Raw genomic sequence first — 72089 nt, 5'->3', positions numbered from 1 at the left:
TATTTGAAGAGTTAAACTGGAACCCCCAGTCTTTTCAAGTGGTACCACTTTTTTTTCTCACCTATTGTTCTCTAGAGTGTTATCTGAATATGAAAAGGTAGTTTCAGACCAAATGTTGAGGGCCTTCCACTAGAGTGTGGACTATATTGTCTAAGCAGTGGAGAACTTGATGCAGAAGAGGGAAATATGAGGTGACAATGTGGAGGATGGATCAGAGCGGGAGTCTGGGACTGGGGATGGGAGGCTGTTATTTGGTTACTGCAACAGTTTACACAATTCTGGTTCGGATTCCTTATGCACATACTTACCTATCTCTCTAGATTGTGCTCTCTTCAAGGGCAGGTGTTGTAAGGCTCGATTTTGATTCCTTCCACTCCCACCCCCTAGAGTCTCAAATATATTTATTTTCACATTTTTGACACTTAATAAATAGTGATTGAATTAGATTGTCTCCAGATGAGCTCTTAGAATAAAAACACTGAAAAACAGAGCACCTCCATCTTTACAAGCTTTTCACTATGCTACACTATTGGGGTGAAGCAGGATTCTTTACTTTGGCAGTAAAACTGATGACAGCTTTGGGTAAACCTGTCTTCCCTTCCCCCTTCCATTAACACCAGAATTCTCTACTCTGTTTTATAATATATATTCATGACGATAGAATATTAAAACCACATTCTCAAGTCGTAAATATTATAAACCACATTTTTACGTGGTATTGCATAGCCACTGTCTTTTTGCAACAATTTGGCATGGAATTACAAGTAGTGTGCATTAAATTTCATATGCTCTTTAATTTTTTTATCTCTTCATTTGCATGCATATATTTTATAATCATTCATTCTGGTAATAAACCCCACAGGATTTTAAATTGAATTGAAGTCCCAGATGCTTTAAAAGAATTTATGTTGCATAATTGTACTGGTTTGCCTGAAAACAAACAATAATGTATGACTTAAATATTCTGCCCAGGAGAGAAGTCAAACTCTTTCTTGAAATTTTCTGGCTTCTATTGACTTATTGTGAGAGAAAGAGCCCAAAAGCTAAAAGGAATATAAAAATGATGGCACAAAAGAAAGAGAGAGTCTTGGCTTTTGAAAAATTCACTGTCTAGAACCACATACATATTTCAAGTGAAAATATTTGTGAATTAGCTACAGAGCTTACTCCCTAGCCAGAGAGGGGGAGTTAGTGTATTGACCCAAATGTGTATGGAAGGCAAAGAAGAAGAATTGTTCCTCCCTCAGTGGGAACAACCTGAGTGGACCAAGGTGGGAGAATTGTTTAGTACTTTGAAGAAAGCCTCAGGGCTTGATTTTTGTTATCTACTGCTGCATAACAAGTTATACCCAAATGGAGCAACTTGAAACAACAATTTTCGTCCTGTGAGTCAAGAATCTGGGAGCAGTTTAGCTGGGTGGTTCTGATCCAAGGACTCTCATGAGGTTGCATGTGAGCTGTAAAACAGGGCTGCAGTCTCATCTGAACACTCACCTGGGGAGGATTCTTCTCTAAGCTCATGTAAGTGGTTGCCGACAGGCTTCAGTTCTTTGCTGCTATTGGCTGGACACTTTAGTTCTTCACCATGTGAGCTTCTCTGCAGGCTACCCAAGTATCCTAATAACATGGCAGCTGGCTTCCTGCAGAGTGAGTGATTCAAGATAGAGAGAGAGAAAGAAAGATCACTGAAGACAGAAGTTGCACTCCTTCAATAACCTACTTTCAGAAATAAGGTATCATTCTTCTGTTATATGCTGTTGGTTACCTAGACCAACCCAGATACAGTGAGGGAGAGGAAAACACACAAGTGGGAATATTAGTGGGTGGGGATCATTGGCAGCCACCTTGGTGGCTATCTACCCTAGGGCTGGACTAGGTAGGGGCAATGACTCAGGACCACAACCTGAAGATGGCTTTTGAATCATGTCCTTGTTTGATGAAGGCCAGTGAAGAAGATGGGCCAGCTCTCAGCTGCCCTCCTTTTTTATCATCCGCCCAATGCCACATCTCTGCACCTTTTCCTCTGAGCTATACCAGGATAACTATGGAATAATTAGTGGAGAGAGTACTTGTTTAGGATTCAGGAGTCATGTGATTTGGGTTTAAGTGTGGTTGGACCACTAAAACTTTGGAGGCAGAGGATGTATTATTAAATGAACACAGACTGGAATTTAATAAGTTTCATGCAAAGCCAAGCCTCAATTCTTACTTGTTATGTGATCATTGGCAAGCCTTGTGGGGCTCAGTTTCCTGTTCACAGGGAATGGGCATCACATTTTATCTTTTAGAGTAGGTGAAAAGACTAAATAAAATGTTATTCTTGCTCCTTCCTTGTGTGACATTAAATTGTCACTTTACTTCTCTGGATTGTGTCTCAATGAAAAAATGACAATAATGGGGAATTTCACCCAGTGGAGTCACTGATGTGCTCACCGTCCAGGTGCTGTGGTTCCTAGCTGTGCCTCACCTGGTTATGCAGTCCGAGCAGGGGGCCCGGCTGGGGCTGGGCACACGATCAAACCTAGATTATGGTGAAGATGGGAAGGGGTGAATGCAGAGTGAGGAGAAGGGCTGAGGGCTGGGCTTTTCCTTATGCATGGAAAATATTTTTGCACAGTGCTGAAAGGGAACAAAGAAGGAAGTATGCTTGATGGTTTGTATATTGCTGGCATTACAGAAATAAGGAAGAGAAAATTACTAGCAAAACAAAACAAAACAAAACAAAACAAAAGAAAGAATGGTAAGTCCCTCTTCTGAGAACGCATGAAATTAGTCCATGTTTGCAGTTCTAGAAATGTACTTTCAGTTATGGAACAGATACCCCCCAGCTCAAGTACAGACAGGGAGATGGCATAGGAAAGGGTTAAATAAGGAACTCGTGGTATGCGGTTGGGGTTGGGAATTGGAAATAACAAATGAAGCTGCCTTGATGGTTTCTGAGGAGTTTGGTTCTCTCTTTAAGTCCTCTCTGATGTTTTTCTTGACCACCTCCCCCTGCTCACTCCCCCTTCATGTGCCTCAGCATGACTGCATTAGCCCCAACTTTGCCTCATGGCCTCTCAGGCTCAGTATCCACCACAGACTGTCTTTATGTCCCGTTAGCTCAGATTTGGAGAGGAGGGATCTTGTTGGTAATTGGTTAGAAGAGGAATTGGCTGGCCTTGGTTAAATGCCTATCCCAGAACTGGTTGCAAGGCAGTTTTCTAGAAGAGACTATGAGAAACACAGTCAATGAAATTGCGTCCAGTACATCGTTTCTCCGTAGAAGAGATGGCGAGTGTACAGAAAGTGGTTAACAGGCTGCCTCTTTGCATTTAGGAGGATGATGGTGAGGGATGGAAGGATTTGAAAAGTTTCATGTAGACGAACAGCTGATAGATTCTCTGTTCTCCCAGGAGTGACAAATCTGGGGAAGGGGAAAGAGAAAGCTTCTTTTTTCTTGTAGCTGAAATAATGCATATTCTGGAAGCCAGTAGTTTTCAGACTTGGAGTTTACAGAGCAGTAAAATTAGAGAAAAGGGCACTGACATAGTTTGTGGACTTTGTATTATGCCAAGAAAAGATCCTCAAACCTCCCACAATGACTACTTAAAAAAAAAAAATCATTTCATGAAAGAAAAGACATTTCTGCCCCAAAGAGACACAAAGGACTTATTCTCAGACTGTTGGAGATTCCTTGAAATGGAATATGTTTAGCTTCATGAGAAACCAACTAGATTATCCTAACTTATTTCCCGTTACTACTGGCAAGCTCTTGAAAATGTTATTACAGGTTGGCATGAGCTGATGTGTCAGTGCTCATCGGCTGACTTGTTTGGGGAACTGTTGCTATAGTTTAAAAGAAGGTCATAGAAGGTGAGAGCAAGTCATCTAGTAACAGGATGAGAAAACATGATTTGATCATTTATTCATTTCACTCATTCACTGAACAAATATTTGGTGAGTACCACTATGTGGTTCATAGATATCAAACAACTCAAACAAGATTATTAATTAATTTTAGTTAATTGCTGGTTTTTAAAAAAGCAGGGTGCTTCCTACTTATACCCCTTTGCTTTTCAAATTGGACAGATTGTGGGGGATTAAATGCAATTTTTAAACATGTGGAGTCAAGACTTTAAATTGGGTTTTTCAAAGAAGGAGTCATGGCCAGATTAAACCTCTAGAGGAAAAAAAAAAACAAAAAACGGTTGAACTAGCCATCGCTATTCAAATTCAAAGAAATTGCCTTTGCCGGTGTGCTAAAATGTAAAAACCTGAATAATTTTGATTAGATTAACTCTTTAAAGAAAATTTCTTTTAAACTTTTTTTTCTTCTTGGTAGACATTACTTTCATAAAGGCATATAAGTGGAAACCCTTTTTATTTCAAGGAAGACTGCTTATATAGCTCAATTTTTGTTCAGAATGATTCCCCCCCCCCCCCCCCCCCGTTCTTCAAGGCATTATTGTATCATTCATGTGGGTGCCTGGAAAATTTCTAATTCTTAAGATTTCTGATCATGAACAAATTTCATTCAGGTGCTGCTCCTCTTCAAATAAAAAAGTTTGAATAAAACCTTTATCTTGGTTTGACAGAGAGAAAAAGTGAAGGGAGAGATGTCCCAATTCTCTCAGTTTCCATTAACTTTAAGCAGAAGCTTTGCCTGTGGAAAGGGAGATATTCTGATGGCAAAGAGACTGAGGAGATTAAGTGGCTTTCATACCACCATGTAGGATGTCATTCGCTGAATATCTAGATAACCCGATTTCCAGATCCACACAGAGGTATATGCTCAGCTCTGTGCAGTCAGCAACAGCACTGATTTACTCTGGGAACCTTCCCTACATTACAGTTAACTTACAGCACAAGTGATTTGCACTTTAATGGAGTTGCAAAGTCTGTGAACTTCATTTCTAGGCGTTTCGTTTCATTCCCATTGCCTATAGCTTGTATTTAATGTCTGTCAGCATAGACGTCGTTAATGTCTTTCTGGGTCATTTCCTCCCCCCCGCCTTTAAATGCATTTATAGGATTGAAGAATTTCCATGATATTATGTTTGGCTTTAAAGTATGAAGATTTTAGTAAATAGAGAAAAGAACGCAAATCCAAATAAAAATGACCAGAAATTCCATTTCCCAAAGAAAACCACTGTTAGCATTTTGGCATATGGCCTTCCCCCCACATCATGGCAAAATAGAAAGAAAAGAAAATGCTATTTAGAGTAGTGGTGACTACAGAAACGCCTGCATTTTGGAGGAGCAGTGTAAGTCATGTCAGGTGAGGTTGTTGGTTTGTTTTTGTTCTTTGTCGAGGCCAGCAATAGTTTGGGAATAATTCTGAATCAGGACAATAGAATCCAAATAAGCCCCACATTTGAAAAACCAAATTTAAGACTCGATACATACATCAAAAAGTAGGTGTTAATCCCCAAACTTGCAAGAAGTAAAGATGAGCACTCCATGCAAAGGGACAGAACAGGAGAAACAGTAATTCATTCAAATTACAGTGTTGTGTCTATTTAGATACAATGTGCTTCAACAGCTACCTCTGTTTATTGTTGGGCCCATTCAGGCTATAACAATGTTACTGCTTTTCGGCTTTGCATATTGCTATACAGTGTTTTTTCCCTGTGATCAAGAACTGAGGAGCGAAAAAGGAGAGAGATTTAGTGAGCTATGACACAATTAAGATTTTACATTGTAATGACTCTTTGGTTTGTTGTGTTTTGTCAAAGATGTATCTGGTATCTATTGTTTTTATTATTTCCAGCTGTCCTAATTATTTCTCTCATTTGATTTTCATTCAGCTTTCAAAGAGGAGCTGGCTTGCCAGGTGGTTATCATTTTTTCTAAACTCTTTCAGCTCTAATTAAAAAAGATGTCCAAAAAAGTCATCATTTCAGCATTTACTTGTAACATGTTTATGACCCCATTGGTGAGGGAGTCCCGTGTTCCTAATGCTGATGTCTATTGTCGCCACTGCTGCCCGGGGCTGTGAGAGAGAAGGGAAAGGCACAACCTTTCAGAATGTGTGTGTATTTCCTCTTAAAAGAAAAAAACAAAAAACAAACATACTGTGTTTTTAATTGGAAATGATAGGTTGAAGTAAGACAAATGTTAAATATGAATACACTTAAAAAAGAAGCAATCCTAACTAACATTCATGCCTTGCTAATACTTTAAGTTTTCATAAGCTAGGTTTTCTTTGGGTTGCATGTTAATAATCAACATATTAAAGTTAGTGAAAAAAAGGAAGAAAAGACTGGGTCTAGAGACAAAGGGAGGCCAAGTTCAGCTCTATGGGGTTTGATGGGTCAGTTATTCATTTATGTTTGGGAAATGAAACAAATAAATGGCTATTCTTCATTATTAAGTAACAGGATGATTAAAAGCCACCAGGCGGTTTTCCTTTGGAAAACTTGGCTCCACGAACCTTCTCCCCATACTTGCCTCACAGGCAGAAGGCAGTGGGGTGACCCCAGTTCCATCTGCCGCCGGCTTCCTCACCTTCCATGTGACCTTGATGCCCCTTCACACACCCCCCCTTCCCCCCCTGCCCTTCATCATCCTCTTCGGCCACCCTGTCTCAATCTAGGTCACTTCCAGAGATGTCCGAAGCTGGTTGCTTGGTGGAGGGTACGTATGCCAAGGAGACACACGTGTTACTACTTGGAATGTCAGACGGTGGCCTCCCTTTGTGTGCTCAGACATTTCACAAGGTAGTTGACAAGCCCAGGGAGGGCAGACTTTGTGGGTCCTTTCTGTACTGCTTCCGTTAACCTCCTGAGATGTGTCTAAAATCTATGCTGGGCTCGTGAAAGCTCTGATCACATTCCATAGTGCTGTCTGCTTGCCTCTCTTGACGCATACATATTAAATGACTCGGCAAGAAGGTGTCCTGTGAAGGCTCAGGGGCCTTGGTGTCCTTCTCTGGAAACGGGGGTTCTGATCGCTGGGGTAGATGTGAAGGTTTGGTGTATATGTGAGAGTGTCAGTTGTTAAGCAAGTGTCAGTGAAAAGGGGTGCCCTTGCCTTCCTTCCTCTGATGAGTATTCCAACCTTGAATTCTATCTCCGGGGCAGGCCAGGGGAAAGTAGGCGTAGAGTCTTTATGTGTGATGGTGTCATTCTTCAACGCCCTGCTCCATGAGGTCCCTGCTAGACTCATCGTTGGAAATGGAAGTCATGATTAAAATATAACTTGCAAAGGGAGCAGTTTTCTAGGAATGCTTGGCTGACGCTGGCCATTTTATCCTTTAGAAAAAGAACCCTAAGGCTAGAATTAGGGACATGTGCTTTTTCCTCTCCTTGAGAAAGAGGAGGCTGGTGTCTGGAAGAAGCAGCACAAAACATAAAAACTGTCCCAGACCCAGAATTGCAAAATGTATTTTAGCACCAGTCTAGATCTAGCTTTCAATACATGCCCCTGACACAGAAATGCGCGCCCCTTTGTCCCATCATATGCACAACTGCCTCGATGCGGCACGGTGTGTGCATCATGCGCACCGCGCTTCCTGCCAATCTTAGCCTGGGGGAGGCTGCTCCCCACATGAGCAGTGGCCAAAACCCAACCGCCGCATTTACTCCCTTTGCTCCACCGTGACCATGATGACCATCCTAATTTATAGAGCCTCTTCCTCACCCCAGGACCAAGAATCCTGCCTGCCCTCCCTCAGTGAGCACCCACCTAGTGGTTGGGAGAAAAGTCAGAGGAGGGTGGTTTCCCATTATTCTTCATTTACAGGAGAACTTGGATCCTCCCCATACCGCAGAGTCAAGCACCTTGAAAACCTTATCTCCCCAGCCCCCCTGCTCACATCATTTGGGAGCAAGGGGTTCATCACCAGAATCTCCAGGTTTCTAGCTCTGCCATCCAGGAATGATTCTCAGAGAATATTTCTTTAGCACAGCCCAGATAGAAATGGTTGTCTAATCCCGAATTTCTGGGAAAAGATAATTCTGTATTCCCTTGGGATTGCTAAAATAATTTTTAAAAAGTGCTTAAAGCTATTTTAGGCATCTGTGTGTGATAATGGTGCACAGGCCTTTGTGACTAAAAGTAAAGTGTAATTATTTGATAATCACCAGGAGCAACTTTCCCACCCAGACTTCTCACCTCTTGCTCATCTTCAGGCTTCAGTTCTAAAGACCCTTCCCCAGGGAGGCCTTCCCTGACTCCCTGGACCAGGTTACTTCTGTAGCAATTACTTTAATTAATATTAAAGACTTATTTGTGTCAAAGAAGCAGAAACAAGGCTTCAGAATCATATACCTCATGTTTGAATCTTGGCTCCTGTTCGTGAAGACTCCACCTTATGATCTAATCAAGGCCCCGCCTCCTCCTACCATCCATTGGGGGTTAGGATTTGAACGGGGGAATTTTGGCAGGAAACAAGCATTCCATCTATAGCAACAGGCAGCGTTTTCTCTCATCACTTCACTATGTAATGGCGATTCCCGATTACATGCCTTATAAGACCAAACTCCCCAGCCTGGCTCAAATCCCAGACAAAGAGATAAAAGGATGATATGAGTTTACATTAAAAAAAAAAAAAAAAGCATGCTTATCAGGAGGTATAGATTTTCTTTTTAAGAATTTGGTATTATGAGTATACAATAGCCTGAATCCTCACTGGACATTCTCTTTCTTTTTTCTACTGAGACTCATGAGTAACACTTTAATTTTTGCCATATTTTCCTCAAATTTCTTTGCTTTGTGTGCCAGTTTTACTTCCTACACCTTTGGAAATTAACTTGGCTATTAGCTGTTACTTTCTTTAGTTACGTTTCCAGGCCTTTTGAATAGAATTGTGTTGGCTTTTCTTTTGCCTTTTCTTGGCTCCTCTTCCTCTTCCTCTTCCTGGTAAGAACTCTTGAGCCCAATATACCATCTGCCTCCTCCTCCTATTTTAGCCATCGCAAGTCTTTTATAGACGCACAGCTTCAACACGTTAGAGTTGAATGGGACCTTCGGGAATCAAGGCCAGCCCCATCATTCTACAGGTGAGAAAACTGAGCCTCAGCAAGGGAAGCAACTTGGCCACCGTGGTGGAGCTAGTTTGGGGAGAGTCTGGACAAGACCTTTGGATCCTCAATCCAGCACAGCTGCGACAGGCCACAGCTCCATCACTTTGCATCAACACCACTCAACTTTTTCAATTTCTTTAGCACATTATGAACTGTCTTCTACTGGAGATTATTGATGTTTCCTTTAAGAAATCTAAGACTGGGGTGCCTGGGTGGCTCATTTGGTTAAAAGACTGACTCTTGGTTTCGACTCAGGTCATAATCTCAGGGTTGTGGGATTGAGCCCCATGTGGGGCTCCACACTCAGCGGGGAGTCTGCTTCTCCTCTCCTTTTGCCCCGTCCTTGCTCACAGGTACTCGTGCTTCTCTCTCTCTAAAATAAATAAATAAATCTTAAAAAAAAAAAAAATCTAAGACTAGCTAGGTTTTTCTGCTTTCTTTCTCTTCTTTTTCTTTACTTAGGGAATGTGGTTAGGGTGCTCTTTAGGTCTGAATTGGGTCTGTAGACCTGAATTGTTTGGTAAATTCAGGCTGATATTCAGCTAGAAAATAACCAAAGCGTGTTGTGCATTGCTCTGCTCAATTAGCAATGATGTTCCAAATTTTCAGACTAGAGAGAAATACTGCGATCCAACAGTTGGCCTTTCTGAAATGAGTTTCAGATAGTCTTTCCCTGAGCCATTCTGTCAAGGATTGCTTGACAGTTATGTGAAAAAAGAAAAGGGACAGTGTTATTGATTTTAAACAAAAGACAAATTATAAATATGAAGCATCATCATATTTTTCAGCAGGCTAATTCACACAAATGGAGTAAGTTTGTGAATAGAATTAACTGAAATGGATATGAAACGTTTATGACCTTTTTTGTTTTATTTTTTACTTTTAAAAAAATATTTATTTACAAGTGAGAGAGAGAGGGAGAGCGTGTGCTCACGAGCGCATTCGGGGCGGGGGAGGGTCAGAAGGAGAGGGAGAGAAAGAGAATTTTAAGCAGGCTCCATGCCCAATGTGGGACTCAATCCCATGAACCCGAGATCATGACCTGAGCTGAAATCAAGAGTTGGACACTAACTGACTGAACCACCCACGTGCCCCTGTTTATGACCTTTGTATCAGAGCAGGTTATGGTATAAAAAGGCAAGTCTCCCTTTCAGAGAAGTTATATATTTCAGCCTGGAGAAGGGTTATCCATCCTCCACCAGGACCACATAATGGCTGATTCAGAAGGTGCAGGTTAACCTTTGCTTACTATACAATGTACAAAGAAGACATTACATTTATTAATCAACTGAAAATGATCACTTATAACATACCATTAAAAACAAACAAACAATGAAACACCAGGGAAGAAGAAACTTTATGTTCAAAGCATAAGATATGGTACAAGTGTCATAGATTGCTAAATTTATGTAGTAGCCATTTTTTAAAAATCATCTAAATGTCACACCACAAACACTATGTCACAGCAGAAAATAACCTTTCCCTGTGCAAAGCGTGGTATCATCCCTAAAGTTTCCTGCTCTTAGAGGCACTTGCCAATATTGTGGGTGTGTTCTGAAAGGCTGATTAAAAAACTTTTGGCCCTTTGATTATCACACTACAGTTTTTTGTTTGTTTTTATTTGCTTTAGTTCTGATAAAGCAGAAGTTAAGTGACAGTTGTGCCAGCCCGGACAGATTCATCACGAGTGGCATGCTGAGTAGCTGTGGTTAGGAAGGTTCCTGTAATGGGGACTGTTGTCTTTCCAATTTCCACTCTACCCCTTTGTTCTCTTGTGGAGCAAACCTCTGATCATTTGTGACGCCATGCATCTCAAAGGAAGCGTGGCACTAGTCAAATATTAGAAATAATATCATTTGTGTACATTATAGAATGTGTGTAATTTCAAGATAAGTATCCTTAAAGTATAAAATAGCACTACAGTTCTGCTATGACAGAGTGAGGGGAAAACATAAGTTCGATGTACCATGCCAGATGCCAAGGTGCAAAATTCCAAGCTCTCTTATAATCCAGTTGACACATGCAATATTTATAACAGAGCAGTGGGAGTTCATTATTTCATCAATAGGCTGAGAGACTGGAATATTTTTTTTTTCAGTTGAACAACTGGTTTATAATAATGGAATTCTAGATCAGGTGTGGATCAACCCAGCGGACCCCTCCCTTTTCATAATTCCAGTTAGTGTGTTAAACAAGGTGCCAGAACAGGGTGATGAACAGCGTGGCAAGAGCATGCCCCTTTAATGGCTTCCAGTAGTGGTTCAGCTAGTTGAGACTGTCATGCAAACATTAAAAAGTCTACCGTTGTCACATTTCTTGTTCTCACATGGCCAGTATTTAGAGCAATGGGAAAAGAAAATTAGGACTGCTAAAAGGGGTAGTTCTATTGCTTTTTTTCAGAGTAATTCTAATATTTTTTTTCATATTGTTTGAATGATTTGCACTATTCAAGCTGCAATGTTGCCTCTTACAATTATAGTTCAGTGATGCTCTCTTACCTTCAGGATCTCCCAGCAAGCAGGTGTGATATTCAAAATATCTAACAACTAGTAGGATACAGGCTCTGACCCATTGGATTAGACCCTGGCTGGGAGCTTTAGCTGCAGGCTAAATATAAGCCCAGCTGGATGTCTTCTGTTGAGGTAACGGGATCTGTGTGGAACTCTCCATGGCTAATGGTTTAGAGTCCTCGCCTCTGGGTTCGCCAACTTTGTGGAGATGCTCGGATGATTCAGAATCTGTGGATTGCTCCAGAGTTGCATATTCACTCCTGCCTATGTTTGTGTTACGGGTTTAAAAAGCATAGACAGCATGGCATGTCGGCACAAACTCTGGATCAAATGACCAAAAAAATCTATACTCATGTCCCATCTCTGCTACTTACCAACTGCATGAACCTGGATAAGACCCACGATCTCATCCTTCACTATAGAATGGAGGTACTGGACTAAAATTCCTATCTGTTCCGTAGTTCATTTAGATTTCACACTCATGCCTGCTCATAAATCATGAATAAAAAACCTTCCAGCTTTCTGAACTATGGGAGCGCAGAGTCTCCTTTCCCAGTGGAAATGCGCGATCATTCTGCAGTGTCCCCCCCAGAGACGGACTTTTTCTTACCTTCACGAGATCCATATTTTTGGTAGTTGGGTACTATGAAGTAAAAAAAAGTTGTGAGGTCAGGTATTTAGTGTTCCATTTCATCTTATAGTCTTCAATATCAGGTCACATGAAATTGGCACAGTTTATTAAATGGAAAACATTGCATCTGTGGGCCTCAGTCTATCCCTTGGAAGGAGAGATACTCCCTCAGCAGGAAATTTGGAAGCCAGCGTAGTGGAGCGAGTTATCTGCGTCATGTGCTGCCAGTCTCACTCTGCAGATAGCAAAAGAGGAATCTGCAGAAGTAGACCAATTTTGTCACTTTTTATGCATCTCTTTAGTGCCAAAGAGCTGGCCTGGATTTATTCCTTACTACGAGGAGGGCTAAGCAGAGACTTCCATTAATGTCTCTGGCTCAGCTGCCACGTGGCCATCAATAATCCTCTACCCTGCCCCTCCCTGCCGCTGCATTTTATGGAGGGTTAAAAATCTATTTCCTAAAAACTGTGGCAAGAAAGCAGCAGTGTTCCTGCCTTCTTCACATGTGGGTAGGTAGACAGGGCTTGCTTGCCAAGTCCAAATCTTTGTGTGGGGTAAATTACTCCTTACACTGATCATAAAATAAGCATCTGACATTTCCTGCAAATGCTCTATTTCTTCATACAGAATTAATCTGCCAAAAACATTGTGTTTACAATCTAAATATTTGGATTATAAGCCAAAAGGGTGGGGGAGTCTGTCGTCCTCCATATTTTGCACCATCATGTGTCTAATAAATGTTAATTATGATAATAATAAATAATCAAAAAATCACATGTTGAGGGGGAAAGTGTGAGGAGTCAGGAATGGTAAATTGCATTCGTTATGAGAATTGTTTAAAAGAATAAATGAAAAGATGCTTCCTCACTGCCCAACATGCTGCAGACATTTTCCTAGTTTTAGAACCCAGAGACAGGTGGGGATGTTGTAAAAACTGACTCAGGGGCTCAGGCCGGAATGACAGAAGGTGTGAGGTTTCCTAAAGGCCTTGTGGGCATTATGTTTGGTCCAGGGGGAGGCTGAAATCCCAGAGCACCGTCCCTGGCCTCGGAAGATGAGTTCCCATCTGTGCTCTAACAGTTCTAAGTGACTTCTCCAAGCCCCTATCCTCAGCTGGACCACAGGGCTAATAAAGGCTCTGTTGGGGCTTTTCTGAGTGTTCAATGAGATCGTGCACAGAGACCACTAGTGAATACTGAACATAGTAAATACTCAAGATGTGTAGCTGTGATGGCGATGATCACTGGTATCTCCCTCATTTAATTGACAGCTGCACTGGGCCTGACCCGATGCTCAGGACATGGTGCCCTGGGCGTGCCTTCTGTCAATGCCTTCACTCCTGCAGAGGGAGGCCTGCCTGCTTCTTTCCTGGACCATATGTCTCTTTTCTGGAGCTAACATCAGTTTTAAATATTCTGACCTATTGTCTCCACAAATCAGTAAAAGAACTGAGAATCCCAGCAATTGATGAAAAGTAATGGAATGACTCCAAGCAGGAATACAATAAAAATATACGCATCACAGAAATTGAGTCACCGGCTGAACAGGGAGTAACGATGACACGTGTGTGCATGCTAGCCCACATTCAGTTCAATGATGTGTATGTGTGTGCTGTTGTTTTCGCTGTAAAGTTGGAGAATACTATATAATCCTGCTAGTTGGGGGCAACGCAGAGTGATGGAATGCAATGTGGGGAGGGGTTGGAGACCGTGAATTTCCCCAGTACTTTTGAACGTAGTTGGGTAATTTAAAATGAATTGGAAATTGTTTCAGAGGGTCAGAATTATTTTCTTTTACATTCCTGTTTTATTTTAACATCAAAATAAATGTGAAGGGATGACCGACATTTGATTGGATAAGATATTTTGAAAGAAATCATAAAATCAGGGGCGCCTGGGAGGCTTAGTCATTAAGGCGTCTGCCTTCGGCTCAGGTCATGGTCCTGGGGTCCTGGGATCAAGCCCCAAATCGGGCTCCCTGCTCCGCGGGAAGCCTGCTTCTCCCTCTCCCTCTCCCCCTGCTTGTGTTCCCTCTTCGCTGTGTCTCTCTCTGTCAAATAAATAAATAAAATCTTAAAAAAAAAAAAGAAATCATAAAATCAGACCAAATTTAATTTCAGAAACTGTGTCTAGAGTTTTGATTTGAAAATTATGGTTAACATATTAATAATCAAAATTCCTGAAGCAGAAGACTTTGTCCATACTGAAGACACACAAAGGAAGGTGCAATGTATTTATTCCTGAAATGATGACCACAAGGCATACATGACTCATGTTCAATAGAAGAATAATGGAGTTGCATTCATAAGCCTGTGACTAATTGCACCCAGCCTTGGAAAGCGACTCGAAAACCTTTGCTTTGTTTATAGTGGGGTTTTTTTTAAATTATTATTTAAAAATTATTCCAGTTGCAAAACTGTCCCAGGGTACATGCTCAAATTATTAATACATTATTTACATGGAAAATGAACTAGAATAGCAACTAAATAAGAATAAGAGCAAATAGTCACCTTAGTATCACCCCACTGCCCAAGGCTAACTAGAATAAAAAGAAAATGCTGAACGTGGGGGGATCTCCTTCTTGGCTTTGTGTTCATACGTGGTGATAAAGGTAAAGTAGTCTCAGAATTTTGAATTATGATGCCCCTCTGGGGGTCGAGATAGAAATTTCACTAATAATGATTGAGAGTAAACCATCTTCGGTAGTAATGGAAGGGGTGGCTGGTCTACACATATGTGGTTGTGATTTGGAAGCCTGTGAAGATAGCCAGAGTGCTTTGGGGGTGGTCACAGGGTAGGACTGGGACCTTCTGGTAGCTCAACCCCAGCTGACTGCATTTCAAGGGCTGGGCTGTCACGGGAGCATTTGGGTCTGTGGGCCACGTTAGGCCGTGACTGGATGCAGAACCAGCAGGTAGGGTACTCTGACTAGTTCCTCTAGCTGTGATGTCGTATTTGCCAAGCCCTCACCGATTATTAAAAAGGTGCCTATTTAGGTTTTCAAACAGGAGAATCTGTGCCGACCAGTGTTTGGGGAGTCTAATCATCTTGGCAATTATAGTTCTCAATGTAAACTCATTAACTGCCTAGGTGAGGAGGAGAATGAAGTGACTTATTCTGTGCCAAGGAGGAGCAGAGTGAAAAACAGGCTTTGGAGGGCTTTGGAAGCCCAGGCCCGCTCTGTTGCGGACATGTACCTGCTTCCATTGGCCTGTAGAAGCTTGACAGAGGCGTTGATACATCTTACATCTTCTGGCTTCTTGGTGTGCACTTATGTAAGTGTATGAGCTCCTGCATATGTGTGTGCTGGGAGAGAACGCCCCCCCACCCCAGCAGTTGTCCCCCTCTCTTCAGGTCTTCATAAGCATGCCCGGTCTCCATGGATGCGATACTGTGCACAAAAGTAGCCTATTGAGCTGAGGAGGAGTGGGTCATGGAGTCCAGAGCATGTTTCAGACATCAATCACTGTGTTCACTTTACACTGTGATCTATTTTCTGGGAGACCTCTCATCTTCCAGGGGGATTGATGGTAGATCCTGTATTCCTTTAACACAGTTATTTACTGTTGAGGACACAGTCTATTTTCTTATTGGGGAAAAAAAATAAAACAACCGTAGACCAGCCCAATAAAACCAAAGCCTCCATTAACTACTGGCATTTTTGGTCTCAGTGCTACAGATTTTGGAGAGTTACTGAATCAGGCTTCCTAGTTCAAAGGGACCTTTCTAGTCAAAAGGGACCCTTAAAAGGGGCCTTCTGTTTCAAATGAGAACAAAATAAATACACTTATATCACAACCCAGTTTACACACATGTATACACAGACACAGACATGTACACATATACATAACTGAAATAAAAGTTTAACATAATAATACTTTGCTTACTGTATGGCATGTATGCTGATAATTTCTATTCTATTTCATGGAAAATATTTCTGGTCACTAACCCTCTTAATTGATTTTACAATCGGTAATGGAGTATGTGTGCGTGTGCACATGTGTGTGCATGCGTGTGACTTGCTGAGTTCAACCCTTATCCTCTGCTTGAGTCCCATCTCTTAATTCCTTTCTTGTCCCAATTGTAGGAGCAGGGACCTGAGGGGTGTTATCCACCTTATCTGTCACCGAGCGGGAGGGTGTTCTGATGACTCATGCAGGAGGGACACAAAGTAAGGCAGGAAGGCTGGCATGGGAACAGAGAAATGGAGTAAGTGCCCAAGGGCAGAAACAAGCCTGGTAGGCAGGAATGCAGCCTCAGGCAGAGCTAGGAAGAATGAATGTTTTCAACAGCCTTAGAGTCTTCGAGGCTGTCAGTTTCCTGCATGTCTCTGAGGTCCAATTCTCTCACCCTGGGCACAGCAGGACCCTCTGAAACTGAATGTTCTGAAACTGAATGTTATGGCTGAAACCATGGTGTGTGTTCACCTCCAGGGTCACGTTATTTCTGATTTAATAATAATAGAAATAGCAATGATAATAGAAACAATAACAATAATCTCCAAGAATTCTTGGGTGATTAGTAGGTACCAGCACCGGATGTACATTATCTTTTTTAAGTTTCGCACCAATCCTATTAAGGAGACACTATTTTACAAATGAGGAAATGGAAGCTTGCTGAGATTTAAAGATTGGCCAGTGTCACACCACTAGTAAGTGGCAAAGCTAGGATTTGAACTTCCATCTGCGCGATCCAGTCCGTCTGCTTGACCACAATACATTTATGTTTCATGGCATTGGCCAGAAGACTCAGATCTGAGGGAGCACTTTCCCTGGGAAGTTTTATCTCCCCTCATTTCAGAATTCCTGTGTTTCCTGAAACCGATTTATATTATCTTATTATTCCAGAGACATGCAGAGAAGCCAAAGGAAAGATAGGAACCTTTCTTTTAAAAAATGTTTTTTGAAGATAAAAAGGAAAGTATAACACTCTGTAAATGGAAAGCACCAATATTTGTATTTGCATGCCACCTGGACACAAGCAAATGTTTATAGGGGCAAAAATCCATGCATTGTATGTGTGTTTGCCCTTCTATTTTCAGAAGATATTATTTAGGAAAACTCTTTAGCAAATCAAAGTGTAACCGAAATCTGGCTTTCATATTGAAAATGCAAAATAGGAAATAAAAACATAATTGTGAAAGGCAGACATTTATTTACTTAGTATGGCATTATAATCACTGTGATTTAGACCATGGGCTTTACTTAAATGAGAACAAAACCTCGGGAATATAAGTGTAAGTCCAACTCTTTAATTTGCTAATTACATTTCCTGGTGATAGAATGAGGCTTATCATCTGTGTGGGTGGTGTTTTATTATGTTATTTTATTAATATGTGAAGAAGAGGCTATAAAAATGGTGCAATATTCCTACTTAATACACAGATATTTTAAGCCTGAAGTTAGTAATTATGAATAAAATTAAAATCCAGTGCATATTAGTTATAGAAAATAATATACAAACTTTATTATATCTTCTAGGTAGCAGTTGTTAATTCTACTCCATACTATTCATCATTAGAGAAATGAAATATTTGACAAAGCAGTAAATTTGAAAAAGAAAGCTAGATAGTAGAATTACAGACCTTCAGAGCTGGGTGGGGCATCTTAAAGGTACCAAGGTTGTTGTTTTACGAGTAGGGAAATCCAGATGGGGAGAGTGTGGGTAATTCACATAGCCCACGAAGTGAGGCAGTGAGAAGGCCCTCTGGAGAAGCCAGAGTCTCCTTAGGTACAGGCCGGTGAGCTCCTCCAGAACTGTTGTTCAACCGAACAATTACCTCGGGCAGACTCTGGATCTTAGAGCAAAACGGGGCCTAGGTAATGGCAATCAAGAGACCAAAAAGCAAAACCACAAGTTCTTCATGATAGAACCACAAAAAAAAAAAAATACTTACTTCAGTGTTTCGGTTTCCATGTCCTGTGGCACTACACAAATAGAATATATTTAGGGAACCAAGAAGAGTTTCCTATGCAACATATCACAATAATGCCTATTAATCCCACGAGTCAATGGCAAGACGATGGCTGACGTCGGGACAGCTTTGCACTAAGCACCATTAAGCATCCAAACTCTTTGTAGTGATGCACGCCAGCCTGGAGTAAAAATAAGGTTCTCTCTACGCTGATGACCTCTCTGTGAATAAACAGAATTTCTGACAGTGAGCCTCAGCACATAGTTTTCTAGACACGTGAGCCACTTGTTTCTGAGCTAGAGTGACATGCTGAAAGCCTCAGGGAAAAATAGCACTTAAAACATAAAAACACAGCAATTCCTATTGAGCAATCCATCCCTGTTCTTCTGCGAGAGCTGGAACCATATGTGTTAATGGCCTATGATGTGCGCTTGGAGTTATGATAGATGAATACTGAATCCAAGTACCTCTGAAAGAAATTCAAGATGAAAATACCAAGTCAATCCTTCCTTGCCTTCCCAAGAAACCTAAGTCTTAAACCCCCAGTGATTTTTTTCTCTTTTCCATAAACACTTCTGAAAAATAGCAACCCTTTATTGATTAGGGTTCTCTGTGTACCAGGCATTGTGCCAAGTGCAGTACCTTAAGTGATTTTTGCAATGATCTTGTGAGAAAGTCCTTATTCGCTCCATTTTACAGATGGGGCTTGGAGAGGTTAAATAATCTGCTACGATGTTATAGGGCTGACATATAGACCCGGGTGGTTGAAAATAAAATCACCCTCTTAACTAAACAAATTAAAAGTAGCATTACTGCTATTGTTATTATTATCCTTTTGAAATAATCAATATTAATACCGAGTTAGTGAGTATTTTCCCTGACATCAGATAGCCAGCCTAGTTGGTAGCAGAAGAATTGATGGGCCCTGGAAACCTGACATTAATTCCAGACCCCTTCCTTCCTGAGTTGAAAAATATCGAGAATCAGGCAGCAACCTTTATTTCGCCATTTGTATGAATGTACTGTTATTTCATAATAGAAGGTTTATGTGCTTATTTATATCAGAAATGTGCTTAATTATTTGGTAGTTTTCTGACTCCTGGATGACATAGTGGCTCTTCAGCTGGCTAAGACTGATTATCTTTGGTTTATAACACTGGAGCTTAATTAATTTACATATTCCTTATGGGATTTGGAGAAGAAAATTCTTAAAAGTTAATGGGCTAGTTTTATATTTAGTCAATATATCTTTAGCACAACTCTGGGCAACAACATTTCATGTTATACAGCTTAGCGCAATAATAATAGTAAACGAGAGGTTGTGGATGGCTTGAACCAAAGTTTACATTCTGGCTCAAATCTCTTTCTATTTCTTTATAATGAGCCTGATCTTCCTGAATGGAAGGATTTTGGAGGCTCCGACAAAGGGGAGGTAGAAGGTAAAGATACCGGAAATGTAGGGGATTAGAATCTGACTGAAAAGTTCGCCGCTGGTCTTAGGCCTGAGTTGAGATTCCTGCTTTGCCACTTTGTGAAGCTATTTAACCTCTAACAACCAGAACTGTCTATGTCAAAGCGTTCATACAGGTAAAGTAGGGCTCACAACGCCTACCTTACAAGGCCGTTGCAAAGACTCGATGTGCCCAAAGCAGGAGCTCAGTAAATGGTAGCTACTACTAAGAGGTGCTTATGTCAAAGATTTAGAAACTGGCTTCTCAACACGAGGGCCTGCCCTGGCCTGCCGCGGCTCTTGGAAAGGCGGAAGAGGCTGGCCCAGAGCCCATGATTGTTCTTAGGCTGTTCTCCTGAGCTCATGGCTTGGGCTGCACTTACCAGGGTCACAAGGAAATATGATGTGGATTGTAAATCCCATGATTCAGGCAGAGGTCATTCATTTTTCACATCAACTTGTATTATATTGAGCACACGGTGGCTGTGTCTTAAATATGTATTGATTTTATTTAACTACAATATACAAGGCAGAGCTTCTCTTCCCTGACTGTGAGTTGGGGATGGTTATAGAGAGGCGAGTCTGCATGGCAGAGAATATGGCAGATGGAAAGGGAACAAGGAATGAGTCTTTCCAAGAGCGAGCATGAGAAATAAGATATTCTTACAAACCTCATGAAAAGAGAAAAAGTAAACCCAGTAAACATCTTATTAACTCAACCAACACTACTTTGACACTTGTGGAAATTTGATGTAAATTGAGCTATATTGTACTTTGGTGACATGGAGTCTCTTCAAGAGAACCAAGCACTTACTACCACTTTTGAAGCAATTATTTTTCATATTAAAGATGGCTGGGGCCCCTGGGTGGCTCAGTTGTTAAGCGCCCAATTCTTGATTTCGGCTCAGGTCATAATCTCAGGGATCTGGGATTGAGCCCCAAGTCTGGCTCCCCACTCAGCAGGGAGTTTCCTTCTCCTTCTCCCTCTGCCCCTTTCCCTGCTCCTGCTCTCTCTCTCTCCCTCTCTCAATAAATAAATAAGTAAATAAATAAATAAATCTGGAAAAAAACATGGCTAATTGAACATCGTTTTTATTTCTCTCTCCCTACTTGGCCACACTCGGCTAAGCTAATTTGTGTTAGTGGCTGTGGAAAATTATAAACTTCTCTAGAGCTCGATTTTTTAAAATCCTAAAAATCTTTTGTTCACATAGCTTTCAATTTCTCTGTTAAAAATGGGCAGAGGCTAAAAACAATATATTTTTAACATGCTGATGAGTAAAAACAAAGCTATGGACACCTGTAGGGTAAAGCCAACTGACTGGGTAGAGGCCAGGCGATTTTTCAAATTTTTGTAAAGATTACTTTGATAAACTTCATCGGTTTTTTTCTGATTAGCTGTAGTGATCGGTTTGTAGATAAGCTGTAAATCAGATGCTTGCTGGTACTTTAATAAAACCTCTTGGTATGTTTTGATTGTCTTCTTGAGAATAGATTTCCTTACTGTGAAATAGTGAGCACTTCCTGTTTTAGGTCAAATTTTAACTGCCTTGAAACGCTCTATTAGAAAAATTTTGGTTCTTCTAGGCAGCACAAAGGAATGAATAATTAAACACACACACAGAGACAGAAGGCAGCAGGGAAAACGGAGGAAAAGAGTAAATATGTACGAACACGAGGGTCCCCTGTTTTTGAAATGTAAGAAAATGACATTCTAGATTTGAGTGTGGTTTTGACGGAGCTCAATCAAATATTGCACTTATTCTACTTAGCCCATAATCATTAGTTTTGGCTCTGCTGATCTCATTGCCACAGCAGGGCTGAGAGTTTACTGAAAGAAAGGGATTTCCAGGAAAGGTGACCTCACCACAGAAGCAAGGAGGCCAAGAAAGACTTCAGGGCTGGGAAGCTAAGTTCATTACATGAGTTCCTGTAGATATCCTTATTATTTTGTAAACAGGGCCAGACTTGCAGCAGACAGGAAGCCACGAACAAAGGTAAAGGTGAGCTGGGAGACTGTGGTTGAGTCCTGTTCACTGCAAACTTTGGACAAATCAGTTCACTTCTCAAGGTCTTGATTTCCTTTTGACACAACATGGCAGTTGGACTTAACGGATGTCTGTTTCCCCTCTCAATGCTACAGTCCTGGGTGACTAGGCCAATACTGATCCCAACTTTGTGGGGTAAGATCAGAACTCAGCCCTGCACCATGGACTGCGAAGGTAGTCTCTTTGGCTATTAATCCTGTGTGGAGAATAGAGGAGATGTAAGTAGGGAAGTTGCATAACAATGGGCAAAATTACAGACCAGTTGTCAGCCCTCCTAAGTACTTTGAAGGATTTTTCTTTTACCTGCTTGCATAATTGTATCAGCTAAAAAATAATACTTTATTGTTTTTTTTAAGATTTTATTTATTTGAGAGAGAGAGAAAGAGAGCACAAGCGGGGGGAGGGGCAGAGGGAGAGGGAGAGGGACAAGCAGCCTCCCTGCTGATTAGGGAGTCCAATTTAGGGCTCAATCCCAGGACCCCGAGATTATGACCTGAGCCAAAATCAAGAGTTGGACACTTAACGACTGAGCCATCCAGGGGCCCCAAATTTCTTTATTATTAATAAAAACAGTCAACATCTATTGAGTGGTTCCTATGAACCAGGCCAGTTGCTATGGATTTTGCATGCACTGTGTCAGTTAGTTCCCATGATAACCCTTTAAAAGAGAGGCTAGCATTGTTCCCATTTATATACAGATAAAATTGGGGACCTCGAGATGGAGAGTAATCAATGGGTCCCTGGACCGGTAATGGCAGAACTCGGGTTCAGGCTCAGTTTATTCACAGAGCCTGGGCTAGGAACCACTTCTTGTTGCTGTATTTAAAGTCCCAGGATCCAATAGGGTGCACGTGAAATAAATATAGGTACAATCACCTGATGTGATTTCACCCCCGGGGCAAATAGACTCTGCGCAACAAAGAGCACGCCTTCGTTAAGTGAAAAAAGCGAGTGATGGAACAGGATCTCTCTGCCCCAATAGGCCTTTTAGAAAGATTACGCACCTGCACAGGCAAATGGAGATGTTTTCCTTCATTGGGTGGCAGGATTACGGGTAATCGCTTTTTTTTTCCTCTTCTGGTTGTTATCCCATTCGTGTTGTCTTTGTAATAAGACACAAAATAAGCAGTAATTAAAAAACCCCCAAGGAAATGGATTTCATAATCAATGCATTTCTAAAAAGAATTTGGTTTCCAGCGAGGAGAGCAGAGAACTTAGCTACCTGTAACAGATGCCATGGTGCTTTGTGTCAGACATGAGCTCATTCATGCTCCTCTACAACCCCGCGTGCCATACTTTGTATGTCTAAGAGCAGGGGGTGCGGTATTTGGATGACGGCCTCAGCCTCGGTTCCTCCTTGTGTAAGCTGTATGGATATTTCTGACTGTCCTTTTGATTCTAGTGGAAGCAGCTTGCCACAGGCATCTCTTAGCAGATTGCTTTGTGATTTATGCAGGTCTAAAGGAGACCAAGGATCATTTATCTTCAAACCAGGAAAGAGATGAAAGCAGCTCGGTAGTAAAATTTCCTGTGGAGTTAGATGAGAGCATCAAAGGGAAAAAAATGTCATTGTTTCATGAAAAACTAGGAAACGTGAGTCAGTTTCTAATGTCACAGATATTTTCCTGTGAAGAGTTCACATTAAAAAATAAAATCTCCAGGAAAGGATAAAAACAACTGAAGCAGTGAATTAGGGTGATTCAAAAGCTACGACTTCAAAACATGGCCTTTTTTCTGAAGGTTAAAATGAAAATAAAGGAGAAAGGGGTGAAAATCTTAAGCCGACTTAAGCTATTTGTAATTTTTTTTTTTCCTGCGATTAAATCTAATTTTCTGCCCTGGCTTCAATATTGGAGCACTAGTCTCCCTGTAAGAGGAAAAAAACCCTGTTTCTCAGAACGGATCCTTCTGTAGGCTGGAGATCCTTTGTTCTCTCCCTGTCCCTCATACTCCATGGCTCTGCACTCCCTGACAGCCTCTGGAAAAATGAGGCAGCTCCAACCGTTCTGTACTCTCTGCTAATTTGTCCTGTGGGCTCTGTGTTTGGTATGTTGTAAGAGTCCTGTTCCATTTAAGTGTGTTCCACAGATTCAGAGATATTTAAAATACTCTAATGCCTGGAGACAAAAAAATTGTTGTGATCAGGACATTCGTCACCGTGCATAGGAATATAAGATTCCCACCAGACAGAAAAGATATTATAGGTTTCTCTCTGGCTACTGTACATGCCATAAGTAAAACAATGATGCCTGAAGTTGAACTGACTGCCAAAAATAGATCAGGAAGAAAAATTTCTCCCATGACAATTGGCTGTGATCCTAGGGATTTTCCCTTTTACTCTGAAACCTTGAATAGTATTTCTTTTCTCTCCTTTTATGTCTCTCTCTCCCCTCCCTTCCCTTTTCTTTCTTTCTTCCTTTCTTTCTTTCTTTCTTTCTTTCTTTCTTTCTTTCTCTTTCTTTCTTTCTTTCTTTCTTTCTTTCTTTCTTTCTTTCTTTCTTTCTTTCTTTCTTTCTTTCTTTCTTTCTTTTTCTTTCCTATCTCTCTCTCCCCTTCCCTCCCTTCCTTAATAAACACACTGTCATTTTTGTCTTGAAATCCTCAGCAAACGAGATAGCAAAGCTGCAGTGTGGACCTAATGGAGTTAGTCTCAATGAATAGCCAATGCATCGGCTTTCTCAGACCTCCATTCCTGACTCAGAAGGGCCTGGCAGCCTTGGGTGATGTCATTTCAGTCCTGGGGTGATGTCATTGTTCAGGAAATAGTATTAAATAATTGGGAAGAAAAGGGAGTCCCTCCCAATGAACATGCTTTAGGCAGAAATAGGATTAATTACTACACAACCGGAGGTTCGTAGCTAAACTCAGAACACCGCAATACAAAACTCAAAAACAAAAATTCTGAAACACCTCAGAGCTTCAATATTGGGCACCTAAACTGTACTGTCTACACAACCGTCATTCATAAGTCTGTGGAGGGTCTAGAAGTTGCCATCTGGAATTGTCCAATCTACGGTAGAAATGTAGGAGTTTCGGGACAGTGCAGCCTATGGGCTCTGGCAACCAACAGAATTGGGCTAGAATCCTCATTTTTTTTAAAGATTTTATTTATTTATTTGACAGAGAGTGAGAGAACGAGCGAGAGAACACAAGCAGGGGGAGCGGGAGGCAGAGGGAGAGGGAGAAGCAGACTCCCCGCTGAGCAGGGAGCCCGATGTGGGACTCGATCCCAGGACCCTGGGATCATGACCTGAGCTGAAGGCAGCCGCTTAACCGCTGAGTGACCCAGGCGCCCCTAGCATCTTCATTTTGATGCTTACTACATGTCAACTTTGGGCAAGTGATTCAGCTTCTTTTCCGCCTCAGATTCCTCATTTGTAAAACCCTCACCCCTGCTCTGCACTATCTCATTGGCTCTCTTTTCCTGCTGGTGACCTTTCTTTGCATTTAGACTTGGTCTTCCCCCAAGATAGTGGGAGCCAGTGTCTTTGTGTTCTCAGAGGGCCTACCATGGATGAAAGGAGCAGGTGAGATCTAGGAGAGAATGGTTTGCAGTAGTTTTAAATTAGTGAAACTTGTCAGGCTGATGAAAAGGTGGGGCCAGAATGGGAGGGGGGTATTTGTGTCGCTCGCCCACTGTAACAACCCCAGGTGTGCCTGGAGGAAAGGTTAAGGGATTCAAATTTTTGGATAAAGTGGGAGGCTAAAAATGTAAAGATAAGAAGAAGGAAGGGAATTAGAAAAGGCATGAGGGAATGTTTCCCCGTTGTTGTATAGGTCCCATTTATGGAATATATGTATGTATTTTCTGGATTCTGGTTTATTGGAAAATATATACATCATGAACACGACAGCCTCCTATATTCACGTTTGAAAGAGTAACTGGAAATAACGGGTTGGTATGTAAAGGTTCTTTGTGATTAAGGAGATGGATCTTCAAGTCCTCAGATCATACAAAGGAATTTATCTCACAGATTTGGGTGCTCAAGACTCTATTCTAGATCTGTATCCAAAGCTCTGGATTTTTAGTCACGAACTATTTTCTTGGAGAAAATCGCCGCTGGGGATGCGCCTGTGGACCTGTCAGGTGGGACCGGCCCTTGCTTTGGCACGGCCCTCCAGACTATTTTTGCCTGGCACCTGAATCTTCTTTGCAATTTTCAGGTGGATCCACCTTGTTCAGAAACTGTCTCCAAGTAACAGCTGAAAGGGATCTTTACATTTGGGACTCAGTAAAACTGCTCCGCTGGTCGGGAGGGGGTAACAGGAGCTGGATTTACTCTACTGCCTGAACAACACAAAAGATGGGTCTAATAGATGAAAAAGCAGTTTTCCATACTTCAGGATGAGGTAAGGAAGGGCGGCGATGCCTGAGGGGAAGGGGGGAAAGGATGAGGTGAGCGGGCTGTATGGTCACCTCACTGCCTGCAGCGTTTCCAGGCCTTCAGAAGGGGGAGGGAAGCTGGGCTGATCCCGCGGTCGCCTTGAATTGAGAAATGGAACTGGGAGTCTGGGGCGGGGGTGCGGCAGCAAGAACTTGCAGGCTTTGTCACTGGAAAGGAGCAAGTTGAAGAGCGAGGAGGCTTGGGGCTCTGCTGAGGGGCTCCCTTGAACATTCAGCTGAGTCCTGATGGGTGCATGTGCGTGGAAAAGCTGTCTTCAAGCGGGGTCGGGGGAGAAACCACCTGAAAGAAGCAGAAAAAACAACCCTCAGAGTTCCCACGGGGCCAGGAATTGTTCCTGTTTCTGCCAGCCAGACTGGAAAACCAAACTTTGTGGGGGGCCCGGGGGATTTGCCTCAGTGGTGGGGTAAAACTAGCGGGAAGATGAAATGCACCAGAAATTGAAATGGGCGGGTAAGTGTCCACACTTGTGTTTTTCTTATTGTTTGTGTCTTTAAAAGGTAATTGAAATAACAATGCATTGTTGGGTTTATAACCTGCGTGTAACAAAAATATCTGACAAAATACCACAGAGGCTGGGAGAGCAGAACTGGAGGCACACTGTTGCCGGGCCCTGTATTGGGGACGCAGTCGTGCAGTCTGGCTTCCGGGCCGGAATCCTCCAGTGCTCTGGGTAACCGCTTCCGAAGTGCAGACAAGGGGCGGGGGTCGGGTGGGGGGGGGGGGGGGGAGGCGTCACACGAAAATGACACTGAGCTGGGCCCCAAAGTGGAGGGAGGATTTCCAAGTGTTGTTATTAAGAAAGAAGGGTCTTCAGGGTCAGGGAACAGCATGAAAACATTAATGGAAGGAGAATAAAGAGCCCGTGGCGTCAATCGCAGACAGTCCCGTTCAGTTGAAAAATGGGAATGTTCATGGGAGCGGTGGCCACAAGGCTAGTGAGGTTAGTGGCACCTGAACCACAGAGGGCATTCTATAAATTTGTGTTTTCTTCTGTCAGCGGTAGTGTTGGCAGTGTCTGAGGAGTGGAAAGACCTGATTGGAGCTATATTGTGGAGTTCTATTCAGAAAATGAATTGGGGTGGAGAGCGGCTGAACGCAGGAAGTCGGTGAGGAGGCTAGGGTAAGAGTCCCAGGGAGCTGCAGTAAGCCTTTAACTAGGACATGGGGCGCCTGGGTGGCTCAGTCCGTTAAGCGTCTGCCTCCGACTCAGGTTATGATCTCGGGGTCCTCGGATAGAGTCCTGGGTTGGGCTCCCTGCTCAGCGGGAAGCCTGCTTCTCCCTCTCCTTCTGTGCATGCACTCTCTCTTTCTTTCTCTCAAAATCTTTAGGAAAAAAAAAAAAGCATTTAACTAGGACAGGTAGAAATGGGAGAAAGGAAGGGGTGGGTCACAATGCATTAGAGAGGAATTGATGGGTTTGATAAAGGGCATGTAGGAAGAAAAGAGCTGAAGCTGCCCACTAGTTCTGATCTAGCCTGCGAGATGGTGGTACCTTGAATGGAAACAAGGAGAGCAGGGGCACACACAGCTTTGGGGTCTACAGCTCTCAGCTTGGGTGTCAGGGATGTGTGTGGTCACCGCCGCTTGGCAGGCAGCGGAGGAACCAGGCAATGGTGGTTGTGGTTAGAGACCGAGATTCGGGAATCACGTGTATTTGGGGGGTATTGAGGCTGCGGAACTGGGGATCACCCAGGGAGGTGGTAGCGAGAGACGAGTGCTTGGAGAAAAGAACTCTGGATCAAGCTTTCATACCTTCTCATACCTCTTACCTCATAGCAGGTAAGCAGGAACAAAGCCAGCAGAGGAGGTGTGCGGTTTTTGTTTTGTTTTTGTATAAGACCTTGGTGAGATTTTTTTCTATCTGTCTGGAAGGAAACCTAATCTTTGGAGAAATGATTTCTTTAAGTGGTTGTGTACCTCCCTTATATGCAAGTATGTATGCATTTGCCAAAAAGGGGATTATTTTGCAGGATGTAAATGCCCAAAGTGGAAAGATTGCGTGAGGCGTGTGGTTAACTTGTAGAGGCAAAGGTCACACTGAAGGACTTCAACATGCAAGAAACAACCGAGGATCAGGGACGGCTGCGCCGGGCTGGGAGACCTATTATGATATCTGCACGGAGTTCACAGGCAAAGCGAGCCACAGAACCTCTTCAGGTGCTTACATCCAGTTGGAGGCTACACATTTCTTTTTCCCAAAGGAGGGAGGTGTTAGTTCTTACAGGCAAAGAAACTGAGGTTTGGCCTCCTGCCTCGAGTCACAAGGAACTGGCAGGAGGTTGGGCTGGGATTGGGACCCAGGTCTCCTGACAAGTCTCTGGTCCTTCCCATCACAGCGAATTTCCTTAGCCATAACCTGTGCACTTGGGGAATCTTCAGATTATTGCTAAGGGTGCAGACTTTCTTGCCAGTGAGACGATTTGAGGCCAACTTGGTCACTCAGCCAGTTTCATTTTCTCCGTCTTTGTAGGGCAGGGACAATGGTGTCTGTTTTTTTTGGCTGCTCTAATTAGAGATCCATGTATATAAATGAACAGCCTAGGCATTTGTCCTTTTAATAAAACACCAGTTGGAAGGTTCAGGGTTAGTTTTTCAGGGCATGGAGCATTTTTTGCAGCGTTCATGTCCTGCACGATCTGCCCGCTTCCCCGAGGACCAACATCAGCAAAATGCTGAGTGCATAGTAGGTGCTCTTTAAGTACTTAAAATTAAATGCCATTAAGCTTGAATGAGATGCCATGGGCTCAGGCAGGATTTGCTAGCCATGGCCCTTGAGTGTGGAAATTTCAATGTGGTTGGGGCAGGGGATGGGGAAGGCAGAGGGAGGGGGACCTGGCTTTGTTTACATTTGCAGCAGAGGCTACAGCAAAGAGAGAGGCACTTTTATTTCCCTTGCGAACTGGCAGTTCATTTTGCTGTAGCAGCTGCTAATGGAAAATAATAAAACCCATTTTCGTCAGGCAGTATCTGGAACACTTACAGGTCAATTCGATGCTCAAAACAGATTGTTACAGAGCATATTAGTTTGTCATCAACATCCACTTTGGTCAGGGGATTTTTACCGTTGGAAATTGAACTTACAGGTCATGGTCTGTTATGATTCCTGAATATCCTCGAATTTTCGTAAGTTAGTGGAAGCCCATAGCCAATTATTATAAATGAACACACATCATCTTTCCATTTGTTAAAATCGCCCAGGTAGCAAATTAGGCTGTGGAAGAACTGAACTGGAGCAACAGCAAAAATATGACTTCACTAATATTAAACCTATGTTCTGCCTATTAATTGAAGAATGTGGCCTCCGTTCCGTCATAAATCCCCTCCTATACTACAACGCCGGGAGGTGATGTTGGTGTTATCTTTGCCAGTGCGGAAACCGATGCAGGAGATGAGACTCAAGGTGTGTTTCTGTTTGCTGCTCCCACTTGTACGTGTGCGTGTATGTGTGGGAGAGGTGGCTTCCACATACAGAGTTAAATAAAGGCAGCTGGGAGTCTTAAACACAACCCCCCAGGATGGTGGTTGCCTCGTCTGGGTTTGGGGCGCTAAGTTTGCCATTTGCTGAGGGTGGGCCATGGGCCATGGGCCTATTTCTCTAGGCTTCTGTTTCCTCCTCTGGAACATGAGGATTTTGAACTAGATATTCTCTAAGGACATTTTTCTGTATACTTAAAAATCATTCGTGGTGTTTTCTCATTATACAGAAATAATATATACTCATGATGAACTCCCAAAATAAAGATAAGCAAAAAAGTAAAACTCAGTTATAATGCTATAATCCAGAGATAGATACGGTTAACATTTTGATGTATATTCTTCCAGCCTTTATGTTTACCTATATGTGTATATATATATGTGTGTGTGTGTATATATATATATGTATATATATTTAAACCCCAAAAATGGGACCATCCTCTACATGTACCATTTGCTACCTACTTTTTTTTTTTTTTTCCCACTTAACAGTGTGGACAGCTTTCTCCTGATTCTTAAAAATGGAATCCCATTGTATAAATAGGCTGTCAATTTCTTTAACCAATCCCCTGTAAAGAATCTGGTATTTTTCAATCTCTTGCAATTTTTCACAGTTGTTATAATGAAAATCCTCATGGCTAAATCTCTAAACATTTCCAAATTCTCATGTTAGTGTAAATTGCCCAAAGCAGAACTGCTAGGTCAAAAGTTAGGCATGTTTCTTAGGTGTTGAGTATGTACTGCTGTATTCACATGAAGTCTAGGTTAGAGGATCTGCTTTGGTATCTTCAGAGACCATGAATTACAGACTCAGGAATCCTCCCTTTTATAAGATCTGAGTGCATTTATATATGTACATAATACGTAGGCAGTTTTGAGATGTTATTTTGTGATTATTCAGAAAGAATTGCAGTATATATTTATATGACCAGCTTCCAGCTTCCTCCCAGGGAGAACTATTACAGAAAGAAAAAAAAAAAACCAAAAAACCACTATTCATTTCTGAGTGTCCAGAAAGTTTCCAACAGATTCTCTCAGACCCTTCTTAGTTCTAACAGTTGATGAGGGTATTCGATTTATCGACCCATCTACTGAGTACCTCAGAACCACTTGGTGATGAGGCGTTTGGCATTAAGAAGCACAATGCTCGGGGGAGGGGAGGTTCACATGACTGTGGTCAACCTGCAGGGCAGAGATGAGCCCTGTGTCAGGGCCAACAGTGCTCTAGGCGCTGAGCAAGGAGTCGGGAGTGCCCACAGGAGGAAGGCAATGGAGTGCTGTCTCGGAAGATACCGTGTTAGCCTGAATTCTTTGATTAGCACCTGAGAGAAAACCATCTCAGATTAGCTTAGCAAATAAAGTTACATTTATTGACTCCTATAATCAGCCCCTAGGAAGGCCAGGAATTTGAGAGTCTATTTTTTTTTTTTTTCCCTTCTGTTTTCTTCTCTCTCTGGGTTGGTTCATCCTCTCGAAATTCTCTAAGCTGGTGGCTGGAATTAGGTTGTACTGTACTTGTACTTAGTCTTGAGTTCAGAGGGGGAAAAAGCACCTCTCCCATCTCCAGTTTGGAAAAAGTCCCCTGAGGAGCACTCTGGCCTGGCAGGGGTGACGGGCTTGCCAGGTGGAGCAGCAGTGGGTGAAGAGGACACCTCAGGACGGGCCACACCTGTAGTTAAGGGGTTTCGGCTTTGGCCTTAGAAAAGAAAGGTCATGTACATGGAATCTAAACCTGAACTCCCAGAAACAGTAGAATGGCGGTTACCAGGGGCTGGCGGGAGGGGGAAATGTGGAGATCCTGGTCAACGAGTACAAACTTCCAGTTCTTTTTTTTTTTTTTTTTTTTAAAGATTTTATTTATTCATTTGAGACACAGAGATACAGAGAGAGAGAGCATGAGCAGGGAGAGAGGCAGAGGGAGAGGGAGAAGCAGGCTCCCTGCTGAGCCAGGAGCCCGATGTGGGGCTCCATCCCAGGACCCTGGGATCATGACCTGAGCCGAAGGCAGATGCTTAACCATCTGAGCCACTCAGGTGCCCCCAAACTTCCAGTTCTTAAGAGGAATAAGTTCTAGGGACCTAATGTACAGCATGGTGACTACAGTTAACAATATTGTATACTGGAAAGTAAACCTAAGTAGGTTTTAAATATTCTCATCATAGCAATAAAAAAATGGCAATCATGCAAGGTGAAGGATGCGTTAACCTTATTGTGGTAAAAACTATGTGTATCAAGTCATCATATTGTATACCTTAAGCTTCTACAATGTCATGTCAATTTCACAGCTGGAGAAAAAGGAGCAAGAGTTTTCGGCATACAGAAACGTGATAAGCCTTTAAGATGGGTAGGGTTTGCATAAACTGTTTTAACAGGGTATATCAGCAGCAGGTCGTTAAAATATATGATTTGAATGAATAAACAATGAAAGAGTGTGAATAAGAATGGTAGAGAAAGTATCCTCTTTAATAACCAAAACTTTACATTAATTATTCATTTCAAATTCATCAAATCTCACAGATACATATGTTCACACTTTGTGGATAAGGAAAGTAAAGAGGTTAAATTAAGCCCTTCTGGAATAGCTAATATGAGTCTAACATAGCTAATATGATTCTTATAAAGTCATGGCCCACATAGCCCAGTCTCAGACAATGTTTTGGTATAAAAACTCAAAGGAAAACAAAATAACATACTCATGTATAACAAAAATAGTCTCAGAATTGAATTTTTTTCCTTGGGTGTCCAGAACGCCATGATGATGGCTCCCATGCCTTCCTATGATCTCCTCCTGCACTGGTTCATCCGGGCTCTGCGACCTAGTTGGCGCACCTCTAGGCTTTATCTCCCATGCCCCCATCCTGACTTCACATTTCAAAGCCCAATAACTGGTCTTGAAGATTAAGACTTTTCTTGGTTATCTGGGCAAGGAAGACAAGCTAGAATCTGTTTTAATGAGCAGGTGGGGGAAAGGCTGTGAATTTCAGTGCTGTTAATTTGGGTGCAACACCCTTTTTAGTGGAGCTGAAATTCTGACTCTGATGTCTCTCTGAAATTTGTGTTTTCCATCCTCCATTCTACCTGGGGAGAGCACTGGAATAAGAGAAGCCAAGATCGACTCTCCCAGGTCCAGTCTTCTTGATCTCTGCTGTACTAAAACTTAAATAATCTCTAACACTTAAATACCAAATGGTATATGGTAATAGTCTGCTTTTCTCATTGTTTTCTGTGTTTTACTTAAGTCAGCACGGTACATGCTATCCCCTCAGCCTGGAGCACTCTTTTCTTGCTTCTCCTCTGGTGAATGCCTACTCACCCCTGAAGGCCCAGCTGATGTGTTTACTTCTCTGTGATGCCTTCTCTTAGGCTTCCTAGAATTCTGCGCACTTATCTTTAGTGTTAAATGAGCACAGTGGGTTGTGGTTATAGTTACCCATTTGCCAGTTCCAGGAAACTTTGTGCTTCTCTAGTGCAGGGACCATGCCTTATTCACCTGCTTATTCCCTCCAGTGCCCATTATGGCTTCTACCACTTAACTGCTCACTAAACTTTTTTTTTTTTTTTTTAAATGAATAAGAAGTTATTTATTCAGGGGCGCCTGGGTGGCTCAGTCGGTTAAGTGTCCTACTCTTGATTTTGGCTCCGGCCATGATCTCAGGATTGTGAGATTGAGCCCCATAAGGTGCTCCGTGCTGGGCATGGAGCCTGCTTAGGGTTCTCTCTCTCCCTCTCCCTCTGCCCCTCCCCCTTCAGAAAAAAGTTATTCAGTTATTCCTATATGTAGCAGAGGGGTGTGCACTAAATGGGAAGCTCAGTAGCACTAACTGATCTGAGAGCAGGAGGGAGATGCTGTTAAGTCCTTGAGCAGGGGTTGACATGATAAAATTCATGTTTCAAGAGAATGTGGCAGCAAGATCTGTCATTTGAGACTTTTAGGCCTTAGAATAATTGCTAGTGTTTTGACATTCTTCTGTATCTTTGGGAAAATAAATGGAACTAATGTGAAAGAAATTCTTTTGGGAACTTCTCAGGAGTAACTGTTACTGATTCAGCAAAACAAGGCATCGGAAAGGATCCCAGCATGGTCCCTCCCTCCCCAGGGCTTTGAGAGTCTGAGGAAGGCATGCTCTTTTGACCTCCACCTTAAGTGCCAGGAATTCTTAACTGGACAGATCCTTTCCTTGTTGATTTCCTTGTGCTCTGTCTCCCTCTGCTTCACAGGTTTACTTATGTACACTCCACTGAAGGTAAGATTTACAATGGGGTCTGATCTTTCTCGTATTTACAAGTCTACTACTTTTTTCTAGTAGTAAATTGGTTTTTATGATTGGTTCCCTTTTTACACAATATTTTCGACCATCCCATAAAGATTTAATTTGTTGTTCAAACATGAAATATCCCCTGATCTAAACAAGTCGTATTTGGAATCTCCAAAGCTGATCGCTCTTGCCTGGATTGTCCCAGTATGAGTCCTGCCAGCTGGTGTAAGCAAGTGTTAGGGTTCTGTGTCTTCTCACATGAAATCAGGATGGCAGAGTTTATAGGTAGTCAAGCAGAGAAAACTGAAGCTCAGTGATGTTAAATGATTGCTTAGGTCATACAGCTCTAGGAGAAGCCCTAGATCTAAAAAAACACATTTCAGGAGAAATTGGAAAAAGGGAGACCAGTTAGGAAATGGTGAAGTTAGAATTATCTATGGTCCTTTAAAATTAAGGAAAATCTACACATCTATGGCTTAGTATATGCTGAATATTACCAACCACTGAAATCATTTCAGAATCTTCCAGAGCTTAAGAATTTTTGTTTGACCTACAGAAAGGCCACAGAATTAACTGTGTCTTGGGTCAAAATTTGAGGTATAGGTTGAATGTGAATGGCCTTAATTTACAAAATTTGGGCCTGGATCCTAATGGTGTTTGTGGCTGGGTATTGCTATCTGCAAATGTATAGTTTTCTATAGATTCCAACATTAACTTAAATCATTATCTTACATTCCAACTCTATCATCTACCTGAGCACTTATTCATAAAGAAGAAAACATTCAGTTTGGGTAGTCCAGCTTTTGCTGAGTGTCCTCACGTGTTAGATGCATGCTAGGGGATAAAGATAGGATAAAGTGTGAGGCCCTGCCTCCAGGAACTCTCAGTTTAGAGGCAGGGTCACAAACCTCAGTGGTCATGGCAGAGGCATGATTATGCACAGGGAGCTAAAGAAATGTAGAGGAGGTAGAATTACCCAACCAGGACATCTAGGAGATAATGGAATTACGTCTTGAAGGTTGTGTGAAGGAAGGTGGAGAGGATCCTGCACAGCCTAGATCATGGACTTGTAAACCATGTTGTTTGAACATGGGTCCTTGACCATGGTAACAGCAGATACATTATCTATCTCAAAGTAGAAATTTTGATTTTTTTTTCTTTATTTGAGAGAGAGAATGAATGAGCATGAGCAGGGAGAGGGGCAGAGGGAGAAGCAGACTCCTTGCTGAGGAGGGAGCCCGATGTGGGGCTCCATCCCAGGACCCGGGGATCATGACCTGAGCCGAAGGCAGACGCTTAACCGACTGAGCCACCCAGGCACCCCAGGAAGTTTTAATTTCTAATTATGTTTATGAAGACAGTTTTTCCCATTTCTTAGATCTTCTGGTTGCCTTTGCTGTTGCCCTGAGTTTTTCTGCTGTTCATATTTAGATGTGTATCTTCAATTTTCAAGAACAGGGAGGCTAAGATTACAACTAGGAAAAAAAAATGACCATATTGATTAAAATTTCATGCTGAAAAAGACTTAAGTTGGCAGTTTGGTTCACAGACTCCTGTAAACCTAACTCATGGAAACGATGTACAGCAATATCCAATGTGAAAAGTCAATGGAAAATGATTAGGTTTTGACGCTGGTGTTTGTTATTTGTATTTTGTGGCTTGCCTACTTCCCCAAAGCTCCTATTCCATAATAAGTTGATCCAGGACTATTTTACTACTAGCAGCTACAATTTGAGGGAGGCTCATGGATTTTTGGATGCAGATTGGTGTGTTTTAATCAGTTTTTGACTCACTGCTGTTTTAACTGTGAACTTAGAACTTTCGTGAGCTTCAGTTTCCCCATTCATAGAATGGGAGAGAGATACCTTCATGCTATTTTGGAATTAAATGACATAACATTTAGCAATGTTAGGTACTGTACCTGGAACATAATACGTGCTGAATAAATGATAGCTTTTCTCGTTACCCTCCTTCCCTCAACAGTAATCCTATTTCTTAGGGATCAGATACATGACACCCTCCCCCACCGCCCCAGCGTGTCCAACTCCATAGTCTGAAGTACAAATTAGTTATCAGAGTGAAAGGGCTCAATCCCTCTATTTGTCGCTAAGTAGAAGGTCTAGAAGTCCAGTCTGCCCTCTCCATTTATTCATCTCAAATGAATAAATAAAATCTTAACATCGTCCCTGTTACATATCCAGATATTTTCTGGGTTTGTCAGGTTCTCAGGGACCATCTGGTCCAGCTGTGCTCTGTTGTGATATGCTCACCCCAGTGATGGTAGATGTTGGTTAAAACTAGCATGAATTAATTGCATGTGAAGTGGAGAAGGTGAGCGGAGCTCCTAACTCCGCAGGTGGCAGTGCAGTGGCTGCTTGGCCCCTAGGGCAGCTGTAGTACTTCTGTGGAGGGTGGGGAGGCTACCAGTTCCTCTGTTCCTGGCACAAGAGAGAGGAGTGGCCCCCGAAACAAAGCAGACTCCATTTTCTTCCACGCGAGTGTGCCATAAATGGTTACATTTTGTTGGGCAAACAAGGGCAAGTGGCCAGACAGTACCTTGCCAGGTGCTGAGCAGGTGTTTGGCCCCCATTGTTCATGGCGTTCCAGGACCACATACTTTAGCCGGGCTGGGACTGTGCCTCGGGGAGGGGCACCAGCTTCTGGGACCGTGGGGCTTTTCAGCTGCATGAACAGGAAGCACCAGACCCTCTCCTGGAATGTTCAGTGGTTGGGATTCAATAGCAAACTGACCCGGCAGGACTTTGACTCCATCCTTATCCTGGCAGGCCAGTGGTTATGATTGGGAAGCATCAGTTCTTCCCTGGGCAGAATTAGGGGCTGGGTTCCCTGCCTGGAGGCTGTGGTTGTGACATGGTGAGCTTAAAATGTGTTCATGGTTGGGGAGGCTTTTGCCCCTGCCTGGTGCAGTTGGTGAGGCTGGAGTCCAAGCCATGCAGTTGACTGGAGTTGCCTGCCTGAAGTGCTCAGCAGTGGCTGGTTTCCATGGCTCCTCTTTCTGGGAGGCCAGCTTTTGGGGAATGACCACAAGCAAGGTAACCCCTACCACTCCCATGGTACATAAAATACTGACAGACTATTGATGTTACAGTTTTTTGTGTTTTTTTTTTTTTTTTAAGATTTATTTATTTATTTGAGAGAGAAAGTGAGAGATCGTGACCTGAGCTGAAATCATGAGTTGGACACTTAACTGACAGAGCCACCCAGGCGCCCCTGATGTTACAATTTTCTTAAAGTGGAATTGTGGGGCACCTGGGTGGTTCAGTTAGTTAAGTGTCTGCCTTCGGCTCACGTCATTATCTCAGTGTCCTGGGATGGAGCCCTGCATCGGGCCCTCTGCTCAGTGGGGAGTGTGCTTCTCTCTCTCTTTCTCTGCCCCTCCCGCTCATGCTCACTCACTCATGTGCGAGCTCTCTCTCTCTCAAATGAATAAATAAAATCTTAAAAAAAAAAAAAAAGTGGAATTGCTTGGTTCCATTTTGTTAGCCATTAAGTATAAAATTTATTTTTTCATTTTAAAACTGTATTGGGGGCTGTAGGAGTTTACTTGGCATTCTGATCTTGTTCTTTGGGTTTGACCTTGGTAGCTACAATACTAATCCATCTGACACTAATTTATCTCCATCAAAAGTGTTATGTAGAGGCAAGTCCTTGGGGACTTCAAAATAGTCACTCCTTCATTCTTTAATTCATAAAATCTACATTTACTCAAGATCTGTTGATTACTTGGGGCAGATTTATGGACAAACACTAGCTGAAGAATTAATAGTTTGGAGAGAAAGGAAGGTGAGCTCACAACTGTATTCAATGTAATAAATACTGCAACAGAAGCAATTGTAAAGCCTTTTTGGAAAATAGAGGTAGGAGTAATTGACCCTGAATGATTGGGGAAAATTTCACCGTGGACATGCTTTTCAGGGTAGGTCTTGAAATGTGAATAAGTTTCCTTGGTGGGGACGAGGCAGAAGAACTTTCTGGGCAGGGGATACACTTTGGGGAAAGGCGTAGAGGTTAGGGAAGCCTGGCTTGATTAGGGAATGGCAAAAGGCCAGTAGGGCTGGAATTTAGGTTTGAGGCTCAGGGTAGAGAATACAAGCAAAGACCATTAAATGACAGGGAGAGTGGGTGTCTGACTATGGGAGGGAAGTCAGAAGACTGTTTTTCAGAGACAGAACTTCCCAAAGTATGTCCCATAATGCTCTAGCTCTTGGGATATGGAATAAGATTGGCAGGTAAGTGTGGAAAAGCTATAAAACATTATAGTGTATGTGTGTATATGTACACTACTATATTATAGGAGCTCTGACAAATTATAAGGTAGAAACCTGTTAAAATAGTTAAATTTTTTTTTTTTTTTACTTGGTCATGGTATTGTTTTGAGTTATTAATACCTTGAGGAATTAACATTCTATGTTGCACATCTGGGTAATGCTAATGCCAAACCCATGTAAACTCAAAGTAGGTCTGGAAGGGGAAGACTGGTAGACCCATGTCTGTTAGAAAGTAGCGTTTTGGGTCCTTGGCTATGAAGCTTGGGGCTGGTGACTAATGAGGGTTCTCAAGGCAGGTACACAGGAAAATAAGATACAGGTCTTTAGCACCCCAGGAGCAAGGTTGGGGACCTCGCCTAGGGAAGTGGGTTTGTCTGGTCATTGGAGCACAAGACAGAAATGTCAGACATTTGTATAGCAAAGTAAGAGTAGCCTACTAATAGAAGCTGAGCTGGGAAAAATTTACATGAGACTTCTCGTGTTATTACAAAGCATCAGAATTGGGCATGGATTCTGAAGGATGTCTGATCCTGTGAGGTAGGACTAAGATGGGGGATTGATGGTCAAGAGGATTTGATCTCCAGGAGCCCATTAAGCACCATCCAGTCTCATTCTCCCTTCTTGATAGGCTCCATGCCCATTGCCCTTAGGATGGATTCCTGTCTTTTAACATGGCCTACAATTCCCTCTTGTTCTGTCCCCTGTTTTCTCCTTCAGCGACTTGTTCCAAATTCTCACTCACCCTATGGTCCAGAATCCTTGCCATCCACCAGCATGTCCCACTCTACAGTGTTATTAAAAACTACCACTTATTGAATGCTTAACAGTGTATTGGGTCCTGTGCTAAACACTTGACATAAATGATTTATTTACAGTAATCTGTAAGATAGAGTCACTTAGGAACGCATTTAGGGGTAAATAATAGAATACCCCACTAACCATGGCTTAAATAAATTTGAGCAATTTCTTCTACAAAGCCCAGAAGAAGGCAGCTTTTGAATTGGGTCTCCGTGATGTCACTAAAGACTCCAGACTCTCTGTAGCCTCTCACTCCATCTTCCTTAGTATTTGACAGTTGTCTTCATGTTTTGGCCTCATGGTTGCAACGTGGGTGCTGTACCTGTAGGCATAATGTTGATATCTCCCTTTATCTAGGGTGTGTGAACTGGCTTATTTAGAACACAGAGCTTTCCCAGAAACTTCTGGGCTCTTTCTGTTCTTGTCTCATTGGTAAGAACTGTGGCCCATGACCTGTCCAGTCAGGGAAGTTGAGGATTTAACTTTCTAAACTTTATAGTTGAGGAAGGCAAGGATGAAATGGGTTGGAAGTGGGTGTTAGGTTAGCCAACCTAGAGGGCCTATCATGGTAGGCATTGTTATTCCCGTATTAGATGACCAAGCAGCTCAGGAGGCTAAGTTAACTTGCTTGGGGTCACATAACTGGTAAGTGTTAGACGCAGATTCCAAGCTGACTGAGTCTGACTCAAAAGCCTACATGAATTCTCCTATCCCACATAGTCTCCTTCTCAAATTTTCAAAGTTCAGTTGAATTCAATCTATGTTTACTGAGCGAACACCTATACCCAAAGCACTATACTGGAATCACAAATGGATATACAGATAATCAAAATGTTGTTCTGGTTCTCCAGCAATTAATCAAATTGATGGAGAGAGATGTACACGTGTGTCACCAATTCAAGGTGGACTTCAAGGGCTAATGTCAGTGGGGCACACACAATAAGTTGTGGGTGTACTGGGGAGGGGAGTGGAACCCTGCCTGGGGCATCCCAAAAAGGCTTCCTGGAGGAGAGATCTGCTCTGGGCCATCTGTCTGTAGAGGTTTCTTTTATGAGCACTGTAGTTACTGTCTTTATCTTCTGTAAACCTCAGTTAACTCTAACATAGTCTTAAGTCATCTCAGGTGTAGTTTGTCTGAAATTAATACAGAGACATAATGTCTGAAAGTAAATCAACTGACCATGTTGTCGGTTTTTAATATTCCCCCAAATCCCATAATCTTGGACTTTAAACCAAAACTAGATCTAGTCTATCAAATTAAAACTCATGAAGTAAAACATTTAAAAACAGTAATAACCACAAAGCCATTTAAAATCAACTTAACCTATTATATATTTTCCTAAACAGGTTAAAGTGTCAGGTTGCATTCCATAAAGAAAAGTTTTTATATACCAATTACACAGGAATAAAATGACAGATGAACCATTTTTTACCCTGACTGACACACACAAAGGTAATATAATGTACTATTCTTTCAGTGAGGGGGGAAAAAAAAAATTAGAATGAACCTGAATAGAATAGAAGTGAAGTGAGAATACTCTTAATTACAGATCTTAGCCCCCCCCCCCCAAAGAGGGCAAAGCACATGACCAGAGTGTTCACAAAAGAGGCAAAACAATGGCTAAGGGCATGTAGAAAATTGAAAGCAACAGAGAAATGCAGAAGAAAACAAGAACCCATCATTTTCTTTTTGTCTGCTAAATTAGCAAAGAATTAGGATAAATCCACTGGCAAGAATTTGGTGGGATGGCAATTTCCTATGCCTGTTTTAGGATTATAAAGTGCTCTCCTTCCAGGAAGTAGTTGAACAGTATATATCAAGAACCTCAAAACACTTACAATGTTTAACCCCTTAATTCCACATCTGGAATCACATGGAAAGAAGTAATTTGAAATGTGGATAAAAATGGATGCACAAATATATATGTTACAGAGTTGTTATAAATATGAGAATGTGGGGGTGCCTGGGTGGCTCAGTTGGGTAAGCGTCTGACTCTTGATTTCAGCTCAGGTCATGATCTTGGGGTCCTGGGATCGAGCCCCACATTGGGCTCTGCGCTCAGTGCAGAGTCTGCTTGGGTTTCTCTCTCCTTATCCCTCTGCCCCTCCCCCTACTCGCTTGCTCATACTCTCTCTCGAAAAATAAATAAACCTTTATTTATTTTTTAAATCTTTAATAAAAAATGAAAATGTAAATACCCAATAATAGAGGATTGGTGAGGCACATAGTGTATCTATATGATACAAAGATTTAGCCAGTGTGAAAAACATTTGAAAACCTAATGATTTAGGGAAATGCTGATAAAGTGTTCCAAGTATAAATAGCACAATGCCAACTATAAGAAAAATCTGAAAGGAAACTTCAAAATGTTAACAGTTTTTATTGAGTTGTGGCATTTGGGAAACTTTAAAAAATATTTCTGTGTCTTCTAAATCTTCTCCACCGAGTGCATGTGATGTTTCTGATAAGGAATGCTGATAAGCACGGGCAGGAGTCTGCTGGGTGAGAGCAGGTGCTCTTTGTTTCATCTCCGAGATAGGAGGCTTACTGCCGCACCTCACAGGCAGGTGACAATCTGGGCTCCACGGCGCCTGTCCAGAACTTTCGCTGGGGGAGGCAGTGGCTGCTCTAGTTCATCTTCGCCATCTGCCAGCCCAGGGTTCTGAAAGAGACAGCCCCCCCCCCCCCACCCCCAGGATTGCAGGCGTGGGCAGACAAGGCAAGACCTCCCGAGGCAGCCATTCTGGAGACCTCTCGTGTTTGTCACTGCGGTCAGGATGCAGTCTGTCCCTGTTCTGGCCCGCTGATGGAGCGGGGCTCTCAGCTGTGCGCTTGGAATACAAACGTGCTGTTAGGCCTCTATGCGGTCGGGAAGACAACTTGGCAGAGTGTCTGCACCCATACCTGGAGAGATTTGCACCTCTGTGTGGCAGTTCTGCCCTCCAGGGATCCTGCCCCTGCCGGCTGACGAACTATAGGCCAGCTGTGAGCAGGTGGTCCTACCCAGGGAGGTCAGGACGGTCTTGGAGCGGAGACAGGAGAACAGGCCCACTATAGGCATCGTGGACCCCTGGTCTAGAGTCTAATTGCGAAGCTTTTCTAAATGGCACCAGGGAAGTTCACTTGGTAGGACTGGTTTTATTCCATTTATTGAATCTATCCTGCACTTACAATAATGATAGGTGCTCAGCAGGTGTTGAAATACTGTAAATGAAATTCTAATTGAATCTTTGCTACTAACCTATGAGTTCAGTGTCCTTATCCTCCTCTCCTAGATGAGGCATCTGCCCGAAATCCCACTGCGTTACAAGAGAGCAATCTAGGATTCAAGCCCAAGGCCTTGTAACTCCCAAGGTTTATCATGCTCCTCACCAGCACACTGATGTTTCCCAAACTTCAGTTATTTTGGTGTCAGCGTCACTTTTACCAAAGCCATGTCCCCTCCATGACTTATTCAATATTTTTGTTTGCCAACTTCTTTTTTCCACTTCCATAAACTTAGCCTCATCCTGAGCAGTCATGGGCACGGAAGTCATGGGTTTAATGTGCTGGTTGTATTGTTTTCAAATGGATGCATTTAAAAAGGCACGTAACTTTTAAAAAAGGTTTGGTTACTGTACCTTTTAAAATCCTTGGAACACCAGAGGACGTGTACCACGTTTTGCTAAAACTACATTATGCTGCTTTTTTTTAGCCTGGACCAAAGTGCTGACGGACTACGGACCCGTCCATTGCTCTTCACTAGTGGTCTTCTCTTCCTGCCTTTGGTAGAATCTCACTGGTCCTAACTGCTTCTTCTAACGTACTTATCCTCAGGCAAATGGTTGATCCAAGGGAGGCCACCTTCTCCTCTCATCTTCCATTCGGAGCAGGGATGTCTGCCATGCTCTGCGGGGGGTGGCCCGTCTCTGGAGCAAACACATTGGGCTTTTAGAGACAAGAACAGTGGCTTTGGCTGTTTCAGAGGCAGCCCACAGAATTCCACCGTAACAGAATTGGTAGTGTCTGTGTTGAGGAGCTGAGGACCCCCCTAGGATCACTTTAGTTAGCTTTACAGTGTGGGGCCTGCCTAGATTGCTGGATGCTGTCAGTCATGCACTTGGCCATAAGACATTGATCTGCTAGAAAGTCTCTCAGGGAAAAATTAATATCCCTTCACCTCTGTGCTATAAATGGATGACCCTTTTACTATGGTGCTGCTATATGCAGCCTGAGAAAAAACTGGAAAGCAGAAAACTTGCCTCCTGCATAGAACACTGAACTAGGAATGAGCAGGTCTTCATTCTCACCCCAGCTGTGCCTGCTTTGTGACCTCAGGGAAGTCCCATCTTTTCTGGGCCTCTCTTTACTCCTCCATAACAACACCTTCCTCCTAGGGCTACTGGGATGTACCCTGAGTGCGAAAACACATAGTCAATAAAAATCTTCACACCGCGGTAGTTACTATGATAAATCTATGTATAAAATAAGGGGGTCAGAGCAATAAACTGTGCACTCTTTCCAGCCCGGGATACTGTGACTCTCACACTGGTATCACCTAGCAGTGACCATCCACTCACCATCAAAGTCCTTGGGGGTGAGACTCAGGTGTCAGCATTAAAAAAAAAAAAAAAAATCCCCAGTGTCTCCAATGGACATGTAACTGGCTCTTAAGCAGTTGCAAGTACTTCTAGACAAGTACACACAGAATTCCCACTTCACAGGCATGCCAGAACGTGAAACAGTGATTCTCAAACCACTCAGGATGGGGCAGGGGCTTAAAACCAGACCAATGCCTGCGCCATCTTCACCAGATTTTTTATTAAATGGTCCTTGGAGGGGGCTGCTCAAACATCAGTATTTTTAAAAGCTCCACCCCCCCCCAACCCCAGGTCATGCTAACATACAACCAGGTTTTGAGCCACTGAGTCACACCTACTAATCTTGGCAGGAGGCCCGAGGCCCAAGTCCCAAGTTTATTACGTTTATGGTACATTAATTTCCAGTAAGGCCTGATGCTTTTCACCAGAGATCTTCCTGGTTCTGACATTAAGAGTTGACTAGTGAAAAACTCAATTTAAATAAGATTTTCTAGGGGCATAGGGCTGAACATCTTGCCAGTTCCTGAATGCTGGTGCTAGCAATTACTGAAGAAATGGCATCGGGGGTATCTGTGAGGGTGGGGAATTCTGGTTTAGTTGCTGTATTTGGCCTTGTTTCTATTATCCGTAGCCTTTTTTCCCTCATGGAAATGAAGGGTTTAAAATAACAGATCAGTGACCATATCCCATTATACTGGAGCAGTGAAAATATTCAAGCTGCTTAATAAATTAAAACAACCATGCTTGTATTAACTACTCAATGGTAAGCAGCTCTCTGTAATGTAAATACCTACCCATTATTTTGACCCCGGGGTAATTCTGCTTTCAGTGTGTGTAGCTTGCTTGTTGATTCCCCTTTCTCAGACTTTAATAGTGCTGAGGCCACATGGCCCCTTCATCATCCTGAAAAAGAACCTTTCTAATGACTCAAATTCCTGAATTCAACCTAAAATGTTGGCTGCAAAGATGCCAGACCCACATTTTGTATCACTGTCCCTCTACACTAGTATAATTCAGATAGAAATTATCTTTGCAAATGGCAATCAATTTTTGCTACTACTTTTCGCATTCTTGACGACCTTGTCAGTGGGCTGTGGAAAAGTGCTTCTACTTGATTACTTACACTGTTGATCATCATTGTGGGTTTTGGCAGAGCTAAGGCCTTATTTCACAGACTTGCTTTGCAATGGGCAATGGGTGTAACTTTAAGATACTGCCAAAGTTCCTGTGGCTTTAGCCGCCACCAAGGAATGCGCAAACTCAAACACGAGTCTAGTGACACTTCATTCTTCTATGGTGGTTTGCCTTGGGCCAGTCCACGTACTGGGACAAGATAAACAAACATGGGTTAGTGGAGGTCCTGGGTTCCCCTGCTGCTTGAAGAGTCCCCTGCTGGGGAGGCCTTCAGGAAGGACTTGTGTGTCCTACCTAATGGCCAGGACACTCCTCCTCCCACTTGGAACTTTGGGTTTGAAAGGAAGAAACACATGTCTCAAAATGAAAAAAACCTATGGTGCCACTGTGCTATCTTCCAAAGGGAAGGAGACACGCTACTGTAGGACAAATGTTTTATTTGGAACCAAATGTTGATAAAGAAATGAAAAGAACAGAGACCTGTAATGTGGCAGATAACTTTTTGGAAGTGACTGCAAAAGAAAGGAGCAGGATGGATAGAAGGAAAGAGAGCCATATAAATGACTGCTTAGCACTCTTTGTTTTCTGACTCCTATCCTTGATTTATTAAAGATTTTATTGATTTACTTGAGAGCGAGAGAGCGAGAGAGCGAAGCAGACTCCCCACTGAGCAGGGAGCCCAACGGATGCGGGGCTCGATCCCAGGACCCTGAGATCACAACCTGAGCTGAAGGCAGACGCTTAACTGACTGAACCACCCAGGCGCCCCTTTCCTTACTTATTTTTAAACATTTCAAACAAATTAGGTATGCCACAGTTGAATGCTCTTGGGGAAAGTGACTCTGATTAGCCTCAAACCACCTCCAGCAGGTAACCCAAGGACTAGAGTTGGTTTATTAAAAAAATTCTCTATTAAAAAGGGTGCCAGTTATAAAGAAGAACCTAAACTAAGGCCTCTAATTCCTTTCACAAAGTCCTCGAACAGCTCAGATATGTGAACAGGTTCAGATACTTGAGAACTGTGACTTTGAACCAGTGACCTGGAGGTCCTCTGTCCCTGTTACTCCCCTGAGCCACCTGCCAGAACAGACTACACAGTCATTTTAGAAAACCACATCACCCAGTTTTGAGGCTCTTCTAGCGTGTGTTCAGAATTACCACATTTTTTCTAGTTCAAGTATCACTGAACTCCCCATGGCTTTTGGTTTTGATGTCCCCATCCTACAGTGACCCCACCATCCACCAAGTCACTAAAATCAGAAATTGTCATTGTAGTTACTAAACCCAGCTGATCTACCTCTGTCATGCCTCATGAGCCCTTGTCCCTTGCTCTCTTGTCCGTTGGTCTCCTGACTTCAGGCTCTGATCATTATATCATCACTCTCCTTGACCAGCTAAGGAGCCTTTTAGCTCATCCCCCGCACATCCATTCTTTGCTGATTTTCATCATAGTGCAGACATCAAATAACCTCATTAGGATATCCAAGTTCTTCCATGGCTCCTCAATTATGTTGAAATTACTTATTTTATTTCCCACCCAAGATCTCCTAACTGCTGCACCTTGACTCCTCTCAGCTCCAACTCTGTTTGGCTACTTTTCCTTCTAACAGCATATGTAGCATCCTTCTGTGTTTATAGGCAGTTGCTCTTGCTGTTTCTTTTGTCTACAACTCCCTTCCTCTCTCTAGCTATTGCTGTCCACTCTTCTTATAAGACCCATAGCAAATGTTCCTGTTCAGAAGTCTTTTCTGCCTTGAGAGATGGAATACTCTCTCCTATGTCCCTTTAACACTTACTAGGTCTATTACCACACTCCTCTCCAGGTCCCCAAATTCCACAAGTAGTTGTACATTCATGTGGTTTTAACATGAGCTCCCCGGTGACCAGACTGCTTGTTCACCCTTATCTTCCCAATATTTAGTGCCGCATCTGTCCCTACTCAATCAAGGTTATACTGAGGACTACGGAGCTCAGGTATTCATGGTATTCTGCATGGCATTCATGGGAAGCGTTGTAGATGGGTTGTGGAGATCCTTGCCCAAATTCCCTAACAGGTCTGCCATTGTGCATTACGTGGATTGATCTACATGTCCCTTGAGTTCCTTGAGAGCTTGGAAATTGGGGGAAGAAACAGAAGTAGACAACTCTTTCCTTCCCGCACTCATTGGTCAGGCTGGCTTCTTCATCTGCTCGCACACGTTACAACCTCTTCTGCTGGCCTTGCTTTTGCTCTTGCATCTGTACCATCCCAGCCCCTCCAAAGGTCGGTTAGCACCTTCTACGGCAAGCCTTCCAGTCTAGGTCTTCTTGTTTGCTGTCTCTCAATAGGACTTGAGGATCTCTTCACTAGTCAGCATTTTATTCTATATAGTTTGTACTGTTTGCTAATTATTTGACTTGGTAAATTTTTTTTCTGCTCCATTCAACCGAAAACTGCTTCATTGTAGATGAATGTTTTTAACAGAGGCATTCCCATGTCTCTTCTGGAGGCCCTAGTTCTGCCATCCCAGGTATATAGTAACTCTGAGCAAGTTTTAAAAACTGCCTAAACCTCAAATAGAAAGTAGGGGGAAATAATAGTGCCTACCTTATAGAATATAGAAGAGAAGTAGACTTGAAACACTCTGAAAAATGTCTCCATCTATGATGGTTATTATTAAGAACAGTTTTAATAAAAGCCTGTTGAAATTTATCTTCTACCCAAAGCTTATATAAGTAATGATGGATACTTTGAGGACTTTATCATCTTGCTGGATAATTGTGATAATGAGTTTGGCAAAAAGTTTCATATTGCTGGATAATTGTGATGAATAGTTTGGCAAAAAGTAATGCCCAGCAATGGTGCTTGGAAGACTTCTCCACCATGAGTGCAGAGTGGCCAATGCAGGCCCTGGAGGCGGGATCTGTTCAGGGATGTCTTGTGGCCCGAATGAATGGCAAGAGCTTATGGATTGTCCCAAAACACACAAATAAAATATGATTCATTAGATATTAACTAATTTTTAAACTCATTGTAGTTTTGGTGCCATCATACTCAGACTGTAAGGTCATTGAAATAAATCTGAGGCATTTCTCCTGAAGGATGGCTACTTGTTCTTCTGCCAAAAGAAAAAAATGAAAACTACAACTCTATCTCAGCACAATAACCTGGGAAATATTTGTTTTAAAACCATTCTGTTCTGCTTTCTTAATTTCTCCTATCTCCTCCCAGAAAATCTGAATTAACATGGCCCAAATCCACTGCTGGCATTTAGGAAAAGCAGTATAATTCTTCTATCTTTCACAGACTTTGCTCATTGGGCCAGAAGCCCGACTCATTTGGACACAGCTGTACTCTGAACTTACGTCTCTAGTTAACATTTCCACTCCTAGGCATTCATTTGGCTTATTTGTTCCAGAAAGCTTTCTGTTCCCTGATGAAATGTTTCACTGTGCTGTACCCACAGATCCATAACCTAGTTCAGTGGCTGACTTTTCTAGACTGTGACTTAAAGAGCCAGTGACTTATTAAAAGCTCCCCCCCCCCCACCATTAGCTATGAGGCTAGCCCTATACACAATTTCTTTGTAGATTAAGTTTTAGTCTTGGGCCCTCCATTTCCCCTTGTAGGGCTCTTTTTCACCCCCAGGGAGCCAAATTTTTAGGGTTTATCTGGTATCCCATTCTTAAACTGAGTAGCTGTTCCCTAATCCTTATTAAGGCATTGATAGATCATTATGGGTTAGCTATTTACATCTGAAGCTTACGTGACTGAAATTTGGAAATGTTTTAAGACCCTAAAGAATAAATAATGGCAGGGTGACCTGGGTGAATCAGGTTTGATTATAGCAGCGATTTTTATCAGTTATAATATTTGGGGCAACAGGCTTTGATCCTTTTTTTCCCCAGATTGCATTGGTCTTATGGGAATTTATACTTAGTTATAGGCTTCTGTTGGTATATTTCCCATGAAGAGCAACCAAGCGTCAACTAGTTGTTTGTTGATTTGTAATTGTGCCCTGATTAAAACATAGGAAACACAGAAGGAATAATAAGGCTGCCCACAGGAAAATGGTTCCATGCTGGTGCCCCTTACTGCAGGGTGGTACGGGACACTAGGAGCCCGGATCGGTGACTATTTTTTTATTGGTGAGATAACTGCCATGTCATCTATGTGTGGAAATGAATATATATTTTTTTGTCTTTTTATTTTTTTAATATTTATTTAAATTCATTTAGCTAATGGAAATGAATATTAACTCCACTTCCTGGATGTCAAAACTGATGCCCTTGCTCTGGTGACCCTGTGTACCTCCCTTCCCTTCTGTGCCTCAGCTTTCCTTATAAGATTCTGGGTATGGCACAGAGGACTTCCAAGTTTCCCTCCTCCTTTTACAATCCTTACTGAATATCAGGACAACTTCTGTCCAGTTCACCAGAGATGCTTCAGAGGCGAGGAGAAGCTTGCCTCGGATGGACAACCAGGATGCAGCTGTGTGGGGTGGTGGAGTGGTGGGGAGCTGAGCCTGGTGGCGTGTTGCTCTGTCCACATCTTGCCGAGGCCACACAAACCTGCTCAAGGCCAGGGCCTTGAATTAGAAAGGGTGGGTCCTGAGAGCTCATTGCTATGACGCCCAGTTCTTCAGATCACTGGTTCCTTGAGTCCTGTCACCACTTCCTCTTCTGCCTCCTCCCGGGCACGCCTGACTGATGATGGGGTCAGCAGTTAGGTGCTGTGAATCTGGCCGACCTTCTGCAGGGATTCAAGGGCAGCCCAGTCTGTGGCTACTGTGGTGATTGGTGCATTCTTCAGGATGGCTGTGCACAGGAAATACACCTCCACAGTAGAGACTGGTGCCAGTGTGGCCGGACCTATAGAATATTGGTAATGAAGAAAATGGAAGGCATGACATTTTAATATATGTCATAACATCATAACAAAAGGCTGAGAAAAACCTCTAAGTAGCTTGCACCTATTTGGAATGATTCCAGAAGTTATGTATTACCTTTCAGAAGGCATTGTTAGGGAGCCCGGCCAGAGTTCTCCTCCTCTGTTGTGAAGGAGAGTGTTTCATCTATGAGAACGTGAGCCACTTGGGGAGGCACTTGGTTATTTCTTCTCAGGAGTCCAGTGGCATTGTTCAGGAGAACTTTTGGTGATAATGGAAAGGGTCTATGTCTAGCCACTAGCCTCATGTTGTTATTGAGTGCCTTGGACTATGGCTAGTGTGACTGGGAATTGGATTTTGAATGTATTTAATGTTATTGCCTGTATGTGGCCATTGGCTACCATATTAGTGCAGATCTGGACTCCTACTGCCTGGCTTAGTGGAGGTGGACTCAATTGCTGTCTGTTGAGTTGAGTTGAATTTAACCATTCCTCAAGGCACTTGCCAAAATGTACTTTTGCCATGTGTTTTTCAAATGTCTCACATAATTTATTTTCAGTCATCCTAGATTTTCTGTTTCTAAGACCCCTCAAACAAAAACTTACTCTACCCCTGGACCTAAACAGCTGCTATTGTAAGAGCAGTGCTTCAGGGGTCTAGGACTTGAGGGAAAAAATTCCTCCAGTGATGCATAACTGTTCTGCGGTTCTCATAAATATACTTTATAGATCCCCTCTGCCTTCATAGTGCTTTCTAGATCATTTCCCAGTAAAAGTAGGAAACTGGATATTTCATGAATATTTCCACTTTCCCTCTGCTGATGGGGAAGAAAGAGAGCTGCCCTTGCCAGTGGGAGATGTCTGGTGTTGGATCTTGGTCTGTGACTTTGGAAACATCATTTGAGTCTTCAACTTTTCTCATTTATTAAGTGAGAATAAGAATTCTTTTAGCCTTAAAGGTCTTTCAGTTGAAGTATAAGAATCTTGGAATGAAAGTGGCTGCAAGTCTTCCTCAGCCGTAAAACACTGTCCAAATGTTTATGGCTATTGTTATTTTTATCTCATTAAAGATTAGAGCATTCGTATTGGCCCTTGTGGCCTATTTTTCCGTGCCTGAAATCAATCCTTCATCTACTACCTATGATATATGGAGACCTATCACTGAAAGTACGCAAGATCTTTATATATTATATTGCAGACCTCGTAAGCAGGAACTAGCATTTAAGTGTCAGTCTGCATGGTGTGGAGCTGAACTCTGTGTAGTAGATTGGCCCCACATGAAGCCACCTTTCCTGTGACAGCAGACAATTTGAGGAGTTCACACAACATTTATATTGGCTTGATGATCTATGTGTTTCCTGAGATAGGGAGAAATCTTGGTGCTGCTCCCACCTATCGGATAGATTCATTGCATGACTCAGAAAATTCATTTCGTCTCGTATATAGATTCCTCAGAAGGGATATTAAGTTTGTGATAGCAATTTTGGATCTCTGTCAGGTGATTATGTCTGGATTTCTTGATATTCTTTTAAACTTCTTGAAGATAGGGGCACACCTAATTCTTCATTCTTTCTGAAAACGGTTCTTCAAATCAATGGTTCAGAAGTGTAGGACACTGATAGAGAGATTGGTAACTCCACTCACACTACATGCTCATGCACAAAGAAAATGCACCACCTTTATTTTTCTATAGCCAACCTGATCTTTCACTTGAACTTATAATCTTTGGGTAATGAGGAATGTATTAGTTATCAGTTGCTGCATAACAGATTACCTTAAAATTTAGCAGCTTAAAACGACTAACACTTAGGGGCGCCTGGGTGGCTCAGTCAGTTAAATGTCTGCCTTCGGCTCAGCTCACAATCTCGGGGACCTGGGATTGAGCCCCATGTCGGGCTCCCTGCTCAGCAGGGGGTCTGCTTCTCCCTCTGCACCCCTCCCCCCCACTTGTGCACATGTGTTCTCTCTCACTCTCAAATAAACAAATAAAATCTTAAAAAAACTAACATTGAATAGTTTATGAGTTCTAGGTCAGGGATCTGGATGTGGCTGTGCTTGGTCCTCTGGCCCAGGGTCCCTTAGAAGGCTGCATTTGAGATGCCATCTAGGGCAACCAATTGTTCAGGACTGCTCAGGATGGAGTGGTTCCCTGGGATATGGGGCTTTCAGTGTGAACACTGGGAAAGTCCTGGGGAAGCTGGGATGAATTGGTTACTTGCACTGGGTTTCAACAGAAGTCTAGAGTGAGGGACCATGTTGCAAACTCATCCCTGTCATGTGGTAGGACCTAGTGTTTTTGAATTGTTGGGCCTAAGACCTCCATTCTTTTCGGGTTCTTGGCCAGAGCCTGCTTCAGTTCCTTTCCACCCAGACCTCTCCACTTGGTAGCTTACAGTATTGTAGCTTATTTCATCAGAGCAAGCAGAGGCCAGAGGAAGAGGTGAGCAAATTGAGAACCAGCATCTCTTTCAAACCTCCTGTCTGAAGTCACATTCCAGCACTTTTGCTGTATTGTATTTGTTAGGAGCAAGTCACTAGGTTTGAACCCTACTCAAGGGGAGTGGATTATACAAGGGCATGAATACCAGGAGGTAGGGACTATTGGGAACCATCTTAGAAACTCTCTACCACAAGGAGAGGAAAAAAAAAAACCCCAAATTTAGTCAAATTTGGCAAATGTGGGTAATAGTACCTTTTGGATAATCAGTAGAATTTCAGATTCCCTTCTCTTTTATGAGGTAGTTTTTCTGTGTGTGGTAAGTGTAAGGCCTGCTGACTCCTGGCAGTGGAAAAGCAGCACCTCAGATCCACATCTGTACTGGCACCTCTCTTCTATGCAGTGGTGTCCCTTCTCTGCCTGCTTCCTTGCTCAGAGCGTGTGGAAATTTCTACATACTTTTGACATCCGATGATGGCTGAGGGAGCCTCTGGGGGCTCAGTCAGGTCTCCTCTGCCGCCTGCCACATGGTATGACCAGTGTCCCTCTGATGCAGCTCTTCCATGGCAGCTTGTTCTGAGTACCAAACAGGAAAAGAGGCAAAGCACCTCCCCATTTGGCTTTCCTCTCAACTGGTGTTAACCCTCTTCAAGGATTACATGGGGTGGGGGTGGGGGGTGGGGGTAGGGCCCGGGACAGGGAGAAGGCCACGATGCTCATTCACATGTATGGCCTCCTTCTGTGTTCTGTCCCAAGTTCTCCCTACCCCAGGCACATGGTGAGCCTCCCTGGTCAGACAGGACTGGTTCTTACCATGTTAAATAAGGCTAAGACCGTTTGGAGTGTCCCTTTTTCTCTCTATCCAGAGCTTGACTTTCATGACTGTTATCTCGATGTGGATTTGTAAAAGTCAGATTTATGACTCAGACATGATCCATGGCCTCTTATTTGTTGCAGCAGTATGCCTTTTGGCCAAGCTGGGAGCCTGAGGCTGTGAAGGAGCATAATTTCAGGGGAAAATGAAAATATATCTATTAAAAATGCCAAAAATACTATCCTCATTACATGCATTGGTTTTCACAGCTGCAGATGACTTCCTGTGGTGACCAACGGCCCAGGCTTGGGGGTTTAAAGAACTACTCACTCTAGTGGGACCGAGACAGTCCAACGAGAAATGGAAGAATTATTGAAAAGATGCTTTTCTAGTGGTACTATGAATCCAGTGTTTTCCTGCCAAAAACCTATGATTTTTCCAGGGGTTGGCAGTGAGTAACCCCACACACTGAGAACTGGAAAAATGTTGTGTGGCTATGGTGGGGGAGGGGGAAGGCACCTACCAAGGGCACAAGGACAGAAAGTGAAATGTGGAGTGCAGGGGAAGATGGAAACAAAGTACATCATGGGAACAAAACGGTTAAACAGTTCTCTTCTCCCCCGCCCTCCAAAGCAGCTGCATCCAGGAGGGAAGTTTGCCATGGAAACACAGGAAGTATCAGATCTGGGCAACAAGGGAAGCTTTTCTTGTAGGATCCAAACTGGAAGTCGCTCTCTTCTCACCAAAAGCCTGGGGCTATACAATGTGTCTCGTCTCTTCACAGTGGCATGGGGGGTGGGGACGGAGGTCTATTTAGGGCAGTGAGCAGCCGAAGATGGCAGTTAGCAGGACGTATCTGGAGAAAGCGACCTCTGACAAATGGAATTGATGAGGAATTGGACTTCCAAGTGAGCTCTGAGTAATTACACATGTCTATAGAGAGAGATGGCATTACATAACTGGCCTTAAGTCTTGACACAGGAGGGTGGCCACTTCAGCCCCGAGAGTGAGCGACCCAGGCAGAAGGACTGAGCCTTTGGCAAGAAAAAACCCAGATCTGGAAGACAGAGGAAGGCTATGGCAATAGGACCACAGCAGAGATACTCCCCTTGGCCACATCTGGCCAACGGTTTTTTACAAAAGTTTCTTAGTGATCAGGGGTTGTAAATTGCCATCTGCCCTACATTGGGTGTTATTTGCAGTTTAGTATATCTTTAAGTCAGTTTAAGTTACTGGCATGTAAATTATATGTAGTTTCTTTTTGCACTGGGGATTTGAGAGCTTCTCGATGGATTTTTTTTTTCCCTGAGGAAGTGCGCAAAGACCCCACCCGATAACGTTACATACATTTGCTTCCCTAGGAGGACCTAAATTGCTAGAATTTGGGTGCCCAGAGTGGACAAAGCAGGGCAATAGCTGCCTTTAGAGAGAGCCACTAACTGCAGCTAGTTCCCACCCAGAGGTGTGCCATGACTTCTAGAAGCAAAAGACCAAGGGAAAGGCAAGAGATGAGAAAGGCTGCATGGGACATAAAATTCCAGATGGGAGGAACTGCAGAAGACCATGAGCACATAAAGGGTCATGTGACCGTTAGGTCAGGAGAGTGTAAAACCAGGGACAGATCTGAGAAGAAGGGGCTTATGTAAGCATGTGTTTTTGCTTTTGGCTGAAGAGAGAAGGCAAGACTGAGTGAGGAGGGAGGATGAATTGTGGTGGAGGCAGAAGGGTATCTGTTCTCTACTGGCCCCAAAGACTCATGCGCAAGCCCTCTGAAGAGAGAAATTGCTGGCAAAAGCAGAAGGAACTGTTTTTATGTGACCCAAGTGGGATGGTGGGAGGGCATCTTCCCCAGTGATAGACTGAATATTGCACTTCTCAGGCATCCTGAGAAATTGCTGTTGGAGTTTCATTAGGAGACAGCCTTTTCCTGGGGGAGCACCTATAACCAAAGCAGTGAGGAGGCACTGATGAGTCCCCACTGATGATGACTTCCTGGGGCTATCTGCCAAGGAGGGGTCTGGATTGGAAGAGAAGAAACCTCAAGTGGGCATCGCGTGATGATGAATTTGTAACCGTTCATGAGCCACCACCTGGGAACTTCTGTTTACAGTGAGCTGCAGGTTCCCATGGAGCTGCATAAGAATGTGGGGGGCAGGAGTCAGAGACGTTTTGCTTATTCTTATTAACATGCTCCTCCTGTACCAGGTCCTAGAAGTATATTATTGTCCCCATTTTGGTAGTTAAGAAACTGAGGCTTAGGAAACCTAAGTAACTTGTGTACTGCATCAAAAAAAGCTGTGTTAGAGCCAAGATTTAAAACCTCCTAAGGTTATTCATTGTTACCACTGTGCTACGGTAGTTTTGCTATGCTCCTACTGCCAGTGCTATCCCTGGAGCAGCTGAAATAAGAGCAAACGTAGGGGGCAGAGCTTTCAGTCCTGTGCCGATGCTAGGCAGCGATGCTTTGGAGATGAGGGGCCAGATCAACTAGACAGGTAACAGAGCCCTGAAAAGAGGTTCCAGGTAGAGCCTGAAATGATCTCTGGTTATGGGAGGAAGAACTCTTTGTCTAAACAAAGCTCCAGTATGGGTAAGTTTCCTGATGGCGGTTCTGAGAATTGAGTGGTTAGGCATTACGTGTGTTAAGGGTGGGCACTGGCTCACCAATGGATGTGTTATCTTGGCCAAGCTGCTTAGCTTGCCTAAATTCCATTTTCCATCTCCAAGATGAAGAATACAAAAGCATCTGTTTTGTAGGATTATTGTGAGATTTTACCACAAATACATACTGTGGCAGATTGTATTTCCAAAGATGGTCACACCAATATACATATCCCAATCCCACATGCATTTCTTAAATTGCGACTGGCATCCTCCCACTGAGAGCTGAGGTCTCTCTTCTCTCTGAACATGGGCAGACTTGACTTCTCTGATCAACAACATGGCAGAAGTGGTGCTAGGGAGCTTCCAAGGCTAGGTCATAAAAAGGATACAGGTTCCATCTGTCCCCTCTCTCAGGACACTTGCCCTTTGAGCTCTGCTACCGTGCGGTGAGGGAGCACAGACTAACTCCACATGGAGCGGTCAGGGTGGAGAGCCATCAAGGCCCCCCGCTGACAGCCACCATTAGACACTAGACCTGAGTGAAGAAGCTTTCAGATAATTCCAGCTCCCCGCCTTTAAGTCTTCCATCTGAGGCTTCAGACCTCATGGAGCAGAGACCAGCTGTCCCCACTGTGCCTCATCCAAATTTCTGACCCATCGTATTAGTGAGCATGATTCATTGCTGTTTTACACCACTGAATTTGGGGGTAATTTGTTAGGCATCCATAGCAACTGGAACAGATTTTGATACCACGTAAATAATACAAAAGAAAAATAAGATAACCAGGACATTTATGTAACTCATTTCATTTATTTAATATACACTGCTAGACCAAGCAGACTCCCATCAAGAGTCAGCTCTAGAATTTAACAACTTAGTAACCAGACTGTCCGTGAAATATAACCAAAATGTATAGGCACAGGGATACTTCATATTGACAGATTAAGCCTGATCCCTGGGTCCCTTTCAGCCTTTGACACAGGAAGCAAATTTTGTTTACTGGCCTCTAACAAATATTTTGACAGAGTGCTCCCTGATTCACTTTGAACAGAAATTCTCCTGTTCCGAAATGAGGAAATTCTAATCGGTAGCTCAGGGGTAGCCAAGCTTAGCTCTTGTGGTTGGTAGAGGAGTTCAAAATAAAACTTTATAGATGATCTTAATGTGGGGTTTCTACATCCTTAATCTCAACTGGGGTCTGTTAATGCATTCATATAGGCTTAGCATAGAGGCATATGGTGGCCATAGAGTACGCTGCTCTGATGTGTTTGCGGCTGCTTGAAGCCATTGAGATACGATGGAATGTGTGCGCACCACAGAGAAATATGTGTAACTGTGAGGATGAAACCAACCAGTGACCGATTCTGGCATCTACGAAAATGCATTAGGAAACATGGTTCGGGGACAGAACCCTGAGAGGACCTGGTAAATTGGCACATGCCCAGGAGCTGTGCAAACACGTGGCAGCTCTGCCACCCTCGGAGGAGGAATGAGTACTATGAGAAGGCTGGGCAGACACAGAGAGGCGTTGCATAACTGCTCAGAACTCTGAAGGTCTAAGGTTTTTACCCTGCTTGCAAGCTGAGCCTGCCACAGTTTCATGGGGGCTGTAGACGAGCTGACTCCTGAGTCAGAGGCATGCCACCGTATGTTACTCAAAGGAATAGCATTAGCCAGAGAATCAGCATTTTTCACACCAGTCCCCAACCCCCAATTCTCACAGGGCGTCGTGAAGAGGCCAGATACTTGCAAACACAGTGAGTTTGTTACAGAAGAACCCTGAACTTCGAACACCTGAATTTTGTATATGTGTAGCCATCACACTTGACCTTTGCCCTAGAGAGCCCTCTTCTTCATTATACTGGACAGTAGGCATGCCTGCCCTTTGCTTCACAGGGAAACCCTACCTCTATCTTCTGAGACTGTAAGCAAATCTGCTCTTTGATCTGGAGGGAGATACAGTATCTACATTTCAAGGCTGTTTGCTGTATGAATATCCTTGGAAAGACCATTCAGAACAAAGGGCAGTCAATATCTCTGCTTCCAGAATGTGCAGAAATAGAGATCCATAGAAACCTCCCCCACCCCCGACAGTAACTCCCAATCTTCAGAGGGTCTGAAGAAATTACAAAACAACTATTATGGTTTGACCAGTGACTGAAGGTCAATGACGTCTGTATGCATCAGGGAACTTAGAAATAAATGTGCACCATAATTTGGATTTGCATATTTTTCCCTCCAGTTCAAGTCTGTCTGTGTTTTCCATATTGCTTTGGGGACTTGGTGGCTATTGAGACTCTGAGCAGCACAATTCACAATGAATTGTGAAATAATGGGTATTTATTCTTTTAGTTTATGCAAGAAGAAATTTACCCCATGACTGGTATGAGGGGAAAGAAGTCCAAGGGACAGGTTGGTAGTGGCAAATGCAGAAAGATAGTAAGAAAAGCTGAGTTTAATCCGAGTCTGCCACGGAGTGGGCCGCAAGGGAAGCTGAGTTTCTGAGATCTGCTCATGAGAATAAAGGGGACTCCTTGGGCCTCAGCTCCTTTGGGTTAGAGAAGGTGTTGCTCACTCACTGCTTTCAGATCCATTCTCTACTTGTTTACTGCTCTGCTCTGGTAGTTGGCTATACCCCTTGTGAAAAAGAAACTAGATAAACTGCTTACTGGCCCGGAGAGATGGTGAGAAAAATGGTCTTTTGCCTGAGCTCTTGTTGGGAAAACAAACAAAAACCAAAAAACAAAAACCTCCTTGACAAATTAATATCCAACTATATACCCACAGGTGTTGAGTCTAAATTATACCATCTGTGTGGTCTAGAAATCATGATACTGAGAAATTTCATTAAACTGATCTCTGGCTAGTGAGTTAACAGGAACTTCTGGAAAAGCAAAGGCAAAGCCTCCCTGAAGGACTACATTCACAGCCAGGTTGCAAAGGATTCCCAAAGATTTTGACTGAAGATGAGCTCACACTACAAAATTCCAAAATGGGCAAGGTAAGAGTTCACCTTTATAAGCAATAACTTGATCACAGAACATTGTGATAGACAACAAAATAATTTTGCTTCAAATAATTAGATTAAAAAAAAAAAAACCTAGAAGAAAAGAATAAGCCAACATGAAAAACGTATAGGAAGACTTGAAAAACAACCAAGCAGCTGAATTCTGCTGTCAGCCAAGATGGAGTAGCCTCTTTTTCTTAATGATTACAACTAATATTCTGGACAAAACCCAAAAAGCATTTCCCTGAGAACCCTGAAAATTTAACAAGAACAGGCAAATGAGAGAAGGGAGTCAAAATTTGAGGTGACCCATACAGAAGTGAATTTCCAATTATTTCTCCTTTTAAAATTCTCCATCTTGCCTTAGGATTGGGCCCCTGTTCCAGAGTTGTGGCTGCAGCTTAAACTCAAAGATCAACCACATCTTTCTGGCCAGCAGGTCAGAAAAAAGGGGCTCTAGAGAGAGTGTGGGGAATGCCAGAGGAAAAGCTGAAGAAAGGGACTCCTACTTATGTGTTTGAACCAGAGCAAGTTCTGGTCTCATGCTGGACCTGTGCAGGCATGGGACGCACCCACAGCAGTAGAGCAAAATCTCTGAAAACCAAACTGCCAGTGGGGCCATTGGCCTGGGGAAGGAGAGACAGACTTGCATTCTAGGCCTAACTAGGTTGGTTGCCTGCTAAAACAAAAAAATAAAAATTCTCCAGAAGACTTGAGCAGGACCTAAAGTCTGACAGTACTCCAAACATCCATACAATTCAAAGTTACACAACATACCAAAAACAGAAGCGATCAGAAAAAGGTGGCCAATTCTCAAGGAAAAAAGACCCATAACAACCCCAAAATGAGCCAGAGTTCAGACATCAAAGACTTCAATTTGCTATTACTATGTTCCATATCAAGGTAAAAACACTAAATGGAAAGATGGAATTTCTACACAGAGAAATAGGGAAAACATAACAGAGAACCAAGTAGAGATTTCAGGACCGAAAAATAAACTATCATTAAAAAAATCCCCTGGATAGCTCAGTGCAGAATGCAGACGACCAAAGAAAGAGTTAGTGAACTTAAACACGGATCAGTAATAAGTTGTCAATCTGAACAACAGAGCAAAAATAAATAGATAAATGGAGTGGAGCCTTAGGGACATTGGAGACAATAACTAGATGTCTAACATTTTTGTGATTTGAGTTCCAGAAGGAAAGAAAAAAAAGACTGGTGCAGGAAAACAAAGCAAAACTTGAAGAAACAATGACTGAAAACCTCCCAAATTTGGTGAGAGACACAACTTTACAGATTTAAGAAGCTCAGCAAAACCCAAATAAGATAAACTCAAAGAAAACTTAATCCAGACGCCTCATAATTAAATTGCTAAAAACCAAAAATAAGGGGAAGAAAAAATCTTGAAATAACACATCACATGTGGGGGAACAAGAGTATGAATTACTGCAGATTTCTGATATTGTTGAGGTCAGAAGACAGTGGAACTATGTATAAAGTGTTGGAAAAAACTACCAACTGAGAATTTTATATTCCATAAAAATAGATCAGGAAGGAAGGCAAAAACTAAGAAATTGTTACCAGCAGACCTGCTCCAAAAGAAATAATAACAGTTAATTAGGCTGAAAAGAAATGATACTAAAGGGAAACTTGAAACTTTAGGAATTAAAGAATAATAAAAATGATAAATATCAAAGGCTGTATTTCCCCTTTTAAGTTCTTTAAATTGTGACAGTTGAGAGCAAAATTTATAACTTTGGTGGGGTTTCCATGCATACAGATGTAGGGCATTATGATAGCTACAAGGTAAAAGGGAGGAGGCGAAGGAATCTATATGGTTATAAGGTTTCTATATTTTACTGGTAGTGATAGAATGTTAAAATTAGATTGTAAAAATCAGAAATGCATTTTTTTTTAATCCTCAGGGCCACCGTGAGAACAAATTATGCAAAGGCTATAGCTAAAACACCAACACAAGTTTAAATGGAATACTACAAAACATTAAAAAAAAAAAAACAACTAAATTTTCTAGAACTGCAAAATAGTGTGTGCAGCTGAAATCCAGTGTGTGATTTAATGAGCTGGTTAAAGTCCATTAAAGAAAAAAAAATAATAAATTGAAAGCCAAATATAGGAAAATTGCCCCCATAGCAACTTACTAGAATAGGTCTCCTGAGGCAAGGGAAACAAAAGCAAAAATGAACTATTGGGACTTCTTCAAAATAAAGAGCGTCTGCACAGCAAAGGAAACAATCAACCAAACTAAAAGGCAACCTATGGAATGGGAGAAGATATTTGCAAGTGACATGTTTGTTAAAGGGTTAGTACCTAAAATATATAAAGAACTTACAAAACCACTCAAAACCCAAATAATCCAATTAAAAAATGGGCAGAAGACATCAATAGACATTTTTCCAAAGAAGACAGATGACCAACAGACACATGAAAAGATGCTCAATATCACTCATCAGGGAAATACAAATCAAAACTACAATAAGGTATCACCTCACACCTGTCAGGCTAAAATAAAAAACACAAGAAACAACAGATGTTGGCGAGGATGCGGAGAAAGGGCCACCCTCTTACACTGTCGGTGGGAATGTAAACTGGCACAGCCGCTGTGGAAAACAGTATGGAGGTTCCTCGGAAAGTTAAAAATAGAGCTACCCTATGATCCAGCAATTGCACTACTAGGTATATACTCAATACAAAAACACTAATTCAAAGGGGTACATGCACCCCTATATTTATAGCAGCATTATCTATAATAGCCAAATTATGGAAACCGTGTGAGTGTCCATTGATAGATGAATAAAAAGCTGTGTGTGTATATGTACACACACATGCACACACACATACACAATGGAATATTCAGCCATAAAAAAGAATGAAATCTTGCCATTTGCAATGATGTGGATGGAGCTAGAGAGTATTCTGCTAAGCAAAGTAAGTCAGAGAACGACAAATACCATAGGATTTCACTCATGTGTGGAATTTAAGAAGCAAAACTAATAAGCATAGGGAAAAAAAAAAGAAAACCAAGAAACACACTCTAAATGATAGAGAACAACCTGATAGTTACCAGAGCAGAGAGGGATAGGGGGAGGGGTGAAATAAATGATGGGGAAGAAGGAGCACACTTGTGATGAGTACCGGGTGCTGTATGGAAGGGCTAAATCACTGTATTGTATGCCTGAAAGTAATATTACACTGTATGTTTACTAACTAGAATTAAAATAAAAACTCAGAAAATTTCCCCATATGTAGTAGAGAGATTAAAAAAAATTCGGTTGTATTGATAAGGAGAGGAAAAATGTCTCTTGAAAGATTTTAAATCCTGTCTAAAGTGAATTAATTGAATAACCTAATCATTCATCAGTTCTATTCGGTTTCATACGTATCAATTCATTGTTCACATTTGAAAAGATGTAAACTATTTGTGAATTTGGACCCTCTGCGATAAGATTTCTTATGCATGTGTGCATTCATATGCACTAGAAGGTGATAAAATGACATTGGTGTTTTGCGGTCTGCTCTGATGTACGAAGAACATTTTGCTACGGTGCTTTCCAAGGTGCCTCATTCTTGTGGGCACAAATACACATTGTCACTAATTTGAAGAAAGCACTTCTGTAATTTCTACATCTACCTGCTGTGAATTGCAAAATTCCTTGGTAACACTTTGAATTCATTCAGCAACTCAAAGGACCTGAATCACCAGGCTGAATGTGGAACCCAGCCAGATTTTGGTGGGCTCCCAGAGGCGCACTCCCCTCTTGCCTTCTTGAGGGAGCTGTCGGCTGTGAAGCAGAGAAACCCCTGGGCAGCACAGTTCCCTGTGGATCTAGGGAGGAAGGCAGTGCTGAGGGCAGAATCCGGCTGCGATGGGGACTGGGTGATTTCCAAGCATAAGGATCAGGTGGCTTCAGGTTAGCAGGTTATATGGGAGTCAGATAGGATGGGCCTTAGAGGAAATAGAACAACTTTACCATTTATCTAGCCAAGCACTGATCGGCTCTTTAATTCTCTGAACAATCCTCGATGGCAGGCAATATTCACATTTTATTGAAGAGGAGACTGAGGTTCAAGGAAAGATGAAGTCAAAATGCTGACAGCCCTGTCTAGCTCTAAGCCTTTCTGTTCCCACTGTGCCATCGCCTATGCAATTCTTAACGTTCCTGACGCCAGTGGACATCAGAAGACATAATAAGTGTTATCCATTCGGGTGTCAGTAACGCACGCAAATACACACACCCGTACTCACATCTATAGGCTTCTTCAAATTATATCTGTAACACAACATGGAGCCTCACCGTGCTCTAGGTCATAGATACACTTTGATGGAGCCTCTTCTTGAGGCCCTTTTATCCAGGAAAATGAGGCTGTGGCTGGCTTTAAGGAGTAAATGAGATTATATTCATTATTACCCTTTCTGGTGGTTGTAGACTTTTTAGTCAGGCTTTGTGTGTAAGTCCATTCTTGGCCTGTTTATCAGGGTTCATTTTATATATACACGCACAATTGCTATCTCTTGATTTTTATGAGGTTAAATGAATCACTAGACAGCTGAGGTTAACTCTTCATCTTAGAGACCTAGCGGGAGCATGCCAGTAGATGATCATAAATCTGCCACCCTCCAGAGAAAACTAGGCCTTGCTAGAGCTCAGCCACTGGTGGATCCAGTCCTGGGAGGGCCTTAACTACAGGTATAGAACAGGGAGATGCTGAAGTAGTTGTTTTAGGAGATTCGGAAAGGCCATCTTTGCGATACAACACACTCTGTCGAACAAATACACATCTAATGGGCCCTATGTGTCAGGTACTGTGCTAGGCTCTCAGTGCCCAGAGATGAAGTGGCCCAAGTCCATGACTTCTCAGCTCTCCCTATCCAGACAGAAGGAACAGAAACAAAATCATGGAGCTGTGGCAGTCAGGGTTGTCGTTTGGAAAGCTCCAGGAGCCCCTGGAGGAGCACATCATTAGTGTTGTGGGTGGGAAGGGGGGAGGAGAAAGCTGGAAGAAGATCCTGGAGTTGGATTTCTGGTGGAGCTGGACTTCACCAGGGTTACAAGAGCACAGGGCATTGCGGCCAGAGGCAAGTGTGGGGGCAGAGCCGAGCGGGTAACCTCCCCCCCCCCGGCCCTGTGAGCAGCTGTGTGTGGCATGAGCGTGGGAGGCTCTGGAGACTGCTGGGGGGAAATGTGGAGAGCAGGCGGGAAGGGTTCAGAGGGTCGCGTCACAAGGAATGCGGTTTTATTCTGTTGGCTGTCGCTAGGGGACACTTTTGAGAGTAAAAGAAAATGCTAAAAATCATTGGAAGTTAGTTTTTTAGATGCTTCTTGACCATCGTACTGATTCTATTAAACTTTTTGAAGAGAAAATGCTTTCTAAAGATATAAAAATATTTTGTATATTAAAGCAAAATTAAAAGCTATGTGAATGATAAAAACATGAGCAAAACAATTGATATAGTCACATTTTAATCTACTTTTTACTTATAACTGTCTCTAACACCACGCGATGAGTGTTTTTCTGAATATATTTTTCAATGTGATTTTATTTTGAATGTTTTAATAAAAACAGTACTGTTTAAAGCTCTATTTTATGGTGCCTAGATTAGAATGTTTGATAACTCCAGTGAACTTTTTTTTTTTTTTTTTTTTTTGAGAAAATACTCTCCCTGCAGGCACTGAGGAATGTTCAAACCAAATTATGCTAAGTGGAGGATGTTCTTAATTCAGTTTCTTTTCCTATTGAAATGTGTAAACATCTTGGGCTATTCCCCCTCGATTAAGTGTACCTTCAACAAATGTTTTTATAACGAAAATCATCAAATAAGTTTTCTGTTTATGATGTTCTCAAATTTTTGCCAAATGTTACAAAATTACAGGCACTGTCCATTTTATACTACTCCGGAAGAGAAGAAAAACTTACCCAATTAAAAATAACTCTATCAAATGATTCTCCCTACAAGTAATCTATTCTAGGGGACAATTACAGAATTTCAAAACTGAAACTTACATACCCTCTAAACTCTTGTCATCTCATTTTTTCAGTTCAATTTTTCTGTTGTTTTTAGAGGGATGAGTTTCAAAGACTTCCTTTTTGTAAGCTTTGTTTTTAGTAATCAAAATTCGCTAAAAGCTTTAAATAATTGTAACTAAGTTTACATATATGTAAAATTTGAGATCTACAGTTCTCAAATACTATTGTTTTTTTTTTTTCCCCAAATACTATTGTATTTTGAATAGTAGAATACCATGGATTGTTTTGACAAACTTACGAATTGCATAGGTACCACAACCAATTCCAACTAGAGTTCGCATCGTTCCTGTCTTTTAAATAGATTCTTTGAGATCTTTGTTTTACCACAATACCAGGCTCCATCAAAATTTCTAATGGTTTTACCATCATCACAACTACTAGCAATATGGAAAATCTTAACTGAGTGTATAACATCATTTGTAAAAATGTCAGATGTTTCAACTCTGCCAGAATGAACGATTTTATTTCATAAGTCAGAGGTCATCGAACCCCTTTTGAATGAACTTTCTCTTTGAAGCTGGAGACCCTGATGTGAAACTTGTATTTAACTAATTGAGGTTTTTCTTCTGCTAACAGAGATAGCAGCACACTGAAAACTATCACTTTATTTTCACACTTGCACAAGAAAGCTTGGAATAAAAAGTGAGCCATATTCATTTAGAAGAGCCATTTGTTAGAAATGAAAAGTCCTGCTTTACAGTGGGATGTAGAAACTCACCTTCTCCAGCTGCACATACTAAATTACCATGTTTGGGCAAAATCTCTTAACTTTTGGAGGAGTTGCTGATGTTTCTTCAGAAGTTCTGGGTCATCGGGTTTTTTGGGGGGGAGGGTGATACCAGGAGCACACACAGTGGATGGTAATTCTTGACAAATACTTGGCATGAGTTACTTTTAATCATCCATTTTCTTGAAAAATGGAAATTCAGTCTTAATTTTTCATTAAACTTGATTTTTTTTTAGCTCATTGACACTGGAAAGGTTTATGACAAAATAAAAATGCATTAACAATAAAATACAAAGCTCTACACTATGCAACAAGGGATAAACTTTTGTAGTAAGAACATTCAGACTATTGTCTATGTCCCCTTGAGCAGGGTTTCTCAGTCTCTATTTTCTGCACATAATTTTCATGTTTCCACCTGACTAGCCAACTGTCTGCCTGGTAATTTCCTGCACTTTGAAGGCAGTGCCACTGAACTTCTACCCCAAATGTATCAAAGTGCAGTTCAATTTATGAATGAATTATGAATGATGTGTGCTGTCCTTGGGAGATGTAACTTAGGTTGGATCTTGAAGGGACCGGGAAGAGAGAGTTGGATTATCACTGGCTAGCCTTCTGATTTAATCAAATGTCTAAGGAATCTATTCATTGCACATGCTTCTCACATAGTACCAGAAGAGTCTATGGCAGATGCTGGAAATCCAAATCAGAGGTCTAGTAAGCACATGTTGGCTTATTTTTATAAAAATATTAATCTATGTAGGGATACGTTCATATCCCTTTGGTAAAAAAGTAAAAATCCAGGACAAGTGCTAAACTAGACGGGATACTAAGGACAAGAGGCAGAACCCAGGACTGTCTTGGACAAATGGGAACTGTGGTCCCCTTAGCCAGAGGGTACAGCTACAAGTTTTAATCAAGGAAATTATGTAATTCTTTTTATGCTTTGCAGGGATAAATGTGACTTCCGGCAGTGAGTGGTACAGACAGGGTAGGAAGAAGTTGTAAATGAGCTATCATGTTTGAGATGTTGGCAGCAGTGAACTATTATCTGCTTTTAAATATTCTCTCGTAGTTAGTTTATTGTATGATCCATGTCCTCTAAAAACTAGAGATAGAACTCAACAGCAATGTAACCCAGACAGGAAAGGTTTAACAGGGGTTCAAAGTCAGGTGGCCCTCAAGCATGGAGCATTCTTATGGAAGTCAGAAAAAAATGTCACAGACTATGAGGTGATTGCTGATAACCACCATCTCCTTCCTTCTCTGTGATGGGATGTCTGGTTTTCAGTGGGGCACTTGTTTTCTCAACTGCTCTCGCAGCTAGGTAGAGCCATGCATCGAAGCTCTGGCTGGTAGGTACCACCTGGAGTGTCCTGTGCAATTCCTGAAAGTACCCTTAAAGGGCGGCAAATGCCACCCCCTCCTTCTTCCTTGCCATCTGGAATGCAGAGACGGTGGTAGCCACCTGGGTCATAACTAGGAAGTCAGGTGCTAAGAATGGTGGAGCATTAAGAGGAAAAACATCAAAAGAGAAAGAGTTTGGCTCTTTGCATTCTGTAGCCCTTACACCCAGCCCAGAAAGCTTCCCTCTGACACCTCTTCTCGTGAGAAAGAAATGAAGTTCTGACTTGTGTCATAGGGTTGAAGCTATTATGATTTTGGGTTGTCTTTCTCATCAGCTGAATTTAATTCTCACTGGTATAAGGAGTTTACATAGTATCATGTTCACATATTTTAAAAAGTCCTAGAAGTCTTATTTGATCTTTAGAAAGGCAAGCTGAGCAGGTGCAAAACCCCTTTACCAAAGAAGAAAATTGGGGTTCATACATGATATATAAGGGTCACACAACTAGCTAGGGATAGGTCAATATGTAATTTGAGGCCACCTCACTCCAAATTCAGTTTCCTTGTTAAATGTGGAATTGGGACCATACTGATAAGAGCGGGGTCTTGTTAGGTGAAGGGGGGGCCTTGAAAGATTAATTTTACCCAGGACTAGCATAAAAGAGGGGTGACATATCAGATATAGAAAAGTTAAAGTGTTATCCTCAAAGTGATCAGTTTAATGTCCTATCTGCTTTACCTACTACTGAATAAAGATGTCTTTGTTGATATTGTCATAGCTTATTTCAATATTTTGAGATCCTAAAGTAGAGCATCATGTCAGTGTAGGCATATGAGTATCTTATCATTAAAATTTGAGGGTGATAAATTTTATCATGGAGGGTTTTGTTTATTTTTAAAGTGATCTTTTATTAATACGTGCCTGTTAGAATAGCAGTCACATTAATTTTTTACCTTGAGAGATTACGAGTGGGTGAGCAGATATGAATCATCTATCTGTACCAGGATCAAACCCCAGCTATGCTAATGCAGGTTAATCTAATAGTGGGCTGCAGGATCTAAAAATCCAATACATATTGTCTGGAGGAAATTTTAGCTACCTCTTTTACAGGCTCCAGTAACCTGAAAATATACACTGGTTTATATTTGTATATTATGTTTTTTAAAATATAAATTGGATTGAATTATGGAGCTAATTCTCCACAACACAAAGGCAATTATTTTTATTACTAGTAAAATTTATTGTGAAGACTTTGTAGGTTCAAACTGAGGGGTTTCTTTGGAGGCAAAGTTCTCATGTACTTGAAGATAATTACATATTTTTAATATTCTGGAAGCCAAAGGGTAGGAAGGAGAAAGAAGAGATCCACTGTTAAAGTCTTCTCAGTATTTTGGGGAATGTTATGGGTTTCTTCAAGGTCCCCTCAATACACAGTTCCAAAAGCTGGTAACTGTGTAAATTCAGTCAGTAGCACAGAAAATACTCATTTGATGTGACTAATCAATTCACTGACTCCTAGGATGGCAGCTCACGAATAGACTTAGGATTCTGTCAGTGCTTGAGCATGCCGGCATATCATGCAAATCCACTGATAGTTAAAGGAGAGAAAGAAGTAAGTAAGTAAATAAATAAATAAATAAATTTTCTAATCTCACAAAACATGTTAGTAGGTATTAGGACAAAATTTTTGACACATTGAAAGGAATATTAAACTGGGCTATCCCATTTCTCTTTTGAAATGTCATGCTAAATATATCCCTTGTGCTCTATAAAACCATCATAGATCCATCCTGTAACGTAGTTTTGAAAGAGTTAAAAGGTCCTCCAGAGAAGTCCAGAGGCTATAGTTAATTATTAGCAAGCTCTCTTTTTTATTAGATTCTTTTTTTTTTTTTTAAGATTAAGCAAAATCACTCCTCATACTTTGCTGTGATCAAAGGCATAAAAGTTTGTCGCCTCCAAATGCTGATAGTGGCCTGTGGGGAAATACAGCAGGACTACCAATTTTATCATATATTTTTTATGTGTACTCAAAGTTTACATTGTGAGCTTCAGCGCTGTTAGTATTTGAAACACAGGGGACTGCTAAATCATCAACATTACCTAATTCTAAGTTTTCCTCTTGTTACAAACAACTCTGAGAACATAATGTTTCACTGCTGTGAGGAGCCGGGGAGGTTACTTCTAGCCCTCTGCTGACATTTTCCAGTGATGGCAATAATGACAATAATTGGAAATAGGTTATTTTTAAATTTTAGAGCAAAACGTTTAAGGGACCCTAAGAGACTAGAACTTGTATATAAAGTGGTTTAAGGAAGCTAAATCCCAGAGGAAAAAAGCCCTGGCCTTAAAACAGTGATAGGGAATTGGCCGTTTTCTAGCTCAGCCGGTAGGATCCAGTCAGTAGCTCTAGTGGAAATGTCACAGAGACATCCAGGCTTGTTTGTATTCTGTGGAAATCTTCAAGTTCTTGAGCGTCTACTGGGCATCTGCTTCTTAGACCGGAGGACATGCACACACAGGACTGTGGTGATGTTCTTGTCCCTGTATGCTCAATGAGGACCGTCTGGGGTTGTGTCTGGTTACTTTCACCAAGCCGAAAATGTGGCTGGCGTGCCTTGACCCTCAGCCCTGATGAAGCCATGGAAACTCTTAGTGGCATAGTCAGGGGTCGTCTCCGTGCTCACTCTAAAACCACATGGTGGCACCTGGGACCATCTGGAGGGAAGGTGGTGCTTCGAAAGCATGCTGGCTTAGGAGGAAAAAGTCCCAGTATGAGTCTGTTTCTTTTTGTGAAGTTCAGGGGAAGCTGCTTCTTCAGTTCTCTGCTTTTTCTTCTCATGTGACCTGATGCACAGGTGTTTGTTAAAATAGTTACAAAATGAACATAAAGAGTCCTAATAAAGGCACTTTTTTGCCTATCTCCTTCACCACCTTCCCCCACAAGAAGTGAAGCTATTTGTAGGCTGTTGGCAGATTCAAGGTGATTACGATAGCGGGCCGTGGTTCGAACAAGGGAGAGGCGAAGGGGGCAGGGAATCAGGTGGTGCCCTGTGAACTGCTTGGACGCCTTCTCCAAATAGACACAAAGAGATGGAATTAGGTGGGAGGCTGATCATCCCCCTTCTGCCTTGGGAATTGGAACTGGGGCTTCTGACCATTCTTTCAGTCACTCGCAGGGCTGAGCTTTATGACCTGTGAGTGTGATGCTAGGAAAATCTCTAGTTGCCACAAAAAGCCATGTTTTCCTCCTTTAGTTTCGTAAAGGGGTTCTCTTTAATATGCTTATAGAAAGACTTCAAAAAGTCCTCAAGTCAAAGGGGATGTGCTTTGCGTGAGTGCTCTTGTCTGGCTAACTCTCTAAGCCTCTGCTCACCTCTCTGTTCAGTTTTTCCTTCAGAGTTAGATATGCCCTCCTTTGTGCTCCTAAAGCACTCACCACATGGAACAGGAACTCTGTTTTTGTCTCTCTCCTATCGGATTGTGTGCTGCTTGAGATCAGAGACTTCTGTTTTATTTCTCTTTTTTTTTAATATTTATCAATTATAAATTGTAAGTATATGGGAGTCCCTAGCAGTGCTTAATACATACACATAGGTGGTATAAATAAAGGAATAGATTATAGATTTCATAATATTGTTCCAGAGTAACTCTTTGATATAGTTTATAACATTATTTACAAAGCAACAGGCTTACCATAGAACTTTTGGAATATATAGATGAAAAGAATAAAATACAATCACTTGCTATCCTACTACTTAGGGTGACCAATGTAAACATTTTTTTATTTCCTGCCAAGCTTTGTGACTGTGAATTTCCAGGTCCATAACTGTAAATTAAAAAACAAAACAAAACATTATAACACACACTCTTATAAGCTGCTTCAAATGCCATTATATTGTGAATGTTTCATGCAAATGTAATTTTTCATATCATATATTCTACTGCAGTACTTTTAATGATTAGAGTTCCTTTGTATGAAGGTACCATAACTTACATGACCATTCTTCTATTTTTGGACATTTATGTGATTTCCAATATTTCCCATTGACAAAAACTGCCATAGTGAGCACCCTCATGTACATCTCTGACTTCCTTAGGATGTGTTTCTGGTAATGGAATTGTAGATAAAAATACCCAAATTGCACATAAATACCCCAAAGTGGAATTGCTGGATTATATGGTAATTCTATTTTTAATTTTTTGGGGATCTTCCATACTGTTTTCCATAGTAGTGGCACCAATTTTCATTTCCAACAACTGTGCAAAGGGGTTCCTTTTCTCCACATCCTTGCCAACACATTTCTTTCTTGAAAATAGCCATTCTGACAGGCATGAGGTGATATGTCATTGTGGTTTTGATTTCCATTTTCTTGATGATTAATGATATTAATGATTCATGTACCAGTTGACCATCTGTTGTATGTCTTCTTTAAAAAAAGTCTTTTCAGTTCTTTTACCCATTTTTAATTGGATTGCTTATTTTTTGGTATTGAGCTGTAGGAGTTCTTTATATGTTTTGGATATTAGCCCCCTTATCAGATATATAATTGGCAAATATCTTCTCTTATTTGGTAGGTTGCCTTTTCATTTTATTGGTTTTCTTTGCCGTGTAGAAGCTTTTTAGTATGATATAGTCACATTTACTTATTTTTGCTTTTGTTTTTGCTTTTGGTGTCAAATTAAAAAAATTGTCACTAAGACATATGTCAAGGAGCTTACTGCCTATGTTTTCTTCTAGGAGCTTTATAGTTTTGGGTCTTACATTCAAATCTTTAATCCATTTTGAATTAATTTTTGTGTATGCTGTAATATAGTGTTCAAGTTTCATTATTTTGCATATGGCTGTCCAGATTTCCCAGCACCATTTATTTAAGAGACTTTCCTTTTGGCATTGTATGCTCTTGGCTCCTTTGTCATAAATTAATTGATCGTGGGTTCATTTTTTTTTAAGTTTATTTATTTCAGAGAGAGGGAGTGCATGTGAGTGAGTGGGGGGAGTGGCAAAGGGAGAGAGAATCCTGAAGCAGACTCCCCACTGAGCGTGGAGTCTGACTCGGGGTTCAATCCCAGGACCATGAGATTATGACCTGAGCTGAAATCAAGAGTTGGCCACTTAACCGACTGAGCCAGCCAGGAGCCCCATGCATAGGTTCATTTGTGAGCTCTCTCTTTGTTCCATGATCTAAGTGTCAGTTTTAATGCCTATACCATACTGTTTTAATTACTATAGCCTTGTAATATAGTTTCAATATAGGGACTGTGATGCCTCCAGCTTGGTTCTTGTTTTCAAGATTCTTTTGGCTATTTGTGTGTGTGTGTGTGTGTGCGTGCACGTGCGTGTGTGCATGTGTGTGTGTGATTCCATTCAAATTTAGGATTATTTGTTCCATTTCTTTGAAAAATATTATTTGATAGGGATTGCACTGAATCTGTAGATTGCTTTGGGAATTATGGGTATTTTAACAATATTGATTCCTCCACCTATCAGCATGGAATATCTTTATTTTGCCTTTAATTTCTTTCATTAACATCTTGTAGTTTCTAATATATAGGTCTTTTACCTCCTTGGCTTAATTTATTCCTAAATATTTTATTTTTGATGCAATTATAAATGGGATTGATTTCATTCTTTTCTTTTCATTATTAGTGTATAGAAACAACAGATTTTTGTGTTTGATTTTATATCCTCTAACTTTACTGAATTCACTTTTTAGTTGTAACAGTTTTTTGATGGAGTCTTT

The sequence above is a fragment of the Halichoerus grypus genome, chromosome 1 (assembly GCF_964656455.1).
Source record: "Halichoerus grypus chromosome 1, mHalGry1.hap1.1, whole genome shotgun sequence".
Taxonomy (NCBI): domain Eukaryota; kingdom Metazoa; phylum Chordata; class Mammalia; order Carnivora; family Phocidae; genus Halichoerus; species Halichoerus grypus.
This window is presented reverse-complemented; position numbering follows the sequence as displayed.